This window comes from Arvicanthis niloticus, chromosome 4 (genome assembly GCF_011762505.2).
Source record: "Arvicanthis niloticus isolate mArvNil1 chromosome 4, mArvNil1.pat.X, whole genome shotgun sequence".
Classification (NCBI taxonomy): Eukaryota; Metazoa; Chordata; class Mammalia; order Rodentia; family Muridae; genus Arvicanthis; species Arvicanthis niloticus.
Window position 1 is genome coordinate 69,368,637 of NC_047661.1, and position 68,961 is coordinate 69,437,597.

Below are 68,961 nucleotides of genomic sequence, written 5' to 3' on the forward strand. Positions count from 1 at the left end.
CCTAGTACCTCAGCCTACTACCTCAGCCTGAAGTCATGGTCGGTCTACAAATGCCTGGTTGGGCTCACTTGATATTTACTTGAGAAGCCGGGAAGTTGTGAGACTATGAGGATGTTCTCTGAGGAAAAGAAGCAATAGGAGGGGGAGATTGAAAATAAAAACCTTGAGAACACAGTGGTGCAATCCTAGCTACTCCAAGACTCTGTGGCAGGACAGTTCAAGACCAACCTGAGCTGCATAGCAAATTCAAGGCTTATCTGGGCTACTTGGTAAGTGTCTATCTCAAAATGAAAGGGCTTTAAAATTTAAAAGGAAAGTTGAAGGCTGTGGATACAGCTCAGTTGCCTAGAATGCACCAAGGCCTGGGTTCAAATCCTAGCCACATTAACCTGTCATAGTACAGCCTGCATTGTAGCATCCGGAAAGCAGAGACAGGACAAACTTTATCTGTAGCTGGGTTGTGAGCTGGAGGCCAGCCTAGGGTACATGAGATCCTGTTGGTTTTGCTTTTTGAAAGGTGGTGGTTATTACAGAAACTCGAACCTGGCCAAAGTGCCAATACTGACAGAGGTGAACTGCTCTAAAGAGGACATCTTTATCACCCTCTCCAAGCCTCAGGGAGCACAGAGAAGAGTGGGCAGAGAGAAACAAGAGCCAGGGGCTGGAGAGATGGTTCAACAGTTCACAAGACTGCTGCAGCTCTTCCCGAGGCTCTGACTTCAGTTTCCTGCACCCATACTAAGCAGATCATAACCACCTGACCTCCAGTCCCACAAGATCTGTGTCCTCCTTAGGCCCCCCTACCCATATGGGTATGTATATATGAACATAAATTTTTTTAGATCTGTCTTAAAAAAATAAGTGAGCACTTGCCTATGCTGAGACCCTTGGTTCACTCATCCCTGGACTAGAAAAATAAAACCTGTAAATGCTTAACAGCTACTTCTCCACATACACTCGTCTGCGTGTGCATCTAGCATGCACACAGAATACACTGGCCTATGCCATCTCGCACTGCCCGGTACTGTTGGAGCTCAAGCCACAGGAGTGTGGAAAGCTGCCCCAGAGGCTCAGCTTCCACTCAGATCCACTCACAAAACCCCCCTGGAGGGGTTCTGCCTGTGCTTTTACCCATAGTCTTGTTTAAATATCAAAAAAGAGACAAATTACTCACCTTTCAGAAATTGGAATTTTATAAAAAGGCATTTTTCTTTTATATCCATAAAATGATATAATTTTTGCAATTATAGAAATGTCATAAATTATACAGAATGTTCCTTAATTACAGCTCAATGCAATGTGGTACTTTCCTCCCTCCTTAAAAAATGAGAGAGAACAAAAAAATAATATATATATAGCTATATATATATATAATATGTATTTATATAATATAGACAAACCAAATAGAAAAAAAAATCATTTCCTCTTTGGTATAAAAATCAGACTTTCCTTTTAAGAGACACACAAACAGACATGATACTGGGCTTGTAAACTGTGTGGCCAAAAGGGATTTCCCAGTCTTGTCTTCCCTTCCTTCCTGCCTTCCCGCACCCCACTTCCCTGCAGCCTTCCTCCAGCTCCTTTGGGGCAACTGCATGGAGCATCTAGATTCTTGTGTCCCCCACTCCCAGCTCCACACCAGTCCTCCTCCCTTACTCTGCTGCTAGCAAACAAAGAAAGAGATTCTTCTGGAAGCGACAGGTAGCAACTACCTCAATATGTATCTGACTTGGAGAGCTGGGCTGTGAAAGGGGGTCCAAAGATGTTCTGTCCAGACTGAGCAAGTGTTCTCTGGGCTGAACAGGTTTTATCTACTTCCTACCACTCTTGCTGGAGGCTGAGCCAGAGGACAGAGCCCTAGGTTACAGGGCCCAAGCAGCAGAGGTCAGCTTCCCTTTTCAGTCTCCCTTCAGGGTTAGGTAGAAAAAGCACCGGATAAGGAGGGGTAGGAAGGAAGGGAAGTTGAAGTTGAGTACACTAAGGAATTGGGGATTCAATTTAGAATCCAAAAACCCTACTTGCCATCTCAGGACTACACTTCATATCAGCTACAGCTCACTGGGAATGATGGAGCCATTACCTGGGCTCTAGTCTAGCAGTAGCAGGACTCAGGAGATCCAAAAACCCGTATGTGTGCCCTGGGGCGGCCACAGCACAGGTGAGGAAGGAGCCAGGACTATATGCTTCCTTTCCATTCTCCCAACATTCTCTTGCTGACAGTTCCATCCCTATCTGGTAGCTCCTGTATCCCATCAGGACACTGGCACCCTAAAGGTGAGGTGTGGCCCCTCTCAAGCTACTCCCCCAGGTAGGGCATCCCAGTGTGTGCCAGTCTCCTCTTCCCAGGAGAGTTAAGACACTAACCACAACATAAAGTCACACGAAGGCCTCCTCCACTTACCAAATTAAAAAAGACAAAACCAAACAACACAAACATAAACCAAGAGGACACACGATGATATGAGGGGCGTGGAGCCCCAGCAGGTCTCTGGCTTCCCGGCGTGATACATTCTTGTGTAATTCAGGAACAAGGGCGCAAGGGCCCCTCTGGGGAATAGGAGTAAAAAAATATGGAGATTAGTCTCCCTGTGGACTCCAAGCAGGACAGGGGTGGACCCAATCTCATAGTTCTTTTTCATGTTTTTTTGGTTCCACATCTTGTCCCTCACTGTGTGGCCCCATCCAAGGCCCGAACCAGCGCTGCCCCTGGGGCCCACTCCCTCCACTTCTACAAACTGGTGAGACCTGCAGAGCAGGCCACCAGGCAGAGGAGGCAGGCTGCATGGAGGACCAGCAGTTTCCAGACGCCGGCCCTGTGAGCTCTGGTCCCTGACGCAGGGGGTCTCAGCCCAGGTCTTCAGCCCTTGAGGGGCTTCTCAGCTCCACCACTTGGGCTGTTGGCACTGTCACTTTTCTTCCTGCGCAGGCTCTCGATCCAGCTGGAGCTGGAGCGTGTGCTGAAGCTGGAGAGGGCCAGGGAGCTGAGGCGCATGTTCTTGCCAGACATAATGAGCTCCCCAAAACCTTCCTGGTGCGAGAAGGCATAGCCAGAGCGCCGAGAGCCCGTGCGGCCCACTCGCCGCATGCAGCGGTGCTGTGCCTTCTGCTTCTTCCTTACCAGCTGGGTGTAGCGGACCTGAGGAGGGCACAGTGACGGGGAGTCCTTCAGTATCCGCTCACAACATCAGGCACCACCACGGTGCAGGGACCCAGAGCACCAAGGCAGATGAGCACAGGAACTTCTGTAGCCAGGTGCAGCATGAGCCCCCAGAGTCCCACAGCCCAGACACAGCTCTCCGGCACCCAAGCAGAAGAGGCTTTTCCTGTCACACTGCAGCTGCCCCCCAAGGCCTACGGCCAGCATTGCCAGGCTTCTCACCGTGTCGGAGAGATCCGGCTTCAGGCTAAGCCTGAGGAAGCGGAAGGCAACCACAGGCATGATGCAGACAGCCGTGGTGAGCACGATGGTGAGCCACACGGTGGGCTGGGCCAGGGTGTTCTGGGCATTCCCTGAGGGACAGAAGTCAGGAAGTTGACAGAGGGGATCTTCTCACTTCCCCGTTGCTATTTCTGATGGTTCCACAGCCTCAAACTCAAAACCCAACCACCTTCAACTTCTTTCTGTCTGTCTGCCACCCAAATGCTAATCTCCAAATCTGACTCTGGTCTCCAAGTCTCTCCTAAAACTCCAGTCCTGTTTCTTTAACCACCTCAGTCAAGGAATCTCAGGCTAAAATGGCCCACGTGATGTACTGTCTCCTCTACCCCAAATCTGCTCAGTGCCTTTCCAGGTAGGGAAGCCCTATAGTAGCACTCGCTAGGCTAAAACAGCAAGGCCCTTCTCCTTTCTCTTCTTCAAACTCAATCTAATCTGCTGGCTCCATTTTCTAAACAGAATTCCAAGAGCCCATAGTCCAACTTAGATTCCTGTCAGAGGTACTAGCCATTCCGTGTTTACTTTCTACTTTATTATCCAAATACAGCAACACTGGCCCTTTAAAATAGGAACTGTTTTACACTTCCTGCTCAAGCCCTCCAATGGAAGCACAGCCTTTTGTGTATGGTACACAAGCATGCTGCTAAGTTATACCCCAAACCCACACCCTCTTTTCTACATACACACCCCTTTTTGAGACAGGCTCTCATGTAGTTCAGGCTATTTTGAACTTGCTATGCATCAGAGAAGGACCTTGGCCCTCCTGCCTCCACCTCTCAAGTGCTAGGATGAGAGGCACTTGTCAGCCTATGTATTTTCTAAAGCAATCTTATGAAAAGAATAAAACAAATAACAAACAAAAAGAAAGCAACCTTTGAGGCCATCTGTGTCCTTTCTGTAAGTAAATGAAGACTTCTGGCAAGGCAAAGCAAGGCACACTTGGTAGCCTGGCACTCAGAGACCTCTCTCTTTCCCCCATTCCGCAGGCCTCCTGCCTCACACCAGCTCTCCAAGAGCCAAGTGCTGCCTTCACATTCCTGGCTCCGCTCACAAGCAGTGGCCTCCTCTACAGGACTATCCCTGGCCACACTCATTGGCACACTGCTGACAGTGAAGCCTGCCATCCCTGACCTCCTTGGAGCTCTGCTGTTGCACAGCCAGGCAGGGCCTGGGTCAACCACCTCTTCATATCGCACTGTACCCTGCAAGGTACCTGGCATGTAAAGTATTGGTAAGTGCTAGCTGTCTACCCTATGTCCCCAGAACAGATATGAATCATAATGATTAAGAGGATGCCACGGGTACTCACCCACAAACCGGAACTGGTTTGGAAACATGTCAAAGAGCCCATTACTGTGCATGGCAAAGAGGATGGCAAAGTAGACCGCGAGGCTGCCCCAGATGAAGAAGTGGTTGATGGCTGTCCAATAGCCTGTATCCAGCCCAATCTGCAAAAAGTAGTTATCCAAGGTAGGAGTACCCCAAGACCCCACCCCACCACAGGAAACGAAAACATGATGCTGAGGCAGCCCCCTCGCCCCCCAAGGAAGGCTCCCTCCTTCCTAAGGGATGGCCTCATACCTGCACACTGACCACAATGACCAGCGATGTGGCCACAGTGACTGCGAAGGACTGGTAGTCTGCCAGCTGCGTGCCATCATCCCGAGTGGCCTCCGCAAACACTCCATAGGGAATGAAGAACATGAGCACAGAGGTGTAGATGCCCTGGGCAATGCAGATGAAGAACTCTCGCTTGTTGAATAGGAGGTTCAGCTGGCCTGGCTCATACAGTTTAGGGTACTCCATGCTTCGCTGCTCCGGGACGTCCTGTGAGGGAAGGGCCCCAGAAGCTGCCACAGATGCTCTCCAGTCCCCCTTCCTAAAGTCTTGGGTAGCAGATACAGGCTCAAGCTATATCCTCCCCATCTATCTATGTTCAGCAACAAAGGGGAATTATAGGTTCCAGAGCCAAGATGGAAAGAATCCCACTCCCTCTCCAACTGGAAGTGTCCACGGGCATCAGGGCACTGCCCCACACCTGCTGTATCAGACAACCTTTCACAGGAGGATTCTCCCCTTCCAGCCCGGCCCCGACCACCCCCATACCTGGTCAAAGACCCCCATGGCCAGGACTGGGAGGGAGGTGTACACGATGTTGTACAGGGTGATGAAGTACTGGTCATAAACAGTCTGGAAGAGAAGGGGGCAGGGGAGTGAGCACAGTCTTCTCTGGCCACCAGACACAGAAAGGCTTCACACCACCAAGAGACCCTACCAACTTTCCTCAGGGTCCTAGATCTCCACTCTCCCAACAAAGGTTGTTTTTTTTTTTTTTTTTTTTTTTTTTTTTTTGAGACAGGGTTTCCTATGTAGTTCTGGTTGATTTCAAATTCACTAATGCAGTCAAGCTGACCTCAAACTTTCAATGCCCTGTCTCTACCTCCTCAAGTATTGGGATAAGTGTGCACCACCATTCCCAGATTCAGAGTTCAAAGCCAAGTGGTGCTACACAGGAGATAACAGGTCAGCCTCTGTTACAATAAACCATGCCCACCCCTCTAAAAAAAAAAAAAAAAAAAGGGAAAAAGAAATACCAACATTTGAGACTGGTCAATTAAAAGCAAAGACTTAAGGTCTGTTGTTGGGTGTGTATTTACTCTTCTGGTGGATGAGAGAGATGTGAGGCTGTGCCTGTTTGAGGAGGCATGTATGTGCTACGGTATGCACCAAGATCAAAGAACAGCCATTGTGTGTCGGTTCTCAGCTTTCTACCTTGTTTGAGACATAGTCTCTGCCACTGTGTAAGCCAGGCTAGCTAGCCCACAAGCTTCTAGAGTCTTCCATCCCCACCTCCCTCCGCTGCTGACTTCTACATAAATTCTGGAGCTCTGAATTCAAGTTTTCAAGATTGCACTAGCACTGGCCTCTCCCCACCTTCCTTTACAGGGTTTCTACATATGCAGGACAGAGGTCTAGAAGCATTTGCTACCTGGGCTGAGAAACCGCAGAAGAAGCCAAACCAGAAGTGGACCATGGTGAACGCAAAGTTCTTGTAGAAGAAATAGCAGAGGAACTTGCACATGCGCAGGTAGGACCAGCGCCCATGCACCAGCAGGAGGCGTTGCAGGAACTTGAACTGTGAAAAGGAATAATCGGAAGCCAGGACAGCCTGGATTCCTTCCTGCCCACTGATGCCCACACCAATGTGAGCAGCTGCAGAGACAAAAGATGATAGGAAGGTGACCATACACTTCAGATCCCATCAGTTACAGCCCTGTCCTCACTCCTCCCACCCAGTTACAGCCCCACCCCTCACCCCTCCCACCTAGCTACAGCCCTGCCCTTTATCCCGCCCACCCAGTTACAGCCCCACTCCTCACCCCTCCCTGGTCCTTACAGAGTCCAGCCAAGCCCACACTCACTTTTAATCATGCTGACATCATTGGCCCCATCCCCAATGGCAAGTGTTACTGCCTTCTTGTACTTCTTAACCAGTTCCACCACTTGTGCCTTCTGCAAGGGTGTCACCCGGCAGCAGATGACAGCTTTGCAGGCACATGCTGTCTCCAGAAACTCTAGCTCCATATCAGCCTCCAAGGCATGGGCCTGAAACCGAGAGACACCGTCACAGGCTTCCCAGGGGACACCTCAGCTCTTCTGATCCCTTGATGATCACACCTCCTCCCTCTCTCAAGTCAATGGAAGTTGAGAGCAAGATAAGATCTCAGGCCATACTGAGAGAAAGCATAGCTGGTATTCATAGCCCTCTCTGCCAAGAGGGAACAGAGGAGCTATGGGCAACACTCAACAAGGTCTGAAGATTGTTCTGCCTGGAAGCCTGCCCCAGGCTAAAGATGGCAGGCATTACCAGGCTGTGCCCATTGATGACCAAGGCGTACTCCCCAGCAACAGCCTCCAGGACAGAAGTGAGCTTTGAAGAAGAAAGGTTCCCCTGGTAGGTGAAGCCGTTGCCCACAGCGTGGGAGGAATCTACCATCTTCTTCCGGGCTTTCCTGTGAGAGCAGAGAAGAAGCTGTGGTAGGGGTTCCAGGACAACAACAGAGAGGAAAAGTCAAGCCTGCTGAGCCTGGGCACCGTTCAAGGCAACTGCATCCCTAGCCTCTGCTTACCTGAGTTCCTCTCGCACCTCCAGGACAGTGTGGCCTGTGACTATGAACACCTCTGTCATGTCATCGGTCAGCATCTTACAGGAGTAGCCAATGTTCACTGCTGTCTCTGCCAAGACAGAACAAAGGTGCTGCAGGCCAGCATCCACCAGGTCAGCACGCCTTCCAGCTGGTGGCCCAGCTCCACACAAGGCATGACAGGACCAGGGTGTCAATCTCATCCACCAGGTCTACCGCTAGGCACTCTCACCTTGCTTATCTCCAGTTAGCACCCAGATCTTGATGTTGGCCAGAGTCAAGAGGGCAATGGTCTCTGGAACTCCCTGCTGGAGCTTGTCCTCAATGGCCGTGGCACCCAGCAACTGAAAAGACCACAAAGGCCTCTGAGGAGAGCTGTGCTCTCTTCAACACTCCACCCTCAGTCTGTCCTGCCCGGTCCATACCATCATGTCACTCTCAACCTCTTCATAGATGCTAGCTAGCCTGTCCTCTCGGCTGTCTTGGGCCAGGCTAGCCTGTAGGCGTCTCCTAGCCCATTCCTCATAGTATTCCTCATCCAGGTCTTTGTAGGCCAACACCAGGGTCCTCAGCCCATCCCCGGCATACTCCTGGAGGAAGAGTTGAAAAAGTCAAATGAAAAGAATTCTAGAAAACACAGCTAAGAGAACTGCAACTCAAATCTGAATGGACAGCTGAGATAATCTTTGGTTGGATTTTTTTTAATGTTTAACAGTATTTTGTTATTTGAGTCTGTGTCTGTGCATCATGGCACACATGCAATGGTCACAGGAAATTGGCTACCTCCTTGTACTATATGAGCTCTGGAATCAAGCTCATGCCATTATTATTGGCCTCAATGCTTTTATGTGATGAGCCATTCCAATGACCCTCCTGGTTGATTTGTTCAGACAAGGTCTCATGTAGCCCAGGCTAGCCCCAAACTCCTAATCCTTCTGGTTCTGTGTACCAAATACTGAGATCATAAGCATGATGTAATGCCAGGCCTGGCTGATTTAAATACTCTCACCTCAGGAAAAAAGAAACTATAAAGAGACCTTAAATATATTCAGTATCTATCAAGATCTTAAATGTATTCAATAAAACAAAACCCCACCAAAAATAAGGACACTATGGGCTGGTGAGATGGCTCAGCAAGTGAGAGTGCTTGCCATCAAGGCTGAAGATCTGAGCTTACTCCCAGAGCCCACAAGGTAGAAAGATAGTATCCGTTCTCTGACCTCCATATGAACACCATAATGTGAATGCATATATATATATATATATATAAATATATATTATAATATATATATTATATATATATATATCAACTACAAAACACATACACACATACATAAACACAAGTATACACACACACACACTTTTATCTTAAAAAAGACTACATGGGGCTGGAGAGATGGCTCAGTAGTTGAGAGCTGTGTTCTTCCAGAGGACCTGGGTTTAACTCCCAGCATCCACATGGCAGCTCATAGCTGTCTGTAGTTCCAGTTCTGGGGATCTGATATAGTCACACAGATGTGAATGCACACAAAACACCAACGCACATAAAATAAAAATAAATAATTTAAAAAAAAAAAAAAAAAGGAGAAAGAGGACAACATGCCCTTGCCACCTCACAACGCTGAGCCGTGCAGTAGCCCCAGGCCATCACACCTACATTCAGGTGGTCAGTGGTGCTGTTGAGCAACTCCTGGGTAGAAGGGTGGAGCCTGTCCAGCAGGATTGTGTCAGCCCCTTTGCAGTAGAGTCGTATCTTCCCCTCTGGATTCCGAACTGTGAGTGGCACAAGGGAGAAAGGTACCAGAAAATTTCAGACAGAATCCAAACTAAATAATTCAACGAGAGTCCCCTACCCAGGCCTATCTGCTGCCCCAAGTCTCCTCAGCATCCTGGGATTGGCCTCACCTATGACTGACATCCGCTTGCGAATGTTGTTAAAGTCCAAGATGGCCAGCAACTGGTAGGTGATGGCTACACCGAGCTCATGGACAGTGATTGTTTTAGGGGTACGAGAGCGGAACACAAAACCAAAATTCCTGGCTGCAGTGACCAGAGCCCCCTCATCCGGAGACTGAGCTTTGTAGTACAGCTCTCCTGGGGGGAAAAGGAACGTGTGCAGTAAGTGCCACCACGCCAGCTACTTGCCTTGTCTAGGAAGCCCCAGCACAGCAGCAAGGCCGAGCAGCAGCACCCAGGAGCATGAACTGGACTGGGCTAGAGACTGAGCCAGCTCCTCTGCTCACCTTCGTTCTTTTCTTCTGACATGACAGTGTGACACAAGGAGAGGAGACGGAAGAACTCATGTGTGTGTGGGTCCCCCATCTTGACAGCCTCCAAGAGGCTTGAGTCCCAAAACAAGAATTTCTTGTCAGCCAGGGGATTAAAGGAGAAGTCAACGGGCTCCGGTCTCTGGAACACACAAGAGGACTCTGAGCTACCAGGCCACACCCGAGGAAAACAACTCTCCCATCTCCTACCTCTCAGTAAGAGCCCTGGCCACTTTGGGCCTCAGAAGTCTAGCTGGACTAGTTTTTATTTTTATTTTTCCCTTTTCCTTTGAAACAGGGTGTTAATGTGTAGCCTAGGATGGCCTGGAATCCTCTACATAGACAAGGCTTGTTTCTACCTTGTGATGCTGTCTCAGCCTCCCCAGCACTGAGACTACAGTGTGCACCACGCCTCACCCAGCATCTCCAACCCCCCACCAGTGCTCCTTCACACATCCACGTCTCCGAGATCTTCCCCTTCCGCTGAGATAATACACTGTTCCCACTTACACCAGCTACTCCTGGCCAGGTGCCCAGACTGTATCTAACTGGCATAAAAAATATTCATGGAGATTGGATCTTACCTCTCCCAATTCAGCTTTGTGTCCCAAAACATCAAACACGTCACCTACATATATACAAACAGAAGGAAAGGCAGCATCAGTCCTGGGACTCTGCAGAGTATCACGGAAAGCCTCTAGTGTAGACCCCATGGGTATATGGGACCCCCAGGCCTACTCATTCTGTAGATGCCACACTGATCCTGTAGGTACCTAGGCTCCAGGAACCTGGCCGGCCACAAGGGTCATAGTGCTCACTGCTCACCTCCCAGTGGCTCTCCCCACAAGGGCGGCTCTGATTCTCTGCCTGCCTCCACCAACACTCCAGGCCTGCTGGGGTACCTGGTGCCTTCCAGGCCCAGAAAGCAGATAAAGCCTTACACCCTGGCCATGAAGTCTAGGTTCATACAAAAAAAAGTTACTGACTACAGGGCCTTGCACCTGCACACACCTGGCCCTACACCATCCCAGCAACTCAGCCTCAAGGCCACTATGACAGGCCACTCCAGGCAAGACTGCAGTTACATTCCTGACTCACAAGGGCCCCTTGCAGCAACAAGGAAAATTGCACTTCATGGGGCAGTCAAAGTCCTCCTTGGCCAAAATGCCCAGAGGCTGGTGTCTTGGAGCTCCCTTCAAATAACCAAGGTATTTCCCTGGTGCAAGAGCTGAGATTAGAGCAAGGGCTCCAAGAGAAGACAAAGAAAGGATCCTCAGTACAACTCCCGGCACAGGATGCAGGGCACCCTTTCAAGGTTCCCCATACCAAGAGGAAAGAGATAAAACCCCATGTGTCAGCACAACTAAGGGAGCCCTAGTTCCACTCTCCCCCCAGCCAAGACGTAAGCCCTTGTCGTCAGCACCGAGCCTTACCATAGCTGTGGCCGTTGATGGAGCATTTGTTGAACACCATGATGTTCTGGGTAAGGGTGCCCGTCTTATCAGAGAAGATGTACTCCACCTGGCCCAGCTCCTCATTCAGAGTGGTGGTGCGGGCCTCTGCAGGGGTCCGCTTCTTCATGCAGAACATCTTCTTGTCCCAGTTGATGAAGTAGCTGTGGCCCAAACGGATGACTTCCACACTGCATTGGGGACAGGAGGTAAGGCCTGGGAAGCAGGGAGGGAAGGAAGTATCCCACCCACACGGGCCTTGGCTGCAGGCACTGGGCCTGGGGAGAAACAGGAATGGAGAAGACACCTGGGCACAGGAACCTGGATGGGAAGGGGCAGGGAAGCCTGCAGGTGGTGCAGTTCATGTACCCCTGACACAGGAGCTCCCGACCCGACCCGACCCTCCTGGCGCTCTCCACACAGAAAGGTGCAAAGGCTCTGGGCAGGCAGGACAGACGGCACAGGCAGAGAAGGAAGAGGGACTGCACACGGGCACTTGACCAGTTCTTACCTCAGGACTAAATACAGAAACCATGCAGAGAAAAATAAGAGAAAATGCGAGAGGGAGGGGAGAGAAAAGAGAAAAGTAATGAGGGTGCTGAGCATGCTGCAGCAACAGAGCCAACTCCAAGAGGGCACGCGGGGAAGCCGAGGCACTCCCAGGCCTCAGCATTCCTCACTGCCCAGCATAGGCAAGAGCTCACTCCCACACTGGGATACAGAGGCCGAGGGAACGTGGGAGTGACACCAGGTCACAAGGGCAAGGGACTTCCAGATAATCATTACTTTTAGCATAGGGGCTGTTAACATTCCCAGAAAAGAATCCTGTGTTTGGGTCCAGGACGGCCAAGCAGTAAGCCACACATCTGGAACCCTGCTTCAACTTGGCTGCTATCAGGATCTTGTTACAAGGCAAAAAATAAGATGCCTAGGAATGTAGTCCTGGCCCTTCCCCAGGAGCTAGTCAGCCCCACCCCCATCCTCCCCGAGACACAAACTGGCTGATGCGGCTCCGGCTCCGAAAAACCTCTCTTAGACTGGTACCAAGAGCTCCAAGTAAAGTCAGATAGAAAGCAGGTGCAGCAGAGCACTAACACGGGAAAGCACTAGGTCAGAAGCAGGAAAACATTCAAATAGTAGCAAAGCAGCAAAGCGGTCATGACAGTGTTAGGTGCAGTACCCGATGTGTGCAAAGGAATGTGTTGTTGCTGTTGTGGTTGGGTTTTTTTTTTGGGGGGGGGAGCTTGTTTTAGAGCCAAGGCTGACCTCAAATTTATGGCTGTCCTCCTGCTTCAGCCTTCCTATGTGCTGTGAATACCAGCATGAGGTACCAGGCCAGATACAGTAATTTAACTTTTTATAAGTATTTTCCAATTCAGTGCCTTCTATAAAGACATCCTTATGAAGGAAAGGACACAGGGATCTTGTGAGAAGGGAAAACAGACAGCATGTAAGGCCCTAAGTGACTGTGGGCTAGCCTGAGGTCACATGGCTGACGGTAGGCAGCAGTGAACCCAGGACTCTAACACTCTCCTTCCTGTTCTAGGAAAGCCACACCCCACCCCATCCCATACACACAGAAGCACTTCATTTCTAGGATTTGGGCTAGCAAGGAGAGCTGAGAACAATCTGGAGCACTGTCATTAACTAAAGATGAAAGCTAGAAAGAGTTCTGAGAATCTGTAAAAGTGCGTCCTTCAAAATGCCACAGACTGAGCCTGGTGTGATGGTACAGACCTATAAACCCAGCACTAGAGAGGCTGAGGCAGGAGGATCACCAGTTCTAAACTGGCATGGGATAGACAGTGACTGATTCAAAAAGTCACAGGCTCCCTTATCTCAAATGAAAAGCACGAAGTAGGAAAAACTCCTCTGGACTCTCTCTTCTCCCTCCCCTGTCCCTCCTTCCCTCCCCTGATTCTGCCTTCTCCCTCCCCCACCCCTTCCTTCCTCCCCGTCCTCACTGGCCTCTGCTTGTTGACATTCTCCTTACTGCTAATGTCCTACACACACCACAGCCAGCTAAAGCATTCAAGACTGCTTATTCTTCAGGTAGTTTCAAAAACTGTTCCTACAGGTTCACAAAGACTGAAGGCCCTTAACAACCCAAAGCAAGCTTCTGTTTCCAGATCTCTCCCACAGCTTCTTGCTCATAGCTGAAGCTTCTAACTCCTACACCATTCCAGCTTCTCCTCTGCCTGTCCCTGTTTCTGGCCCCTTCCTCTTTCTCTTTTTCTTCTTCCTCCCCCAGCCCAACCCTTGCCCACCCTATGCCACTATGTCCTTATCTAAGAAGTATTCCTGACTAACTGCTCGGAGAACTTGGTATCTATCACATGCTACCTAGGGGCTAGCACTGGTTCTAGTCCCATCAGCCAATTGGCTACTCTGAGAGCAAAGGCAACCTCTACACAACTCAGTAGCCCCAGCTTTCCACAGAAGATTCAAGGCAGAACAACTTCTATTTTGTGACTTGTTTGGCGTTTTCTTCCTTTATCAGGCTTAAGCTTCAGAAGGGAAGAAGGTCAGTTCTTTGTTACCTTAGCACTTCCTGCCCAGAGCAGACATGCAGTAAAGAACATGTGGTGCTGAATAAGTCATTATCATTTCTATTCCCCTATAATCGAGATGCCGGGAAGCTCAGGTAACATAAAATGGTCACAGTATAGAATGGACTCCATATTCCTTCTCGAGGGTCTTGTCTTCCTGGGAAAGTGAGCAAGGAAGCAGAGGCTCGCTGAAGAAAGCACATACCTGACATACAGTGAAATGGGCACAACGGTGTTGAGAATGATGATATAGGACCAGAAGGAGAGGAAGCCAGAGAAGAAGGCACTATCCACCGCCTCATCCCAGGGCAGGTAGACCTGGAAGCGTGTCCCAACTTCGTGCTCCCAGATGGCATTACCGATGGCCAGGATCACCCCCATGCAAACCAGGAATCCAAAAATCTGAGGAAGAATGAAAAATGCATAAAAGGCCAGGGCTTAGAGAGCTCTCAAAGCCACGTGTACCCTAAGGAGGCCTACTGACATTCTGAGCCCATAAAAGCTCAAGTAATGTCATGCCTTTCTACTTTAAGGGACCAGGACAGGCAGCAGGTGCTTGTCTACCACCATAGCACAGAGTCCCCTCTCTGAACATGTTTTCATTCTATGTCAAGCAGGCAGAAACACTAAGTAGCTCCCAATCTGGAACTTTCCAGAGTCCTCAAAGGATGTGGCTGTGGTGAGCTACCTCTGACAGGATTAAGATGCTTACTGTAATTGACTAATTTGCCCACGCTAGCCCACACAAGCCAACAGAATATATGTATTGTATAGAATGCTTTTTTTTTCCCTTCGTGGGAATTAAACCCAGAGCTCCATTCACACTAGGCAATCTACCAAGTTACATCCTAAGGTCTTCCTTCACTTTTCTGTTTTGAGACAAGGCTGGCTTCAAACCTGTGGCAATCAACTTGCCTCAGCCTCCCCAATTTTGAGATTATAGGTGTGAGCTACCAGGCCTGGCTTGGGAGAATCTTGAGTCCAAGGCTACAGATCAAGACTTTATCTGAGCAAGAAAGAGGACAAGGAGGGAACAATGGAGACCACTGTTTGGCCTCCTAACAACTACTTCCAAAACTGCCCCTAGGTTGAGGCTCAGAAAAGCAGGTGTCATCTTGATCAGTGGCCACCAGGGGGCGAGAAGAGCCTCTGTGTGCAAAGAGTTTCTACAAACCCTTTAAGGCTAAGGTGGAAAACTCAACAGTGACTGCCTCTGGCCTCCAGCGCTGGCATGTTGGGGGCAGGCAACTAGCAGTAGGGGTACAAGAAGGGGTGGGAAAGCCCAACAAAGAAATCCAAGTCTAGGCAAACAGGAAAAGGACTCAGGAATTGCCTAAGTGAACACAGAACTTTCCCCTTGGGATCCTGCATCCTTAGAAGTCAGAGAAAGACCCTGCTGAGCATCTTCCCCATGGGAAGTTTTCTTTTAACTCTGAATCCATCCCTATGAAGGCCTCCTTGTCCCTGGCAAAAGCTAACAGGTCACATGCATATTAAGATGCCACCATAACCGAGCCCACAGAAGGGGTGGTTTATTTTAGCTTTCTTTAAGTTGTTGATTCATGAACGTCCCTAAGGCTTTTAAAAATAACATCTGCAAGTCTGAAAGGAGTCTGAAGTGAACATGGCCCCTGAGCAGCAGCTCCTGAATGCTGCCTAGAGAAGAGCCAAGGGGGTAGAGGGCCTCATCAGGGAAGGCTGCAGGGGCAGCTGGAAGCTCACCCAGAGTACCAGTGTATTCATCAGGCGGTCGATACTTGTTCTCTTGAACTTCGTCCTGCCACTGTTCTGCATCAACTTAGTATCAGGACCTGGAAAACAATGGGAAGCCAAATGAACAAGTCTGGGGCCACTAGAACAGAAGCCCTAGGCAGGCGAGGCTGCTGCCAGGGACAGAGGTGCACGACCTCTGTGTTCTACCAGCCCCATCAGTTCTTCCCCACACCCTGAGGGAGTCCAGGAAGCTCACCTGCAAAGATGACCAGTCCGAAGCACCACTCAGTGTTTCTCAGCACACAACCACGCAGCAGCATGTTCTGGTTGCTCAGGGGAAATTTGTTTTCCTTCCAGTACAGTGTCCCGCTGAATTTGTCCAGCTTGTTGTTGGGTGGCTCGCAGATTACTTCGCCTGAATGGGAGACAAAGGTGCCGCCACTCAGGGTTCAATTACATAAGGACGAGTATTTACAGGGCTAGGAGAGGCTTAGCGGTTCAGAGCACTTCCTGTTCTTCCAGAGGACCCGAGTTTGTTTCCCAGCATCCTTGAGTAGGTCACAACACCCGGTAACTCCAGATCCAGGGGATCTGATACTCTCTTCTGGCCTCTGCAGGCACACATGTGGCTCTTGTGCATACACACACATACATGAATTTTAAAGTAATAATGCAATTTTAAAAATGTAAATATCCAGCTGAGTGGTCCACACCTTTAATCCCTTTACTGGGAAGGAAGAGGCAGGAAGATCTCTTGAGTTTGACAACAACCTGATCTACATAGAATTCTAGGCTACAAAAAAAAAAAAAAGTTTTAAATAGAAAAAGTAGTGTTGGAGGTGTTGAAGTTGAAGGCTGCTATAAAGTCACTAAAGCCCTGGGTTCAATACCTAACACCACATGAACTGGGTACAGCAGTGCCTGTCTGTCATCTAGAACTCTAGAGGGTGGGGGAAAAAGGGGTCAGGAGTTCAAGGTAATCCTCCACTACACAGAAGATATGTTGTTACATAGTGGCATGACTAGTAGTATTAAGCACATGTGGTCACAGGGGATGTAGCTCAGTGGAAGAGCACTTGCCTGGGTCCTAGGTTCATCTCCAGTACCACACAGAAAAGTACATACATTTAAGACTCCAAAATCCCACTTGTGTGTGTGACATGTGCATGTGGGACAAGAGGTCAACATAGGGCATCTTCCTCTACTGCTTTCACTTGACTCTTCTCTCTATCACTTATTTGTATGTGCGTGTGCATATGTGTGCCAAGCACATATAGACACACATATGCCAGGGTACACATGTGAAGGCACTCAACAACCATTGTTCCCTCCCTGTGAGTTCCAGGCCTCCCAGGTCTGCAGTGAGAGACTAGGATACCTTGAAGAATCCAATGCTTTCTCTCTACCTCATGGGTCCCAGGGTTTTAACTCAAGTAGTTAGGCAAATGCCCTTATCCACTGAGCCACCTAACCAGCCTCTACCTTATTGTTTGGATAGAGTTTCTCTCTTATTGAACCTGGAGCTGTCCGATGGGCCAGCCTTGATGTCCAGCAAGCCCTAAGGATCCTCCTGTGTCAGACTCCTGGCAGTGGGATTGCAGGTGTGCTGCCAAGCCTGGGCATTTGATCTTGGGTCCTCGAGCTTACTCAGTAAGGACTCTGACAACTGACCAATCTCCTCAGCTCCCAAAACTCACAACCATGAAACGACACACACACACAACAGTCACAACAACTGCTTACTTAAGCATCACTGGAACAGAAGACTAAGTGGCCAAAGGGTGCCTGAATAGGGCCAATTTATGACATACCCAGCTGCAAAAGAAGACAAGGCAAGTTCCTTTTGTGGTGATAAGATACTTATAATGGCTGGGTGTGGCATCGCACCTAAAGTCTCAATATTCAGAGGGCAGAGACAGGCAGACCTCTGTGAGTTTCAGGCATACCAGGTCTACATAGTGAGCCTATCACAAATATATTAACAAAAAACTTACAATGTATTTAACAGGCAAAAGGGCTTCCTGTAGAGATTTTAGTAAGATCACACTTACTTAGGGTTACACATTTGTAGGTGAACTGTCAGCTAATTAATATGGTCACATAGGAGAACAGAACTGGAGAGGAAGAGAGAATCCTGACTTCTCATACACAGAGAGGCAGGCTGATTTCCTATGAGGAACATAACCACTATTCTGAGCTGATAAGCAAAAGGAACCATGCCGAGTCTGTCAGCAAAGAGCCAATAATCACAAAGCTCCCTTGAAATGACCCTCAATTCAAAAGCAATGGTACCACCTGGCATTCCAGACATTTCCCTCCCAAAAAATGGCCAGAGACTTGCACAATCACAAAGACTAGAAGCCAAAAGAAAAGATACAATATAAATTCAAGCCCACCATTTTTACTCCAAGTTGTTCCAGGACTACTCACCATCAAACTTGGCCAGCTGACTAATGTCCCCCAGCTCCGAGGTGATTGGAATTGCCTGGCGTACTTTCATGTTAGTCTCTCTGGAAGAACAATCAATACCCTTGAGTCCTGCCTCTCCCACAGTAGTTGGAATCAACCCTTGGGCACTCGACCCCCCAACAGCTTGGCCTACCAAAAGTCTGTCATATCTAACTCCTCAGATCTCAGACCTGGGAACCTGCTTCAAAAGAATCTTTTACACCTAAAGATATAAGGAGAAACCGGACAGCAAGCAGCCACTCACCCATCCAGTTCTGCAGTCTCTATGTAACACAGCCCATGGGGCTCGCTGCTGGAGAGGAGGAGAAGGTCCGCCTACACAGAAAGCCTGATGAGAACTCACAAGTACAAACCCCTGCTGTGGGAGGACTCGTGGGAAGGGGTTCTGGGGGGGCCTCAAGGGATCAGCCTCCAGTAAACACAGGTTTTCTTTTGTTCTGGGCTGTTCTGAGACAGAGCCTCCCTCCCACTATATAGTTCTCCTTGGTCTGAAATTCATTATGTAGCCGAAGCTGGCCTTGAATTCAGAGATCCACCTACCTCTGCCTTTGTTCTAGAATTAAAGATTAAAGGCCAGGGCCATTATGGCTGGCAGAGAGATCTGTTCTGTTTGTTTTGAATTCAAAAAGTATGAAAAACTAGTCTCGTCTATGTTAACATGACACAGGAGCCCACCATCTCAGAATATCTCTTTCCACGATTCTACCAAAGAGGAAAAATAGCCCTGAAGACTGAAAAGAAACCCTGTCCCTTACCGCCACAAACTGGTTATTTTCTAGCTTGATAATATCACCAACGCATACATTCATCCATTGCTCTTGTTGGAGGCTGCGGCAAAGAGAAGAGAGTAGAGGCCATCAGTAGCTACAGAGGTTCCCATGGGGACCTCCTTCCTCCCCACGGCCCTAGTCTCCATTAGTCACTCACACTCCATTGATCAGCACCTGAGAATGACGGTTATTCACCTGGTTATCACTCTTGTGGCGGAACTGAAAGAGAACTAAGAAAAGTAAGACACCATCTCTCCCCACACCTGGAACAACGAAGCATCCTGGGAACCAACTCTCTCCCTAACGCCCCTGCCTAACCCTCAGCCTAGGAACTACACATCTACAGGACCATGAGGAGCACCAAAGTCAACAAGGTCTTGTGCTGAATAAAAGTGGCTTCAGGGGTTGGGGGGGACAAGAAGGGGAGGTGACCCGAGAAAGCAGACGTGACAACTCACATAGTCATCGGTGGCATCTTTAACAGCTGTGATGGTGAGGACGAGAACCAAAGGCACAATGGTGGTGAACCAGGACAGAGACGAAATCTGGGGGATTAACTGAAAAGAGCAAAGAGGCATGCTTCTGAGGCTCCCGTCGGAGCTCCTCGGCCCTAAATCCTTCCTCTTCTTTGGCTTTATTCGGCTTTGTGATATACAGAAGACATAAGAGAGGTCACTTACCTGCAGAATGAGAAGGAACAGGAAGTAGGTGTTGGCAACTTCCTGGAACTGCTCAAAGAGGTTGACAGGCAGGAAGGTGAGAATATTGTATTTGGAGGTCTTGATGCAGTTACTCTACGGCAACAAGCGAGAAATAATGAGGCACCCCTCACCCAACCTGGAGGTGGAGCCGCCTATGCCATCTCTGTACTTCCCAAACCCTGCCAGCAACCACACAGTGGGATGGGGAAGAAGAGGACAGAAGAAAGTCTTCCCAGGACAATATATTTGTCCTCTAGGTCCAAGGGTTTTGCTTCAGTGGCAGAAAGCCTGAAAATTTCAGCCTAGTAGCAGATGGAATGTTTCCTGCCTCCCCCAAGCACCCTTCCCAGCCGGCCACCAGCCTCAGCCTTGGATTTCCCAATCCTCTTCCCCTTCCAGCTCTGAAACAGGGAACACTTACCGCATACTGGAATTTCTCATTGTATTCACGGTCATTAGCCCGTGTCCTCCGCTCTTCTTCTGCAATGGAATGAGCTATAGTCAGGAGGAGCAAACTACCTCAGGCCTACTCAACCTTGCTAAGGTTCTCCTCAGCAACTGCTTCTTTCCCCAGCAGATAGCGCTGGTCTTATCAAACTCTTGGCTCTAGTCTATAGTTTGCCAACAGCTTAGGCCAAATAGCTCTGCACACTACTCCCCTACTTCCCTCTGAGGTAAAGCATCACTGTGTGTGATTCTGTCCTCTTCAGCTTTCCAAGTGCTGTGCCACCACTCCTTAGGATACACTCACAGCACAGGACAAGTCCTCTGTTCCTAACTATCACCCATCAAGGTCATCCACTGGGAGCTCCCTGTTCCTCCCCCTACCACTGGCATCCCCAGATCCTTTGCTTTTGTTGTTAACACATCCATCATCATAACCAAGCAGTAGCTGAAGATACAAAGCTTCCTTCCTTGTGGAGAGTACTGCAAACCTACTCACAGCCCCCTTCTCACAGTAATCTCAGGGAGGAGCTTGGTGGGTGGTACTGAGACAGAGGGTCACAGTGCCCTAAAAGCACTCTGCTGCAGCATCCCAGGCCCACGTGCAGTATCTCTAAAGGAGCCTCTTGTCACATGTCACCATAAGCAGCTTCTGACTGGTGGACAATGACATCATCCTATTGCAAAGCTCATCTTCAAGTGTGGGGGTGTGTATGTCAGAGATGTGGGTCATGTAGACTGAGCAGAAATGGAGAGAGGATAAGATGTAACTGCAATCTTTTTCCTACCACTTACAAATATTTCCCCTAAAGGGAGCGTCACTGTTAAAGACCCTTACTTAACAGCACGCAGTCTAAACCCTGCCGACTCCAAGCTGCAGGTGCCAATTCCAGCGCCAAGAATAAGAGGTGTCCTATGAAGGGTATCCCCCCTCAGACTTAAAAGGAGTAGTAACTTGGTTACGCAGTAAGCTTGCCACCTTACATCTGACAGAATTCCAGACCTTTTTCCTCCAACAAGCACAATGCAGTAACAAACCCCAAGCCACAGACAGCGTCCCCAGACAAATGAGCCATCTGACACCCAGAAACTTCCCTCAAAGGGTCCCCTTTCCTACTGAAGCCCTAATCTCCAAGCACCATGCAAGGATAAAGGAGGATCCCAAAGAGCCCGCAAAGAGCGTGAGGCGGAAGGGAGGCTAAAGACAAGGGAATGCGGAGATCAGAGGAGGTAAATTACAGATTTGTGAGAGCTGCCAGACTCTGCCTCCCGTTACCTGTCCCCCAAGAAGGCTTCTTCTGGCTCCAAGAGGAAGGTGCCCCGGCCCGGGCCCACTTCTCGGGCATTTCCTTGGGGACCGTCATGATCCGGATTTTTAAAAGGCGCACTGACTGTCCTTGGCCTCAGCGTCGCCTATGGGGCGGCCCCCCGGGGAGGCGCAAGAGCTGCGGCCCCGCAGAGGGGAGCCCCGGCCGCTGGGCGTGCGCGACACCCGCAGCCCAAGCCATTCTCACGGCCACCTGCGCCTGGGACTACCAGCTCTGCAGGTGCTCCGCTCCCGACCCTCAGGACTAAAGCGAGCTCCGAGTGGCCCGGACCTGAAGCCCACGCCCCAGGCTCCGCCCCACCTGCTCCCACTGCAGAACCGAAGCCTGCCAGCACAGCGTAGGCGAAAGCCAGCGCATGGCCCCGCCCCCTCCCCCAGCCAATGCCGGAGAGCCGACCGCCCGCGTTGTCCAGGACAACGGCTTTCATCCCACACACCCCCCCCTTCCGCGGGAAACCGAGGACTCTGGTGGGTAGGCAAAGGAGGCCAGAGCCCAAGAGCCCAGGCCAAAGAGTAGGAGCTACAGATGCTTTTGAATTAAGAGTCTGGTGGTTACCAGTCACCTACCAAGGATGAAATGAATTGGTTTCTTAAACTACCCTCTCAGGACGTCTAGAGGCCTTAATCCCCTTTTTCTCAGAACCATACTAGCCGTCCCTCTTCCCTTGGCTCCCTAAGTCATAATAACAGCCATTTCATCATGCCCCCAGACACCCACTTCTTGCCTCTTACCTGGGGGGCGCTTTTTTGCACACAGTGCCATCTCACCCAGCAAGGTTCCAGCAATCCATGGGAGACCCTGCAAGAAAGCAACAGACAGACACACGCAAAGAATTCTTCATTGCCCACATCAGACCCCTTCTGAAAACTATCCTAGCTCTGCCCTGCCCTCCCCACCACCTCCAACTCCACTAACACTCATCTTCCTGCACTGACATGAATACCTGAGAGAAAAGGGAGGTCTTCCCTCTGTCCTGGATAACATGAAGGGACTGAGAATTTACAGAAGCCAGAGCCTACAAGGAAGGGCCTAGAAGAGACCAGATAAAACAAATGAGACGCAGGTCCCAAGGTAAAAATCCACCTGAGGAACAATGGATGTCCCATGTGCCCTCCTGGTGGCAACGAAAGCCGCCTGTACTAGAAAGCAGAATTTCCCCTAGTAGATTGGGTGGAGATATAGGAACCAGGAAACACCTGGCAGAGCATCAGGAAACAGGGTGAGCATGTCCCACCCTTCTAGAAAGCTCAGAATTTCCCCACCCTACTGTCATTACTGGGGCTTCCATTCTCACCTCCTCCCCAGAAGAGCTCTCATCAGAGGCATGGCTACCACTTCCTGCAGACAGTCCTCAAACCACTTCCTCTCAATCTTGTCCAGCCACCCTCTGGGGCCATCGGAGAGGTCTTCCCAACCCTGCTAAGGGGTCACTTTTCTTTCTCACCCAGAGTCTAGACCAGTCAGTTGACAGTAAGAACAGGCTCAAGAGAGCCTCTGCTTCCTTCCACCCTCCTGTGTACTTTCTCCTAAAAAGGTGTTAAGTCCAGGCCACAGGAAACTCCTCTTCCTTTAGATGGAAAGCCTTCCCCTCCTTAGTTCCCTTGCCTCTAGCCTGTCAGTCCCAAGAGATACTAATTGCCTGTCTGCCCAATCTCTGTAATTACTGACTCTGGTCCTGGCCCAGTCATCCTCTCCAATTCTCCCTTCACTAACGCTCACTCCCTCCTTGACCTCAGAGCAGACAGTCCTGAGGGGCATTAAGTCCTTTTCACTCCTGGCTCTCTACAACTGTGGCAAGCAACGGTGCTGCCCCCTTGGCTCAGAAGGAAAAGCTCATGAACATTTTGGCGATGCCAAACCCTCTCCCAGGGCCCCAGCCAGGGTCTCCACCCAATCTGGAGCATGAATCATGGGAGGGTGGAGTGTGGAGCCAGAGGTTAAAGAAGAGGATGCGGGGTGGGCATTACTGGCTCCTACCCAGCCCCACTGCAGTGAGGGGGCTATCGAGCATTGGTAGCCCTAAGATCTGGGTCTTCCTTCTTGGAAAGAGTTAACAGTGGAGCAAGCTGACCATCAAGCATCAAGTCTGGACACGGATCAGGAAAGTTCTTTTACCTCTAGGACCCTGGGGAGACTAAGAACAAGTTTGGCCCCAAATCACTGGTAACAAGGCTCCCCTCTCAGGATATCCTGGTTTTCTAAACCGACTAGGCCCACCAGCCACGTCGCCTTGCCCCGTCACCCTACCCCAGCCCCCTCTGCAGCCACATCTGGGATAAAAATAGCCAGCCATGGGAAAGAGGCAACGCTCCACGAAGGAAAAAGGCTCCACCTCTGGGTCTGGCCTCCGCTTCTTTCCAACCAAGAGTCTTTTCAGGGGAAGCTAGCAGATCGGCGAGGCAGGAGAAAACAATAATACCCAGGGCCACCTTCCTTCCCTCTCCAAGGACAGTATCCAGGACCCACTACACAGCTCTGAGCTCCCAAAAGCTAACACCCCTGGCACCCTTGGTTTTCCTGGGGCACAGAGACACCTCCACATTCGCGGGACAAATCCCATCAGCCCCAACCTCCCTCTCCAGGCATCTAAAGGCTGGGACCAGGGTTACTCGCACCCCAACTCCGCACGCCCCTTCGGGGCCCATCTTCCCAGCTTGCGCACAGCTACCCGTTCTCTCCATCCTGGGGAACCCTTCTCTCCAGCCTCCCACAGCCGCTCCCCGTGGCACCGCTGCCCGCGCCTCCCAGAGCCGTCTCTCCCGGTCCACACCCCCGGTCCCACGGCGGCGCCTCACCTTAGCGCTCCGCGCTCGGCGCTCCGCCCGGCGGCCCCGTCCGGCCCATGCCGGGGGCTGGGGCGGGGGCGCTCGGCTCCGCTGCCCGCAGGCTCCCGCCCCCCCCACAGCAGCCCGGCTCTCCTGCCCACCCCACCCCGGGGCCCCGGCCCGCTACTTTGTGTCAGTTTCGGCCGCGGGGCGGAAGTGACGGCTGCGGCCGCGAGCGGGGGCCGGGAGGGGCTTTGAGGAGGTGAGGGGCGCGGCGTGCGCCATCTTGGTGAGGAGAAGGGGGTGTATCCAAAGCTCCAGCGCCGGACACGCAGACAAGCGGCGAGTCTGGAGGACGCTGGGATGCTGCTGCTTTATTTTGGAAGCCAGAAACCGAGCGAACGCTGCTTTCTCTGCCGGAAAACATCTTCAGGGAGGAGCCTGATGCGGGAGCAGCGATGAAGAAGTCCCTTAGCACGCTTCTCTCTAACCCAAGACTCTGCTGTGCTTTCACCCTCCTCGCCCTGGCTCATCTCAAGGCCTTTCACTTTCCTGAGAAGGCACAGTTATGCATTGACTGGGAGTTGTGCCTCAGTTTCTCCGCTTGGTTCTCCTGACGCTTAGAAGTTGACTTCGCCCTTTACCACATCCCTTGGGTGGTATATTGCGCGCGCGCAGACACACACACACACACACACACACACACCCCTCGAAGAACTATCTGCTGTCGTTGGAGTATAGGGGAGGCGCACCTGTCAGGCCAAAGGTAGGAAACTGAGGTTGCCCGAGCTGGCAGCCAGAAGACAGAAAGGTAGCTCCGAGGCAGAGAGCCCTTGCCTAGGCCCTAAATCAAATCCCTAATGCCGCAAAATACAAGTGGTGTTGGTGGTGGTGGTGGTTGTTGTTGTTGTTGTTGTTGTTGTTGTTGTTTTGAGTCGGGGTGGGGGTTGTCTTACTATGTAGCTCTGAAAGGCCTGAAACTCAGAGAGACCCCAGGCGTGCTCCATCAATTCCGAGTCGAATTGGGTTTTGTTTGTTAAAAGATTCACTCTTGTTGGGTGTGTTGGGTCACACGCTGTGCTCCCTTGACTGAAGTCAAGGCTGGTATGGTCTGCATAGAAAATTTCAGGACTCCATAGGGAGAACTTGTCTTGTCTTAAGGTGGAAAAGTGGAGAAGAAAGGAGAGCACTGGAAACCAAGCTTCTCTCCAGAAGCTCCCAGGCCGTACCCCTCAAAGGATCGTAGGACCCCCTCCACCCACCCTATTCTAGAAACCTTCCCAAAGCCAGAGACCAGCGTGCACACCCTCTGGCGGCTACTTTAAGGAATTGCATGCTTAGGGCCTCCAAGGATAAGATCAGTTCGAAGTCCTCCAGGAGTGGTAAACAGAAGTATCTTGGTCTGGCATATTAATACAAAGAATATCTGTCTTGCATGCTGGCCAACTCATGGTCCTGACAGCGGGAGCTAAGGTTCGCCATCGTTACAGCTTACACTCCAGCTGAGACAGAGGAACCACGTCTGAAGCCTTGAGTTGAGATGTCATCACCTTTGGAAACAGCTCTGAATCTTCAGGGTGGTGCAGAGCCACCAGGAGCTGGTATGTGGCTGTGCCCAGGGTGGCCCCCACCATAGGAGCCACTACAGGCACCCACCACCAGCCATTACCAGCACTGCAATGGGAAGACAGGGAGATGTCAGAGGTGGCTCTTGACACACCTCTCCCCATAAGCTGGACCTAGTAAGGCAGGTCCCCACACTAGGTTCCTGTCATGACATATCCAACAATGAACATGGGGTCACATTCATTAATGGGAAGCACTTAGGAAGGAGCCCCCAGCAGAGCTTAGTCCAGCCTCTAGTCTTGCAGAATAAACTGAATAGACTCGTTTTATGGATAGAGTCACTAAAGCCCAAAGTAATAGTATGGCATGCCCAAGGACACCTCTGAAATGCATGAAAAGGGGATGGAATGCAGGAGAGCAATGAAGGAAGGGAGAATTTGCCAGTTGAAGAAGGAACACTGGTTTAAGAATACAAGAGAAGTAGGTATGTAAGTGGAAAGAATTTGGGCTGGACATGGTAGCACACGCCTTTAATCCTTGGAAGGCAGGAGGATCTCTGCCAACCTCATACATAGTGAGACCCTGTCTCGAAAAAAAGGAAGGAAAGGAAAGGGGGGAATCCAAAGAACCATGGACAAAGCTATTAATATGGGTGAGTGGAGGACTGTACAAAGGGAAGCTGTCTCCTACCTGAAGACATCAGGGTCCCAGCCAGCAAGGTAGGTGAAGAGCCGTGGGCCCAGGTCCCGGGCAGGGTTGAGTGGAAAGCCACAGTTAGCACCCATGGATAGTCCAATGGTGAGGACCAGTAGTCCCACCACCACAGGCTCCAGACCTGCAGGTACCCCTTTATTCCGTCTGTCTAGGATAGCTAACAGCCCCACAATCAGCATCCAGGTACCCAGAACCTTGAGGTTAACAGGTAGAAGGAAAGCCATCAACTGCCACATAGGTGCTTCATTTGCCCACTGCCACTCAAACACTCCATGCCACCACCTCTATGCCATCTGTGCAACAGAAGCTAGGGGTGCCAAGGTAAAATGAACATTATATTTCACCCAAAATCTGAACAATGGGCTGGGATCCCAATAAACAAGGCAAAGGACGGGACTTTCCCCTATCTTCCACTCACATTTACCTGATCCAAGAAGCCATTGTTCAGGGACAGATATGGGGAAGGGTAAGTGGCAAAAATGGAAGCTGTCTCTTTGGGACCCGTCACTGTCAGATTCCCACCTGTGTAGTGCTGGAGGGCATCTTCAGGAGAGAGGGACACTCAAGTTTCCATCTTTGCTGAACTTAAACCACAGCAAGGCCCCTCTGCCCACAACTGTCCCCAATCATGTTCTCTTACCATAGTAGAGCATGTAGGTGGCCCCTGAGGCACAGAAAGCAGACAGCAGTTGCACAAAGCAGTAAATGGGGAGTTTGGCCCAGGGGAGGCGTCCCACCAGGCACATGGCCAGAGAAAAGGCTGGATTTAGGTGGGCTCCTTCACAAGATCAATGGGGAAAGACAGTATTAGGTACCACTGCCAAACACTATCGCAACACCATACTTTCATACGATGCTTATTTCCATTACAGAGTTTAAACAAACCTCAAAAAGGTAATGATCTGGGGACTGGAGAGATGGCTCAGTGATCGAGAGCACTGCTTGCTCTTGGAAAGGACCTTGGGTTATCAGCACCCGCATGGTAGCTCAAAACAATCGTAACTCCAGTTCCAGGGGATTCATTGCCTTTTGGGGGAACTTCATGCACTTGCATAGACATACATCCAGGTAAAACACCCAAACACATACTTCTTTTAAAAGTTATTTGTCAAGATCATACAGTGAAGCCAAACCATGAACCTGAGCAGTGTGCCTCTCTGAAGCACAGTCTGGAGGCTCGGCCCAGCCACACTAATACATGTATTAAGAGATAAGCTGATGAGGTCCTGAGCCCGTGTGATGCACAAAATAACAATTATCCTATTTATTAATTTAGTAATTATCAACACTCTGCTATAGATCTCTGCCTGAGTGAGTTAGTGTGAAGAATGGGAACAGTGAGCTAGACGAGGGAGATGGACTGGATGAGCCCAAAGCCATATCTCACAGTCCAGAACACTCAAGGGGATAATGCCCACAAATCACCAAAAGAACCTGGCTTTCCCCAATCACTCATTCAGATGTGTATCTTATGCTCCCACGTGCAGACCCCACCCTACTCACCTGAGACATTGCCTGCCACGTAGATAGCGATTGTAACAGCCAGAGAGCTGCCCAGATAGGTGGTAAAGAAGTTGCCTTTGTTTTCTTCACTCGTGACAGCCTGGGCCACAGACCCCTGAGTGAGGAGCTGCTGGGGAGAGGAGAGATGAGGGATGGAGAGCCCAGGAGATCAGGGAAAGAGATTGAGCAGGTGAAGAAAGCCACCAGGATAAATAAATAAATTCAAGAAACTAATGAAGAAGGGAAACAGGAAAAGGAAATAGGAGAAGCAGAGGCTAAGAAAGAAGAAAGGTGAGAGATAAGAGAAGGAAGAAGTGGGAGCCGGGTATAGCAGTCCCTTTAATCCCAAGTTCACAGGAGTCTCTGCGGGTTTCAGGCAGCCAAGGCTACATATTAATATAGTAAAAAAAAAAAAAAAAAAAAAAAAAAAATTCTTACCTAGGTGAGAGCACAAACACAGTCCCCCACTACCACAAATTATGCAGTGGAGTTTCCTCGCATTTGGGGAAATCGCAGGGGTCAGCACACCCTGAGTGCAATGAGTGAGCCTCGCCCTGGGAAAACCACCTTCGTGATCATGGCATCTACTCTGGCATATAAATAAGATACTTTTTAAAAAGAGTAAAACTAGGCTAATCTGGGAGGCTCATTGGAGACTGTGGAGCCCAGCCTAAGATACAAAGCAAGGCCTTAAATCACAAGGCAAGAGAGTAAAAGGAAGAGAGACTAAGAGAAGGAAAAGAAAAGAAATTACGTGAAAGGAAGTGGATCACCAGAGGAAATAACAGTAAGAGGCAGAAACTGACCTCCCTTCTCACTTCCCCTCAACTATCCCACCTACCAAGAGCACAAACACACCCAGAAACTCTGCCAGGCACTGTCGGGTTATGAGGCTTCGAATCTGGAGGTGGGCCCTGATTTCAAGCAGAGCACAGGCCATGTTGGGAACACCTGTCACAGCTCACTGCTCCCTCTGTCTGCTCAGACACACAGCTACTACACACACAATTATTGCTGGCCAGCAGCAAAGATAAGAAAGAGACTTTAAAACCAATTATCTCTGTTCTAGAATAACAGATAACATCTGTGACACATGTAACCTGGGGACGGGGATGGCTTTCTCTGACATGTAGAAGCTAAAAAGTAAGGAGATTGGCCAGGCTCTGTTTCTTCTGCCCTTCCTCCCATTCCTCACAGGACTGACTTCTCCTATGCTGATGGGAGAGACCCTGCCTAACACATTTGTTCTCTTGGTCCTAAAGACAACCCTGGGGTAGGCTAGAAAGGTGTGAAAAAGAAAAGCAGCCCCTCACCCAGGAGTTTAGTTGAAGCTTCTCAACAACTAAGAAGAACCCAACACAACTAGCACCTGCTTAAGACCCCTCTGTGTTCCCAGCTGAAAACCTTGCCATTTTCTAGGACTCTCACCAGACCCTGGAGTGCAACCCTAGTGGCTCCTGCTTCCATCCAAGGCATCTCTGGAGCTCTAACCTCAATACTAAGAGAAAGAAACGGGCTATTATTTAAAGTTTCTATAGCAACGTTTTTCGATATAACATGAGCACCGTAGCAGGGCGGGGTGGGGGGGGAGGCATATATGGCTAATGCTAAGACAATTAATCATAACTCTTTCTTGAGGAACCCACGCCCATGCTTAAGCATGCCTTGCTTTCTGTGACTCTCTAATAGAGAAGCCCACACCTATGCTAAAATATTGACTAGCCAGGCATGGTGACACGCACTTGTAATCCCAGCACTTTGGAGGAAGAGGCAGGCGCTTCTCTAAGCTCAAGGTTGATATAGATAGTGAATTCCAGGACAGCCAGAAAGAAACTACACAGTGAGACCTGTCTCAAAATAATAATAATAATAATAATAATAATAATAATAATAATAATAATAATATAATGAAGAGGAAGAAGAGGAGGAAGAAGAAGGAGAAGAAGAAGAGGAAGGAGAAGAAGAAGGAGAAGAAAAGAAGAAAGAGGAGGAGGAGAAGGAGGAAGAGGAAGAAGTTTTAAAATACTTAATAAAATCTTCAGCTAACTGTGTACAGCGGAGCATTCCTTTAATTCAGCAGGGATAGATAGGCCTCTGTGAATTTGAGGCCATCCTGGTCTAAATATTGGGCTGCAGGCCAGGAAGGTTGGGTGGAGGGGGAGCTTTGAGACCGGATTTCTCTATGTAACCTGGCTGTTCTGAAACTCAGAGGTCCACCTGCCGCCGCTGCCACCACTGGCAGCTGAGATTCTTTTCTGCATCAAAATTATGAATCCTAGTTTGGCCTCAGCCAAAGTCCCTAAAAACTTAGGGAGAACTCCTCATGATGTTGAGAGGGACAGAGTGGAGTTGTGTCTCTTCCCCTCCAACACTGACAGATCCGATTCTACAGAGCCCATGACCACACAATGGCTAAGTGAATTCAAATCCAAGTTTCCTCTGTCCTGTATTCTCCAGTGCCTCTTGTTTGAATGTGATATCTCCCTGAACTACCTGGATGCATAAAGAACTCAACAATCATCTAGAGACTCTGGGCTGAAGTCTATAGGCTATGGTAAAGATTGTTGATTTTGATACAGGGATGAGACAGGGTCTTTCCAGGTAAACCCTGGAAAGGCCTAGAACTCAAGACAGTGCTTCCCTGGGCTCTTGAGTGTTAAGATCACAGATGTGTACTATTTAATAGCACTCCAAACACATGGCATTCTCAGAAACATGGCATTCCTGTGTCCATGCCCATTCCCTAGCTCCTGGGAATACCAGCTGCTGATACCACACAGCGACCTCCAACACCAGGCAGCAGCTTCCCAGACAGGTCAATGACTGAGGTTCTATGCCGTACTTTGGGTCCCATGGGCAAGGATTGATTGAAGCAGTGATACAGAGCCCTCTGGCCCCCACTGTTGTTGTTGTTGTTGTTGTTACCTCAATTTGGGTAAGCTCTAAAGGGCCATTCATTGCCAGAGTTTGCAACAAATAGGACCAAACAAGGCCTTTGTTGTACCTGGCGTGTCATTTGCTCTCTGTGCCTAACCCTGCCTTCCTTGCTTCCTCACATGTTGTGTTAGTTTCTTTAAGTGCTGATAAGAGCAGCTTAAGGGAGAAACATCGTGATGAGCATAGTAAAAATGCCTTTCAGACATGGAAAAATACCTGAGTCAGGAACTCCAGCCATGGCTCCCCTGATAATCAGAACCCAGTGACATCACTCACTCAAGATAGCCAGACACAGTCCTAGAACCCCATGACACTCAGAGACCAAGAGCTAAGCAGTGCTCTGGACATCTTCAGGACTGCTGGGGACACTCCAGAGACGACACCTTGATCTGCCCTGTGGCTGGAGATCCTCCCCTGGGACCCTGACTCATGAACTGGAGGCCACCATGAAAGACTGGTCACACCAGTGAGCAGCCCTGGGGAGCAAGGCTTAGGACTACAGTTATGAGCTTAGAGTGTGGATGTTGTGTGATGACCCTCGGCATAACTTTTGTTATACCAGCGAGCTTATTTACCTTCTTGCTTGTGACATAAGGCTTATTTTATCTTGAAGTTCAAGGGTCTAGTCCACTGTGACAAGAAGGTCCTGGGGGCGGGGGGAGGAGCTTGAGGCAATGGGTCACATCGCATCTGCAGTCAGGAAGCAGAGAGCAACGATGCTACTACCACTTTGGTAACTTTCTCCTTTTTAGGCCATCCTCTTAAGAGAGGGTCTTCACACCCCAGTTAGCCTATTCAAGACAGTTCCACATAGGCACAGCCAGAGATTCATCTAGATGTGTCTGAAGGCTAATCTACATTATTCTGTCAAGTTGATGATATTAATCATAGTTGTGTGTGTAGGAGTCCTAAAAGCTCCGCAGGGGATCTTGTTTCTGTACCTCCTCAACCTAGTTTGTTTCCAGTTTACAATGGCTGGTATAAGGAAGAGTCATGGTGAACATTCTCTCCTTCTCCTCCTCCTCCTCCTCCTCCTCCTCCTCCTCCTCCTCCTCCTCCTCTTCCTCCTCCTCCTCTTCCTCCTCCTCCTCTTCCTCCTCCTCTTCCTCCTCCTCTTCCTCCTCCTCTTCCTCCTCCTCTTCCTCCTCCTCTTCCTCTTCCTCTTCCTCTTCCTCCTCTTCCTCCTCCTCCTCCTCCTCCTCTTCTTCTTCTTCCTCCTCTTCATCTTCCTCCTCCTCCTCCTCTTCTTCTTCTTCCTCTTCCTCTTCCTCTTCCTCTTCCTCTTCCCCTTCTCCTTCCTTCTCCTTCTCCTTCTCCTTCTCCTTCTCCTTCTCCTTCTCCTTCTCCTTCTCCTTCTCCTTCTCCTTCTCCTTCTCCTTCTCCTTCTCCTTCTCCTTCTCCTTCTTCTTCTTCTTCTTCTTCTTCTTCTTCTTCTCCTCCTTCCTTCTTCTTCTTCTTCTTCTTCTTCTTCTTCTTCTTCTTCTTCTTCTTCTTCTTCTTCTCCTTTCTTCTTCTTCTTCTTCTTCTTCTTCTTCTTCTTCTTCTTCTTCTCTCTTCTTCTTCTTCTTCTTCTTCTTCTTCTTCTTCTTCTTCTTCTTCCTCCTCCTCCTCCTCCTCCTCCTCCTCCTTCTTCTTCCTCTCTCTCTCTCTCTCTCTCTCTCTCTCTCTCTCTCTCTCTCTCTCTCTCCCTCTGTCTCTCCAAGACAAGTTTTCTCTGTGCAGCCCTGGCTGTCCTAGAACTCAATTTGTAGACCAGGCTGGCCTCTGCCTCCCAAGTGCTAGGATTAAATGTGTGTGCTACCACTGGCCCAGCTGAGCACTTACTAACATGAGACTTTCAGACTGGATGTAATGAGTAGTCACATATTTAATTCTAACATTCAGAAAGCAGAGACCAGTAGATCTCTATGAGTCCAAGGCTATTCTGGTCTACTTAGTAAGTTCTAGACCAGCTGGGGCTACATAGTGAGACCCTATATTTAAAAAAACAAAAACAAAACCAAAAAAAAAAAAAAGCACAGTTAACATCATTACTTAGATGATCTACATAAAGTCAGCTCCTACTACTGAAGTTACATTTAAAATGTTTGGCTCAAAGGGACAATGGCAATATGGAGACAAAATGTTGTGTCTTTGAGAGCAACAGAGACTTTTTTGCCAAGGGTCTAGGAACTTGGACAATCAATAGCCACCAATGCTGCCCCAGACAGTGACTTCTGTGTACTTTGTCTCAAAAACTCAAAGAATAATTTCATACAATAGGAATGGATTTTAGAAAGGAATTTAGTAGATGTTCATAGATGAGCGTGCAGAGACAGGAAGCAAGCAGAGCCCTTGTACAGCAGGTCAGAAAGATGGACTGTCACACATGGCCCTAGATGTTCATAGGCCTTGTTGGGTTGAGGCAAGGGAGTAAGATGGTCAGTCCATTGCCCCATCCATGAGATAACAATAGGCCTTTCCCTGCCAAAGCCTAGGGTTTCAGTTATACCATACATATAACTTCCATGCAGTTATGTTCATTCCCACTGTTGTGTTAAAGAAAAAAATAGCAAGAGACCACAACAGGGACCCATGTTCCTAAACACTACTTCTGGCCTCCAGACAGACAGAGTTGTCAATAGAAACAAGAACATGTTCAGCATCTGGCCAAGGACAAGAATCAAAACTGCTTATTTTTGAAGCCCCTGTGACAGCTATCTAGGTGTCAGCTTGACTACATCTGAAATTAGCTAAAAACTCAAGCAGCTGGATACACCTGTGGGGGATTCACTTGAAGAGGGAAGACCCACCTTTAATCTGGATCTTTTAAGGTGGGAAGATCTGGCTTCAATCTGGGCCACATTTTCAGGTGGCAACCTACATAAAGGACAAGAAGGAGGACGTGCTCTAGTTTTGCTTCCTTATGCTCAAAGGATCTTGCTGTTACGCCAATTCTTTTACTACATTAGAGCCCACGTCTTCAGGACTCCAGCAGATACAGAAGGCCAGTGAGCACCCAGCCCAGTGGGCTGAGGAACTACTGGATTCTTGGACTTCGTGTTGGTAGACATCCATTGTTCGTCCAGCTGGACAACACCCTGGAAGCCACTCTAGTAAATTCCCTTTCTTTCTTATCTATTTTATTTATATGAGCACACTGTAGCTGTCTTCAGACACACCAGAAGAGGGCATCAGATCCCATTACAGATAGTTGTGAGCCATCATGTCATTGCTGGGAATTGAACTCAGGACCTCTGGAAGAGCAACCAGTGCTCTCAACCACTGAGCCATCTCTCCAGCCCATAAATTCCCTTACTATATCTCTATAGAAATTCATACTGACTGGTTTCTTTCTCTTCTTTGTTTTTAACCTGTGGGGAGGTAACCCTAACTGCTATTAGGGAATTGGGCAATTGTAGCAGGATATTTCTTTATTAAAGTTCATTTTGATTAGAGACCTGTCTGTTCCTGACAGCTTCTCTGTCTTGGATTCTAGAAGAAATTGAGCATCTCTGGAGTTATTCCAGTAGTAGCAAGACAGCCACTAAGCAAAATTGCCTCTTTTCATCTGCAGACAATACTGTCCAGAAACAGGACATTCTATGCAAAATAGCTGACTGATAATTTCTGCCTAGACAGGGAAATCAGCCCTTAGAAATTTTGCGTTACTAGGTCTGTCAGGTGATCCTGGACCAGAAGGCTGAAGACCAGATGCTCCAACATTTTGAAGTATAGGGACTGTCCAGGTGATCAGTGGTCTATATAATTGGCTATGTTTTAGAAGCTATGCTTTGTGCTTCCCATATTTTCAGTTAATTCAGTCATTCTAGATTCCTAACGGGGTTGAAGACTTATAGTCTCATAGCCAACCCAGGCTATTTACTTTGAGAGAACAAATTTGAGAGGATGGTTTTTAGATGGCATTCATTCTAAAGCCAAGACATAAGTCAGGTACAGAACTATATCCTTTTAAGTTAAGATAGATGACAATAGTCTTTTTATTGACAATATATTGGACTGGGTATTAGGTCTATCTTGTACCTTACTGTTACAAATTAATATAGTTGTACTCTGATTATATTTTGAGAGAAAGCTTTTTTTATTTTAAGAAGAAGAGTGCTATATAGTAGGATACCCCCCACACTACATTTTACAATAAAACTGGGTAATTTGGGAGGAGCTGATTTGAAAGAAAGAGGGAAAGGAAGAAGAGGAGCTAGGTGGAGATAGAGGGGAGAGGTAGCAGCCATGGAGAACTATGGAAGCATCAAGAACAGTCCTGGGTAACAAATTTTATCTAAGGTTAGGTGTTGGGTAACAACTCTAATTGTGTGGACATCTTGTTAATTGAGCATTTCCAAATATATGAAACAATTGGATAATAATTAAGCTTTAGAGTCTCATTTCTACCAGGTACCATGTGGATGGCGGGTATTGTCTGGAGTTCAGCCAAGCTTTGTGGAGACAGCGTGGTGCATTGGCAGAGCCATCTCCCATGCTGGCATCTTGTGGATGCTTCTGGCCGGCCTGAGCCATGGCAGCTGCAAGAGGACACCACAGCTCTTAGCCTCAGACCTTGTCTAGTCGGGAACATGGCAGCCACATAAGAACAAGCCAGATTGGGTGCCACCATTCTAAATACTAACCTCAACAGGTGATGATTCATGTAACTGCTTACAGCTGGCTGAGGATAGTTATAGGGACAGTTAGGGAGCCTTTGCCATATGCCTGTCTAAGGGACCTCAAATGTGCATGGTTGTGCTACTTGCATAGAAGAAAGTATTTGCCTGGTGCCTGGACTGAGGGAGAAAGACTAAAGGCAAGAGAACAGTCAAACAGAGATGGCATCAAGTAAACTGAAGCATAGAGAGGGTGACAATTCCCTTTCTTTTTAACTTTTTGGCCTTGGAGGACAACAAAAGGATCTTCCTAGATGAAGTTAGAATGTCACAGAATCCATATCTAAGTGTGGATGAACTATATATGGGAAAAGATAAAATTGAGACAGTGCTGGTTTGCATAGGTCTGTGTATGGGGGCACAGCCAGCAGGGAATCCTTTGCCTGGCCATTGGGCATGAAAGGTCTGGCAGGGCTCAGGCATGCCCTGAATGACCAGAGAGGTACAGCTCTCTGAGGGGTGACCGGAGCAAGGAGGGCTGCTGAGCCTCTTCTAAAACCGCTGCTGCCCCAGAGAAGGTGGCAGGTGTCGAGACCCAGAGGGCAACTAGGGGCCGAGGTCAAGGCCACCCAGCAGGAAATGACTGCAGTCAAGCTCACACACCCAGCTAGTTGGGCCAAGTCAAGGTCCAGCGACAAATGCTTTGGGAGAGAAAACTTTTCCCTGGAGTGTTACATCTCAGTAAGACAGGCATTCTCAGAGGACCTTTAGTTAAATAACTCGTATACTTTATGCCTTATGGATAAGACCTTATAAACATTTGGGGCTGGGTTGGGGATCTAGAGACAGGTGTTTTCTATTGATTTGGTCTGAGATGTTAGGGATACCTTATCTACATGTGGAAGGACTTCAGGTGTTGTCCCTATGTAACTGATTATCACGGTCCTTTTAATGGGGTATCATGGTCACATGTTCAGATACAGGAACCTAGTCGGGAGTAGATTTGAACACCTACCTTTCTCAATTATGAGAATTGTCGGGGTGCCTGAATCCACTCGACCTTACCAAGTTTTCTATCTCATGGCACAGTCCACTGCCCCACCGACAACAGCTGAGTACACAAGGTCCAGAGAAGAACGGAATCATTACTAAAGTGACACTGCCTATTATAATAGACAGCAACCCCTCTCTGCTATGAAGATCCAGAGGTCTCTTTCCAAAGTTGTTCACAGTTAGATGCTGTCTAACATGGTTTGAATCTGTCTTTGTAGATCTTGTGAAGCAGATAAGACATTGGCAGAATTAACAGGAATATATACACAACATTCAGTCTTGATAATACCACAAGTGCCTTCTTGAGCTAATATTGGAGTATCTAATGCCATACTGTTTGTATAACTGTTCTTCTCATCACGTGAACTTCAGAATTGAGAGAAAGTCAGGCCAATGAGATGGCTCAGGAGTTAAAGGCACTTACTATCAAGCCCAATCCCTGGGACCCAGAGGTTAAAATTAACAGAGAGAATTGACTCCTGAAAATTGTACCATACCTCTATATATGCACCATGGTGTTCAGGGACATACACATACAAAATAAATAAATGTAATTTTTAAAATGTTTTAAGGGCTGGAGAGATGGCTCAGCAGTTAATAGCACGTGATGCTCTTGCAAAGGACCAAGCTTTGGTTCATAGCTCCCACATGGTTGCTCACGATCATCTGGTAGGATGATACAACTCTGGTATCAGGAGATCCAATGCCTTCTCCTGACTTCCAGAGACACCATGTATATGTGGTACATAAACATGAAGGCACAACATTCATACATAAAATAAATAATTATCTAAATTTTTTTAAAGGAAAGAAATACCTTTTCTGTGTAACTTAAAGATTTTTGTGTATGATTAGTGAGGAGTTTTTATATTCCAAATCACATCCTCTAGACATGTATCAAGGGATAAAAAGAGAAGCTATATGGTCACGCCAGTAGTAAACACTTTGGGTCCAGCAATGCTGGTAAGTAGCAGAGTGATCTAGAGTTTTACTTATCTTTCTCTTTCCCGCATCCAAGGAAATCCTAGAGTACATCTGCTAATCCATCCTGGGGCCAAGGGGTAGCCAATGATAAAGGTTACTATATTTAGGGGATGTCTGTGGTAGTTTGATAGGCTCATATATTTACAACACTGATGAAGGTGGAAAGTTGGTACCACAAAGTGCCATATTGCTGTGATAGACCTGACTATGCTTCCTGTTGGAGGAATATGGGACTGTGAAAGGATAGCTTAGTTTCTGGTGGAGCACTGGCTAGAGATTGCCGGAGACCCAACAGGTATCCCTGCAAGGGACGGCATACATTTCACCACGCTCCCAGACTCCAGTCTCTTGACACACGGCTGAAGATCTCCATTGATCAGCACCTTTCAGTCACGTAGGGCAATACCCCTACCAGCCCCTCCACAGGTAGAGGGCATGACTACAGGTCGCAGAGCCTCAAGAGATCTCCATATTAATGAGATACCTAAAGGCCAGAGGGTATAGCCAATCAAGCATTCCTTCCCAGACCCTCCTCCTTACAAACGGTATTTAACCTCAGGCCCACCCTGAGGACACGGGGGGGGGGGGGGGCGGGGGGGGGGGGCGCGGGGGGGGGGAGATAGGGTATGGGGTACAGCTACATCTACTTTCCGACATGACAATAAATCTTTTAAAATCATGGCCTTCCTCATGTCTTTGGGGTCTGACGTGGAGGACCATGGAGACTCTTTGACTACCGAGGAGCCGCCCATCGTCTAATCTCCCACCTAGAGGACTTCTCTATGTTCCAGCCACGGAGCCCTGCCAACTCAAGCAAGCTAGCCGAGCCAGCCTTGACCCAGCCAAGCGAGTCGCAGTGACAAAGAGTTTCTACCCCACAGGGCGCTGCTGGAGCTTCTCTCCCTTGACCCTCTTGGCTGTCAGGTCCAGCCCATATGTCCCCAAGTCTCAGTTCTTCCGTGGCTCCCAATAGCATCTTGGAGTGCAAGGACAGAGACCACTAATCTCCCAGTCAGCCGCTTCAGCCTGGAGACCCCCAACCTAGGAGCTCTGTCCCTGTGAGACTTTGGGCTGAGACCTCTCCACGCCCGGGTGGAGCCCCATGGCTTCTTATAGCCCAGCATCTGCCCAGCGCTGTGTGGAGTGAACTCAGTCAAATTTCCGAGCTTCTACTTCCCGAGCCGAGGTTCCAGCCGCCTGGGGCAGCAGACAAGCTGGATCCACGGAACCCATGCCCACTCACAAGCTACAGCCCCGCAGAGGAATATGGAAGACTTTGGGACTTTGGATTAGGAAAGTAGTGAACACTCAAAGTAGTGCTCAATGGGCCAACCTAGTAGGAGAGTACACAGTGTTGCTGAGGGCAGTGTGAACTATAGGGGCCCAGCACAAGATGTTTCAGAGGAGAAGGATATTAGTAAATGGCCTAGACACTATTGTAATATTTTGGCAAAGAACACGCCTGGTTTTCTGCCCTGTAAGATCCCTGACCCTCGGTCAGTGGTAGGTACTTTGTGATGCCCCAAAGTGAGAGACTCAGGCACATCAGGGTTGACCTTCAATTAGTCCCTCAAGGCCAATGACTAGAAGGCGACCCCAAATAGCTATTACAAGCAGTTTTTATACTTTTCAGGGGCACAGGTTACATCAGCAAGGTTACAGTTCAAACTTATTGGCTAAGCATATTGACCTTTAAATCTATTGGCTAGCAAGCATGGGCAGATCATGACATGCATTTGAACTCTTCCTGGGACTTTCCAGAGGGTCAGGTGACTATCAGTCAGTACATTCTGTGGTTTTTCTGAGAATTTTTACTCAAGAATGTTCCTGTGCATGGAGAATGAAACTTGGCCTAGCCTTGACCTGAGGCAGGAAGCTGGAACTTGGCCTACCCTTGACCCCAGGGCCCAGGGTTCTTCATTCCCCCGCTCCCTTTTCTTTCTTTTTCTTTTTTTCTTTTTTTCTTTTTTTTTTTTTTTTTTTTTTTTTTTTTTTTTTTTTTTTTGGTTTTTTCGAGACAGGGTTTCTCTGTGTAGCCCTGGCTGTCCTGGAACTCACTCTGTAGACCAGGCTGGCCTCGAACTCAGAAATCCACCTGTCTCTGCCTCCCAAGTGCTGGGATTAAAGGCGTGCGCCACCACCGCCCGGCCCCTGCTCCCTTTTCTTATACAAGCTCCAATCCTGTAGCTACACTTGGGGTCTTGGGTAACTAACTCATATTCTTCAGGCCTGTCCTCAGGGTCTCATATTGTTGGTGCAGGACCATTGGCTGCACTGCTCCTCTTCTCTCTTTATGAAGGCTATAAGCTTGTTCAATATGCGGGTTCCAAAGGTCGACAATAGCAGGAGAACAATTAGGGGTCCTAACAAGGTGGATATGAGGGTGGTTAGCCAAGGAGAGGAGTTAAACCAAGACTCAAACCAGCCCTGACAGTGTTCTCTTTCCTCTGCTTGGTTAGACCTTCTCTCACCTTGGCCATTGAATCCTTAGCTTACCCTGGAATAGTCTCCAGTATGTGCTTCCCAATGTTTCACACTCCCAGGTAGCACAGAAAAAGTGGTTGTCCCCCACCCCACTGATGGACCTGCTGCCAGCTTCTCCCATCTCAGGGGCACACATATATGGGGGTTTCTTGCAGGACACTCCCCAACTTTGGATGTCTGCACCCTAAGCCCCACCCTCTAAGGCCATTTCTGGGACATGGTTTAGATTCACAAGTCCTCGTCCCCCACACTCGAGTAATCCCTCCCCCTGTGCCTCTAGGGTGGTGATATTCCAGGATTGAAGACCCACTGCTACCTTACAGAGATCAAAGACAAGGTCCAGCCACCAGGTATAAGGCAGATATTCCTCTGTGAACCAAGTTACATCCCCAGTGGCTGAGAGTACTTGCCAAATCACTTTGGTAGAGGGTTGGGGGGGGGGGTGCATACCATAGCCATCTCATGGTTTCTCTGGCCTTGCAGAAGGGTGGGTGATATTGAGCTTGAGAGGGTTGCTTGGATGTCTGGCTGCTATCCAGTTAGCATTGGGTGCAGGTGCTGGTCTGACGTGAGTTATGTGACCCAGACAGTTACTCCATCCACTTTAACGGTGGTCGGGTGGTCAACAGCACCAAGAATGGCCCTTTCCACTTTGCTTCCAAGTTTTCAGCATGATGCCTCTTAACATATACCCAGTCTCTAACTTGGTACTCGTATGGAACCTCTGAGGTACCTGCATTATACAGGGCACTGAGTGTAGGCCACAATTCCTGGTGGCTGATCTGGAAACCTTGCAATTAAGTCATAAGATCCTTATCAGCCTGAAAAATCACTAAGAAGGGTGGGGGCCAGGAGCCAGGGTCAAGGGAGTGGGGGTTCCATACAAAAGGGGTCAGGTTAAAATGGTAAGGGGGTGTTCTGGGCTCAGAACAGGGCCAGGGGAAGGAGTACCAGTCTCCAAGGACAATTTAGTTTAGGTCTCATTTAGGGTTCTGTTTTCTACCTGCCATGAGCTCTGGGGACGGTATGCACAATGGAGCTTCCAATTAGTCCCCAATATCTCTGGCAATCCCTGACTTACTTTAGAAACAAAAGCATGACCAATATCCGATCCAATTAGGTTGGGCACTCCTAACCTCAGAAAATTTTCTGCTAATATCTTCTTGGCTACCATGGTAGCTGTTTCCTGGTTGGTAGGGAAAGCCTCAACCCATCCAGAGAAAGTATCCACAAACACTAGAAGGTATTTGTAGCCATATTTTCCTGGCTTAACTTCTGTAAAATCGACTTCCCAATATACCCCAGGTCGTTCTCCCCTAGGTCTCTTACCCTTTTTGCTCTCAGCTGCATAAGCATTTACTTGTGGACATGCCTTACACAGTTCTACTGTCTCTCTGGATAAAACCTAAGGTCCATTACATGTACCTTAGATCCCTTGACTGCTTGGATGAGCTTCTTGTCCCCTAAATGAGTCCATCTATGCATTTGGTCAAGTAAGTCTTGTGCTTGCTTTCTGGGGAGTATAGTTCTCCATTCTTGTGTGCACCATTGTTCTTTCTTCTCTAGGTAATAGTTGGTAGAGTGGTTAGCAATACAGGTCTTTTCTTCTTCTGTATATTCCAAGTGAGGCCATCCCTTAGTCCAGTCCCATTTCCCAGCAGGTGTCTCTTGCAGGCTCCTGCATAGCCACTTCTCGAGCCACTTGATCTCCCTAGTTATTGTCTGAGGCCGCTGAGTCTCTTCCCTTCTGATGTCCTGAGCAATGACTAATACTCGAAGTTGCTGGCTTCATCAGGGCATCCAAGATTTCCTGCTTGTTTTTTATTTCTTTTCCCTCTGATGTGAGCCATGGTATATAGTCCCGTGGACTTGGGCTGTGGCAAAAGCATACCTGCTATCCATGTAGATGTTAATTTTCTTGCAGGCCCCAAGTTCCAAGGCTTTGGTGAGGGCAATTAGCTCTGACATGCCAGGGGGTAGAGGTTCAACCCATATGACCGATCATCTCTTCATGGAGAAAACTGTTCCTGTCTGTAAACCAGGTAGCCTTGGCTCCCGGCAGGGGTTGGCCAGAGATGTCTTTCCTCCACCCATGAGCTCTCCTTTTGGGCCAACTTGTTGCAGCCCATTGAGCAGGGAGTGTATCTGGGCCCCCATCTTGTAGAGTAAGTCTCACCCCAACAGAGGTTAGGGACAGTCTGGGATGACCATAAATAAATGGGATACCCAGCCAATCCCTAGGTCCTTTGTTCTTTGGGTAGTCCAGGAATACATTTTGGTGCCAGTGGCTCCATGGACCCAAGATTTTTTTCTTCGAAATGGGGCCATCGGCTTGGAGGAGGACCGAATGTTTGGCCAATGTCCACCAAGAATTGAGTGGATTTCCCTTCCACTCTCAGAGTTACCCTGGATTTGAGGAAGGGGTCTAAACCCCATCTCCTCTAATCAGTGTCTTCATCCAGGGCTAACACATTCACCATTTTGGGATGCTTTTCCTAAGGCCTGATATTTTCTGCCCCCGGCTTCCATTTGTTGGGACACTCTCTGGCCCAGCAGCCCCTTGTTGGGAGCCGACTCTTAGCAGAAAGCAGCTATCAGCTTTGCAGCCATCTCGAGAGCCATATACCCTGACAAGAGACTTGTTTTTCAACAGCCTACAACAGCTGAAGCACACTCTGATATCCCACATACCTTGTTTTGCTGTTTACTGCCCCCAGCTGCAAGGTGCACGTGGTATCCACGCCTGCAAGGCACATGGTGCACAGGCTATCCACGCTATACATGCCTATAAGGCTTACGTCATATCCACACCTGCAAGGCTCGTGGCAAAAGCATATAAATACTCCAGATTTCCCTTCAATAAACGAGACTTGATCAGAACCTCTGTCTTGTCTCCATTCTTCACATCTCTTCCTCTTTATCCCCACTCTCTCTCTTGCTAGACCCTGACCCGCAGACCGGAGCAACTTGGGCCTTTACAGCCCCTCTCCTTGCAATATTCGTACTAGTCCTTTACAAGGGGTTTTCTGTCTCTTTGGTTGGAGTCTCTCTTCTCTGCTTTCCCTAACTACTGTAGCCAAGATTCTCTGTAAATTCCTTTCCTGTTGCTTTTCTTTTTTTCATCTCCCTTTCATCTTTTTTCTTTCTCTTTCTCTGCTTCTTCTTCTCTGTCTCCATGTTATGGCAGACTTTCTCAGCAACCTGCACTAAATCCCTCAAGGACTTATCCTGTAGTCCCTCTAGCCTCTGAAGCTTTTTTCTGATGTCTCTACTAGCCTGGTCTATAAAAGCCATAGTCATAGTAGCTTTGTGCTCCTCGCTTCTGGGATCATAGGGTGTAGACTGATGAATGCCTCCATAAGTCGCTCTAGAAAGGCGGGCAACTGGTCTGGTCCCTGCTTAACCTCATGTGCCTCGGTCAAATTGGTAGATCGTTGTGTGGGGGGCCATGTAGGGTGTCTTGGGTTTTGGTGTGGCATAAACCTTGAACCTCGGCCCCAATGGGGCAATGGTAGGTGTTCAGCCGCACCCCCAGAACCCAGGGTCCTGACACACAGTCTAAGACCTCCATTTGATCTGTGCCATTCAGTCACATAGGCTGTACAGCCCCTCCCGAAGAGGTTTCACCAGCACAGGTAGAGGGTGTGACTACAGGCCTCAGCCCAAGAGAGATTTCCATATTAATGAGTTGCCTAAAGGCCAGCGTGCATAGTTAATTAAGTATTCTTTTCCCAGTCCCTCCTTCCCTTTCCCTCCCTATTTAAGTCAGGTTGCCCCTGGCTTAAGGGGGGGGGGGGGGGGGCAGGTTGCACATCCAGATTCAACTATCATCTGTCGTGTCAATAAAGATCTTGGACTCCAGGTTCCCGGGTCCCGCAGATGTGCAGCACCCTTGAGGCCTGCCAATGGAGCCTGGCAGTAGACCTTCAGGTGCCTCTTACCTTCTGCAGTATTAAAGTCCCAGTCAGGTCTAGTCAGGAAAAACCTGCTGTTGACGAGAGCTCGGTCAACAGATGGTGACCCTGTGTCTGAGGGGACGTTCTTTCTGGCTTCCTGCATTATCCTTTCTCACTCTTCGTGAGAAAGAGCACTCTCATGAGTAGTTGGATATCATCTCAGATGGGCTGGTGAGAATATAGGTTCTCCCTCATGGCCAGGCTCAACGAGAGTCTCAGAGACAAAAAGGCTTTTATCCAAGACATCTAAGATGGCAGGGGGGGGTCCTCCCACTGGATTCTTTCAGGTAATTGTATCGAGCACTTGGTCTGGGTGCCTGAGGGATCCTGGCCTAAAGACTCTTTCTTCTGCTGCTTTGATCACCTTCAAGTCAAAGGTCCCTACAGGTGGCCACCCTACTCCAAAGGCCATTCGGAGGAGCAGAGAGTGACTAACTTGCCCTTCTTTACCACTGCTGACAAGGTTTCTCCTCTCTCCCTAACTTCCCTCCAGTGGTTAACTAGGATGTTTAACTGAGTAGATTCAGTCCCCCCCATGTCCAAAACTATCAGTCCAAGTCCAAGAACAGAGAACGAGATAACCAACACCAACACAGAGAAAGACAATCAACACACAAATAGTTCACAGAAATCAGGCTATAGCAAGACTTAGTCTGCTCCTGCCAATACTGTACCTTGCCATTTCCAAAAGGAGCACAGTTCTCATGACTTTCCTTGGGGGTGGGGGGACTCCTTTGGCAGGCTTCAAATTGGCAGTTCAGGAGACGAGGCCTAAATCTCTGTTTCCAAGAAGTGGGCAAATCCAGGCATTGGAAGATGCCCTGCCACCAGGCCTGAGGCAAGGACAATGAGTCAGTAGCAGTTTCCAGACCTCCCCAGCAAGTCTCCAGCCCCCACACCCCAGTGATGGAATATCCATAGAGATGAACCTAACAGATTAACATAGAGCCACCTACCCCAGAATTCTCTAATGTGTTTTAAATCAGGCCTGCAAGCTTACTTGGTTGTTTCTCTATTATTGTAATGAAAGACCCCAGATGCTGGACTTCTATAGAACACTCTTTGCATTTACATACTATTTGAATCCAGGGTATCATTTTTTGGTGAATCATGGACCCTTACAATACTATATATATATATATGGATTACGTTGAATAAGTATGGTTTTACTGTTTCCAACGTAAGGCAGTCATCTGGCTTAAATAGCCATATCCCAAATTTGAAAATATTCCACCTTGATATCTATGATTGTTTTAGCTAATTGTGAGAGCAGGACTACTGAGAGAAAGAGACTTATATCTCTGTATGATTTTTTATCAGTTTTTACTATATAGCTCTGGCTTTTCTGGAACTTACTATGTAGATCAGTCTGGCCTCAAACTTACAGACAAGTACTTGCCTGCCTCTGTCTTCTGAGTGCCGGGATTAAAGGTGTGTACTACTGGGCCAAGGCCCCCCCCCCCCCCCCCCCCGTCCCTTCGACTCAAGTTGAGTTAATAGGCTGTTGAGAAACATCTAGCCCCCTGGTTTAAAGCAGGGAGAGAATTCTGGACTAATTAATGTACCATTGTAGTTAATTCCAAATCATTCCCTTGCTGATGATACACTAGACCCAGAAGTCTAATATGCTAGAAGTGAATGGGAGGCCACAGGCCCAGTAGTTGCTGTTTATTATCTCATGCATATCCCTGGGCTCACCCCAGGAATGAGTTTTCATCTTGGGGAGAGGCAGACAGAAACAAAAAGCTAGCCAGCATCAAGGACAGAAAATGAGGTGTATCTCATGATGGAGGAGTAACCCAACTTCTCCCTGTTTCCTTCTTTATTTACATGTGTGTGTGCATACATGTTACAGTGCTCATGCAGAGGTCAAAGGATCATCTATAGGAGTTGGTTCTCTTTCCTTCATGTAGGTCCCTGGGAACTGAGCTCAGCTCTCTAGGCTTGGTAGTAGGGCCTCTGCTCACTGAGCTATCTTGCTGGCCCTTACCTGATTTTCTTTTTCAAGAGGAATTTACTAACTCTTAAAATTTTAACATTTTACTTAATTTAATTTTAAAAACTAAATTATGGATATGTGTGTGGGTCTGTGAAGTAGTATGCTTACAGCAGGAGTGCAGGCGCCTGTGGAGGTGTCAGAGCCCCTGGAGCTGGAGTTACAGGATTCTGAGAACCAACTCCAGCACTTCCCAAGAATGGTATGTACAATTAACCACTGAATCACATCTCCAGACCCCAAAGGGGACTTCAACTCCTGCATAGGCCACAACAATATCTGTCCCTTTTTGACTTATTTGGCTCTTTCTGGAGTGTCTCCTCTTTAGCTTCCATGCTTGACTCTAGAGTGATGAAGCGAGGATTCCATTTCAGGTATTATGTTAGCTGTTGGTGGAGCTGGGATCACAGATGTAAGGGCCCTTCAGGGAAGCTCTCCCCCTTCAGGGAAGCTCCCCACCTTCAGGGAAGCTCTCCCCCTTCAGGGAAGCTCTCCCGGGAAGGGAGTGATATGGACCAGCAGCACTTGGTCTCCAGCATGGAACAATGGTGGGCATGTCTGTGGGCTACAGTTCCTGCATAGACACTGGAGTGTATCTTGTACATCTGGGAGGTAGCTTCCGCACCTAGAAGGCTTCAGTGAAGCCGGGCATTGGTGGTGCACGCCTTTAGTACCAGCACTTGGGAGGCAGAGGCAGGCGGGTTTCTGAGTTCGAGGCCAGCCTGGTCTACAGAGTGAGTGCCAGGACAGCCAGGGCTACACAGAGAAACCCTGTCTCGAAAAACCAAAAAAAAAAAAAAAAAAAAAAAAAAAAAAAGAAGGCTTCAGTGAGAAACTGTCACTCAGATGGCTTCTACTGTGAAGCCTATTGCCTGAGGCAAGTATTACTGACTCAGACTGGGGGTAGCCATTTAGTCCACAGGATTCATTTTCTCAGATGGATCTCATTAGCTTTTGTCCGCTCCCACCCAGAGGACTGAGGTATCCAGGTCGTGGATTATATGTATCCTTGAATGATAGACATCTTTCAGGAAGAGCCACTGTCACTCTGTAGGTTCTCCGGGAGTCCAAACTTGGGAACAAGTTCAGTCACTAGTACCTTTACAACCTCTGTTCTTCAGGGGACAATTCACACCAATGGTTAAAGTGTCTGCCAATACAAGAGGTGCCATATGTCTCTGGGCATGTGGTTAAGACTATTTGCCAGGCTTCTCCTGGTACCTCCTGGTACATCAATGCTTATTCATGGAGTTGTTTCCTTGGTAACTGTTTAATGATCTTTAAAGATTTTTTTTCTTATAAAGAGTGGTGTGCTGACAGTCCTAGTTTGTCCCAGAGAGAAGGGTTGATCAAGAGTTTTAGAATTTTTCCATTGATTAGCTTCAGGGAAGAACAATTTTCTTCTCTTTCTCTCTGAAGCCACCCTGTGTGTTGCAAAGCATCTCTCCATGAATCGTCCGATTCCTTTTCCTCCTGGTAATATTGCAGAAGTATTCCCTCTGGAGGATGTCCCCAACTTAGGCAGGCCTCTGATGGCTCTGAGGGAGAGTGCTCCTAGCAGCAACCTTGACTGCCTGTCCAGTCTGTTCCCCTCTGACATTCCCTTCCATCCCTTTTTGATGCCCTTTGCAGTGTTATTTTAATTTTTAAATCATCATGGCCCAATACGGCTTGTTGTTACAGGGCCACCATCTTCCTGACTAGGCAAGCCAAGCCCTGAGGCCATGAGCAACAGTGTGTTCCCGCCACTGCTCAACTCTGACTGCAGCTCATGCCAGCCAAAAGTACTGGTCCTGCCACTGACGAGACGCCAGCGTGGGTCTCCACAAGGCTGGGCTGAGCCCAGGTCATCCCACCATCCACGCAGTACCCGGTAGAAATGAGACTTTAATGCTTAAAGATTATCCAAAGGGGGGCTGGAGAGATGGCTCAGTGGTTAAGAGTACTGACTGCTCCTCCAGAGGTCCTGAGTTCAATTCCCACCAACCACATGGTGGCTCACAACCATCTATAATGGGATCTGATGCCCTCTTCAGTGTGTCTGAAGACAGCTACAGTGTATTCACATATATAAAATAAATAAATCTTTTTTTAAAAGATTATCCAAAGACTTCATATGTTTGGTAATGCTCAATTAACAAGATGCCCACACATTTAGGGGTGTTATCCAATTAACTAACCTAGATATAAGTTGTTACCCATTATGGTCCTGGACCCATGGTTCTCCATGCCTCCTGCATCCTGCCTCTCCTCCAGCTCCACCTCTTCCTTCTCCTCTTCCTCTCCTTACTCCTCCCACATTAGCTCATCCCAAATTACCAAATTGTAAAATGTAGCAGGGAAAATATCCAACTACATATCACCCTTCTTGTGAGAATAAAGAAAGAAAAACTTTCTCTCAAAATATAATTAGAGCACAACTATATCAATTTGTAACAGTAAGGTACAAGATAGACCTAATACCCAGTCCAATATATTATCAATAAAAAGACTATTGCCATCTATCTTAACTTAAAAGATGCCAGGCGGTTGTGGCGCATGCCTTTAGTACCAGCACTTGGGAGGCAGAGGCAGGCGGATTTCTGAGTTCGAGGCCAGCCTGGTCTATAGAGTGAGTTCCAGGACAGCCAGGGCTACACAGAGAAACCTTGCTCGAAAAACCAAAAAAAAAATAATAATAATAATTAAAATTAAAAGACTATAGTTCTGAACCTGGCTTATGTCTTGGCTTTAGAATGAATGTCAGCTGAAAACCATCCTCTTAAATCTGTTACTCTCAAAGTAAATAGCCTGGGTTGGCTATGAGACTATAAGTTTTCAACCCCTTCAGAAATCTAGAATGACTGAGTTAACTGAAAATATGGGAAGTACAAAGTATAGCTTCTAAACCTTAGCCAATTTATAGAGACCACTGAACACCTGGACAGTTCTTATACTACAAAACATTGGAGCATTTGGACTTCAGCCTTCTGGCCCAGGATCACCTGACAGACCTAGTAATGCAGAATTTTAAGGGCTGATCACTCTGTTTTGGCAGATATAATCAGTCAACTATTCTGCAAGTGTGTCTTTTTCTGGACAGTATATTGTCTGTAGATGAAAAGAAGCACTGGGCAGTGGTGGTGCACGACTTTAGTACCAGCACTCGGGAGGCAGAGGCGGGCAGATTTCTGAGTTCGAGGCCAGCCTGGTCTACAGAGTGAGTTCCAGGACAGCCAGGGCTATACAGAAAAACCCTGTCTTGAAAAGAAAGAAGAAGAAGAAGAAGAAGAAGAAGAAGAAGAAGAAGAAGAAGAAGAAGAAGAAGAAGAAGAAGAAGAAGAAGAAGAAAACCAACTATCTATGTAAAGCAATCTGGACTGTTTTCCATTAAATCCTCTCAGCTACTTTTAATTAAAATCTAGAAAACAACTTAACAATAAACTCAGAGCCATGCAATTGTTATAGGGCCTTAACTCACAGGCTAACCATCTCAGATCAGTTAAAAAAAAAGTTAAAGAAGGACTGGGTCTAAGTCTTGTACCCACCAATTTTGAATTAATATAAAAAAAAATCCCAATGAAACACTTGAATTTGAAATAAAGATAAATTTTGTACCACCTAAGAAATTATAACTTTAGCTTAGTAACAATTATACAGATTTCTACCAATAGGTTATGGCTATATAATCAATTCTAGCTATCCCTCCCTGTTCTAATAAAACCATTACTTTTCCCTAGAAGGACAGCCTAATATTAACCACCTCAGTCCCCAAGCCCAGGGAATTGGGGTGCCAACTCTCCATTAACCTCTTCAAGCTTAATACAGGTGTTTAGATATTAGAAGAGGGACAGGGGAAGGGTGAATTGATAAGCCTCTGATGTCTGTGTCTTCACTGCATCCAGTTGGAATTCCAGGACATCAGAGCAGGTCTGCTCAGCTTGCTTGATGAGTAGATACACCAAGGCTGTGTATTCTGCAATATACAATTCTCAAAACAAATTTTAGTATCAAGATAATTTTTGTTTGACTTTCTGGAATCTAGACTTCTGGAGGCCTATCTCTGTCATGTCTGATCCATATAATTCTGGGAGGTAGAAATACCTTAATCATTTCTTCTGAAAACACATAGACAAAACCTTTCTCCCAAAACAGTGTGTCTTTGAGCCAAGACACGCTGTAACCAGTAACCAGAAAAACCTTTATTTTGACCTTTTTTCCAGAGGAAAAATATAACCACAAGACTGAAAATCACACCCATCTTGAAAATAAAATCAATTTAAGATAAATGAAGTAATGAAAGTACTGTATGTGCCTGTATGTGCCAATTCTTAGGCCTTTCCTATTTTGCCAAGCAGGAAATGAACCCAGAATTCCTGTGGGGCCCACAGTAGACAGGGCCTGAATCTCCTGTGAGGCAATATAACTTTATATCAACTGAATACATCTGATTTACACTATCTTTCTGTTCAGCTCTCTGCCTAGAACAGCTTTTTATTTATACCATTTATCTGTTTGGCTTTCTATCTAGAGAGCCTCTAGTTATACATTGCACTCTCCACTCTAGAGTCAGTGACAATTTTCCCTATCCTAGTTCTGAACCCCAAGCAAAAATCCTCACGTGATTCCAACAAATCTGTTTATAAATCTTTCCTAAAAGCAAATAATCCCTATATTATAACTTTACACTTAAATCAGTAACTGCTCCACAATGGAGGCTTATTTATTTAGCTCTTGTCGTGCCCCACTCGACCAGCAAGGAAGACGCGAACAACTGGATCCTTCTCAACAACCTTTATTGTAGAAGTGCTTCTTCATTCTTCCAGGGAACCCCAAGTGCCCAGGGCGAGCTGCTTATATACCCTCAGCCCTGGGAGGGGAAAGCGCGTGGAGGTATGCGATCGGTCAGAATTGCAGTGCTTCATTAGCATACCCTGCTCGGGAGGGGGCAATTGGTCAGGATTGCAGTGCCTCATTAGCATATACCACTTGGGAGGGGTTGGTACCAAAACTGAGTTGGCCCAAGGGTGATCGCATGCGCAGTGCACTTGTTTACCAGTAGATCATACCAGAAGCCGGCGCCATCTTGACCAGCCGAGTCGGGTCGCTGGCCTACATCTCCCCCTTTTTTTGTTTTATTGCAAACCCTGAGTCACAGAACGGGTGCATGATAGTTGCCCTATGAGTGTAGTTGTACAGTGAGGGAAAGCAGAGGCCTGATCCCCTGTGCAAAATGAGATATTGTAATGGGTTTCTTCTCTAGTCATCGTGCAATGAGTAATACTTCCCATACCTATCTCGATGCCTTTTGACAGGGAAAGGGAACCTTCGCCCTGGGGCACCCGGGCTGGTTCGAGCAGCCGGAGGTTTTGGCATCAAACCTTTGTGCAATCAGGCATACTTTTGGGAAATCTATCCACACTCGTGGAACATTCCCTGTTGAGTACCCACTCAAAAACACCTCAAACTGCCAGTAGTGTACTCCTTATGGGCTCGTATCTGCTGAAACCTGCTCATAATTCCTTTAGGGTTGCAAGCCAAACATGGGGAGGTTCACCATCCTCGATAGTGGCCAAGGCTTGGTAGACTACGGTTTTGTGCCTGGCATGGTCTCTTTTTAGTCTACATAGAAGCCACATGCAAAAGACACAACCAGCCAACACCACAGCTCCCCAGATAAAGACTCCCGCCCACTCTTTAAAATGAAACATAGCTCCAGCGATCCACGCAGCAAGTCCACTGGTGAGACTAGACTCTAAGCACGTAGAGTTCACTGTCACAACGGCTATCCACAACCTCCTCATCAAACTTTCAAAGTCTGCTGACCAATTACCTGTCAAAAAACTAGAAAACTGACAAGACAAATTAGCAACTTGAGTATAGTTTTGATATTGAACAGCAGTAACACACAATCCAGCATATTTCCATTCCCACCCAATTTGGCCCAACTGCCACAGTGCATCCACCTGCTCTTGACCACGAGGTCAATTCTTTGATTGACCAGCATGAGTCCTCCGTTTAGTTGGACATTTAAGGATGCTTGTGACTCAAAGGCAGCAGCTGTATTGGTGGATAAGTTATTAAGGACTTCGGCGGTTTGTACTGTGCGACTCATTGCCACAACAGCAATGGGAAACTTCCAATGGAGATTATATAGCTTGTGGAAGTGAGAACAACTCCCTCTACCTATACTATAAAGGACTTTCTAAGACTTTGCTAACTTTTAAGTTTGATACAGTTAAGAATGTGTTAGACAAAGACCGGAAAGAAGATGACACGAATGAATTTGTCAGTGCTGTGTGTTGGCGGGAACACAATGTTCATTGCCTTTTGACAACAGTGCTCAACCCCGTGAGCAAACATATCTCAACTGAAGACATGACTCCTGGCGAAGCTTCTGTTCAGAGACTCCTGACATAGACAAAGAGAGCAGAGCAACTTCTTGTGTACATTGCTACCCTGCACATCCTGGGGAGTCCACTGTGGACCGCCCAAAATCAGACCATGACCGCCTTTCACCTGGAACATCCACTACATCTGGCTAATGGTCGTGGTGAAAGGATGTGTTTGCTCTGTGCTCTGGTAACTGCGACTGGATCTAAACCTGCCAGGCAATCCAAGTCCCCTTATTTCACATCTCCAGAGTTATCCAGAGTTTGATGTTGCACAGCCAAAAAGCAATGTGACCAAGACAATGAAGGGCTTTGTTGCAAGGTGAAGCTCCTTCTAGAGCACTTGTTGAGACTGCTAGAGTCCAGGCAGCAGTAAAAGCCCAAGGACTGCTTCAACAAGGATATCACTGAGTGGTGGTAGCAGCAACATCAGTTTCAATGACTAACTTGTGACCCATCCAGTACAGACCAGCTCCCTCTTCTTTATCCTCCTTGTACCTCTTATTAAGAATCAGCTTCCGCGGGGGTGGGGGGTGGGGGGGGTGGCAGTGGTGGTGCACGCCTTTAATCCCAGCACTTGGGAGGCAGAGGCAGGCGGATTTCTGAGTTCAAGGCCAGCCTGGTCTACAGAGTGAGTTCCGGGACAGCCAAGACTATACAGAGAAACCCTGTCTCAAAAAACCAAAAAAAAAAAAAAAAAAAAAAAAAAAAAAAAAAAAGAATCAGCTTCCATGGGCCGAAGAGATGACCCATTCTTACACAAAATTCCATGTAAGAATTTATTTTTTTAAAATGCCTCCTTGGGGCTGGAGAGAGATGGCTCAACGGTTAAGAGCACTGACTGCTTTTCTAGAGGTCCTGAGTTCAATTCCCAGTAACCACATGGTGGCTCACAACCATCTGTAATGGGATCCAATGCCCTCTTCTGGTGTGTCTGAAGACAGCTACATGTGCCTCCTTGCACATGCCTTTAATCCTTAACCCTTGGGTGTCAGAAGCAGCCTGGTATACAAAGTGAGTTCCAGGACAGCCAGATCTACACACAAAAATAAATAAATAAATAAATAAATAAATAAATAAATAAATAAGCCTCTTTTTACAAAAAACACACTTTTACTGATAGTTCCTTCTTTAAATCTTTTATTTATTTTCTTATGTGCATGAGTGTTTTACTTGCATGTGTGTCTGTGCAGGATGTGCATGCAGTGCCTGCAGTTCAGATACCCTGGAACCTGAGTTGCATGTGAGTGTTGGGAACTGAATCAGAGTCCTCTGGAAGAACAACCAAGTACTCTTAACCAATAGGTCACCTTTCCAGCCCCATCTACAGCTCTTGAATTTCTTTTTTAATACATTAAAAATAATTTATGTGTTTTACCTAAATGTCTCTCTGTGCACCATGTGCATGCAGTGCTCAGGGAAGTCAGAAGAGGATGTCAGATCACTTCAACTGGGGTTACAGATGCCTGTGAGCTGCTGTGTGGATGCTGGGAATCAAACTCAGGTCCTCTGAAAGAGCAGCAGTGCTCTTAACTAATGAGCCATCTCTCCAGCCCAAGTCCTCAATCTCTTAATAAACACATGAATGCAGAAAGTCACACTGCATCTCAAAGTTTAGTTATCCCAAATACACTGGAAATGAGAGGATATGTTTAAAACTTACTGTTTATAAACTTTAAAGGTATTGTTTCTGAGCAATAGCAAAACAAAATCTTTTACTTTAAAATGTTTATATATAAACATACTTAAAACAGTCACACACATGTATACAACTTAAAACCAAGTATATAGCTCTTTGGAACCTTGACTGGAAGGTCTTATGACACAGCTTAGAGAATCATTATGGATGGTCTCAGAGTCAAGATTCAAGGGGGAAACTCAGATGGATTGTTGGGAGTAAAGACATCATTAGAGTTATTACTGGAGACATAGTTCTTTGCCTAAGAGCATTTGCTGCTATTGCAGAGGACCCTGGTTTGATTCTTAGCATGCACATGATGGTTTATGACTTGTCTATTCCAGCAGATCTGGCACCTTCTGGCCTCTGCAAGTACTAAGCACATACATATACTTATATACTTATATATAGGCAATCACTCATACAGTAAAAATAAATCACTCTTTAAAAAAGAAGCATTATTAATGCCATGGACAAACAGACCACAGCATGTCAGGGACTCTCTAAGTTAAGTCCAGGGCCCAACAGCACAGACAGACACATAGGGGTGCTTTGAAGAGAAAGCAGGGCCCTGTCGCAGAGTCTCAGGGCTGTCACAGGGCTCTTTCTTATAGCTGAGAAAAGGGAGCATGGCTCAAAGCACAAACCTGCAGTCAGGTTCTCTGATTCCCAGGCAAGGAGGGAAGAGGTACAGAGGGGCAAAGGCAGGGGGCGGGGTGGCAGAAAAAGGGTGGAGGGCAGCATGAATAATCACCAATGCTTCCTCATGCAAGGGATCCTGGCACTTGGAAGTCTTTTAGCTGTTGTTCAGTGTTCTCAGTAGGGTGTCTATTGCTATTGAGAAGGGAAGAATTGCTACAGATGTCAGGGGCTATAGGGGCTTCAGTAGCAGTCTGGTCTGGCAGCTAACCCAGCATTCTTACTAGGGATTGACCCTAGGGCTTTAAACTTAGTAGGCAATCATTCTACATCCCAGCTACTTTTATTTTCTTCTCTCTCTCTCTCTCTCTCTCTCTCTCTCTCTCTCTCTCTCTCTCTCTCTCTCTCTCTTGTTTTCTCTCAGGATTTTAACTTAGCCCAGGCTGATCCAGAGCTTATTCTGTAGCCCAGGTTGGTCTTGAACTCTTGGTAATTATCTGACTTCTGCCTCCAAATTCTGGGATTAGAGTCATGAGCCACCATGACTGGCTTCTCTCTCTCACTCTCTCCCTCTCCCAGTCTCTTTTCTTTTTCTTTATTTCTTTCTTTTTTTTTTTTTTTTTTTTTTTTTTTGGTTGTCTGAGACAGGGTTTCTCTGTGTAGTCCTGGCTGTCCCGGAACTCACTCTGTAGACCAGGCTGGCCTTGAACTCAGAAATCCGCCTGCCTCTGCCTCCCAAGTGCTGGGATTAAAGGCTTGCACCACCACTGCCCAGCTGGCTTTTCTTTCTTATAGCACAGGTCTGTTTACAAGAAATTGCTTATGTTTGTCAAGCATGTCTTGTTGACAATCAGGCAGCCTCCATGGCCAGCCCTGCCTGGTGACAGACAGCCCAGCAACAGGAAGGCAGATCATCATTAGCTGCCTAGAGGCAAAAACATTCTCATTGTTGTCTCTGCCCCCATGTCCCCTAAGCATGTGCCTTGGTCGTGCACCTTCTGTCCCTATTGTGGGCTTTTGGGGCTGCTTGGCAGAAATCTGACTTTGGCCAAAGACAAGGAAAGGGGCTTTAGGCAGGAATCTGACATTGGGCTGTGACAAGGAAGTAAGTTCAGGCAGGAACCTAATTTTAGGCTAAAACAGAGAAATAATTTCAGTCAGGAATCCAAGTCTTAGGCTAGAACAAAGAAGTAGGCCTCAGGCATGAATATGACTGTGGGCTAGGACAGGGAAGTAGGCTCAGATATTTTTGTCATCCTGATGAGCCCTTAGAAACAATAATCACAGGGACTTTGTCTATTGCCTTGTTTGTTCCTTGACTGTTTGTATCTATTGTATTGTTGGTTCCTCAACCCAGAACTGACCTAAATACTTGCATGTAATTAAAATGGTTTTAAAAAAAGCAAGGGGCGGGGGAATAAACCCGACCCAGCCTTCAGCCTCAGAACTGGCTGGGTCATGCTGCAATATTGTCTAATTTCTTTTAATCTCTTTGTCTCTTTTCTTTTAATCTTCACTCCTCCTGTTGACTGACTGAGCTGGCTTGGTCACCCTATAAAGAGCTACTTTCCCCCTTCTTTCTTTCCTCCCCCTAGAGGCAGCCTCTGTGCGCCCCCTCAACTCCTCCCTTTTATAAACTTTCCTGTAGCATGGTGTGATTTTGTAGAACGGCCACCTAGTTCCACCATGTCTACTTTGTTTTTATTTATTTACTTACTTATTTACTGATTTTGAAATAGGGTTTCTCTGTGTAGCACCGGCAGTCCTGGAACTCAGAGATCTGCCTCTGCCTCTTGGCATATTCTTTTTGTTTGTTTTAGGGTTTTGATGCTTTTATTCTTAAAGACTAGTCCTTAGCTGGGCAGTGGTGGCATACACCTTTAATCCCAGCACTTGGGAGGCAGAGGCAGGTGGATTTCTGAGTTAGAGGCCAGCCTGTGAAAGAAAATTTTGAAATAGGCCCAAACTAATAAGAATAGCAGGGCCCTGTGATTCCTTTTCCCTAACCTATATAGTTAAAAATGCCTGTCAACAGGTTTGGGCCCAGTTAATTAGTTACAGAGGATGTGGAGTTACAAGACAAAGGCCTGTTGAATCATCCAAAGAACTGGATGGCCATGAAAGATAAAAAGTATACAAGGACATCCTTAAAAGAACAGAGATATGTCCAAATGAGTAATGGGCCATCTGGTGTTCTTCCGCCCTTCCCCCTTTTGGGCCCGCTCATTCTGCACAGCCTGCTGATGTTCAAAAATGTAAAGCAACCAATCATGTGTACCCATGTGAAAATCTCCCACTTCCCCCACCCCTTGCCTATAAAAACCCTAATCCTTTGAGCCTCGGGGTCAACTCCTCCATCTCCTGAGTGAGATACATGCTGACCCAGAGCTCTGATATTAAACTGTCTCATGTGTTTGCATCAAACTAGTCTCTCGTGAGTCCTTGGGTGCCGCCGTCCTGAGACTTGAGTGGGGATCTCCCTTTGGGGTCTTTCACCTGGTCTACAGAGTGAGTTCCAGGGCTACACAGAGAAACCAAAAAAAAAAAAAAAAAAGTTTCAGCCAGCCAGAGGGGTCAAGGACAAGAGAACACAGCCCACAGACATCAACTAAGCAGGGCTCATAGGTGTTAGTATTCTGTCTAAACTCCACCTCCACAGTTACCTGGCAACAGCCAGGTATGCTTCTCCCCACAGTTACCTGGCAACAGCCAGGTAGGCCTGGTCCACTATAAAAGGGACTGCTTGCCACCTCCTCTCCCTCTTACTCTCTTAATCTCTTGCTCTCTTGCCTCTAGCTTCTCTGTCCCCAACCCCACCCCTTCTTCTTCCCTTCCCCCCTCTCTCCACATAGTCACAACCGGCCTCTACTTCTCTTCTTCCTCTTCTTCCCTCTTCTTCTTCCATCTTCTTCCCCCCACCTTTGCCCTATCTCCTGAATAAACCTCCCCCCCTTGGAACCGTGTGGTCTGGAGTGGTCTGTTCTGAGTTATGGTTGGACTTCTAACGTGGACGATTAACAATAGGGGCTCACAGAGACTAAAGGTCAATCACGAAGCCTACATGGGCCCATGCTAGGTCCTCTGCATATGTGCTATGATTGTTAGCCTTGTGTCTTTATGGGACTCCTAACAATGAAAGTGTCTGTTATAACACAGTGTTGTCTCTGACTCTTTCCTCTGTTCTTGGGACTCCTTTCCTCCTACTGGGTTGCCTCATATAGGCTTGCTATAAGGATTTGTGCTGTCGGGCGGTGGTGGTGCACACCTTTAATCCCAGCACTTGGGAGGCAGAGGCAGGTGGATTTTTGAGTTCGAGGCCAACCTGGTCTACAGAGTGAGTTCCAGGACAGCCAGGGCTACACAGAAAAACCCTGTCTCGAAAAGAAAAAGAAAAGAAAAAGAATTTGTGCCTAGTCTTGTTGCATCTTGTTATCAATGGAAATCCTTGGGAGGCCCGTTCTTTTCTGAAGACAAACAGAAGGAACAGTGGATATGGGAGAGGGAAGGTGGGGAAATGGGGGGAGGGGAAACTGCAGTTAAATATGGCTGGGTGTAACACCTTGAATCTCATCACCCTGGAAGCAGAAGGAGGCAGATCTTTGAGGGGTCCAGGCCAACCTGGCCTACATAGAGTGTTCCAGGTCACTGAGGGCTATACAGTAAGATGCTGTTTCAAACTTTTTTCAACCAGTTCTCAAGTGTATCTTTATGTTTTAAATTTTCACTAGTCCTCTCAGATACTCTTCATGCAGATATAGTGCTGACCAGCCAGCCACTAGCATGTGAAGAGCTCATTTGTGGCTTCCAATGTCTCTCTCTCTCTCTCTCTCTCTCTCTCTCTCTCTCTCTCTCTCTCTCTCTCTCTTAATATGTATAGGTATTGTGCTGGCATATATGTCTATGTACCACATGCATGCTCGGTGCCCAAAGAGGCCTGACAAGGACATTGGAACTCCTGGAACTAGAATACAGGTAGCTATGGGCTACTACTTAGGTGTTAAGAAGTGGACATGGGTCCTCTACGAGCAGTCACCCTAGATGCTGAATCACTCCATCCCTGTTTCTCTTACTTTTTAGTTACATTTGTGGCTTGTCTACCACTTATCTCAACTAGGGCTTATAAGGAGCTTGCCCTTCTGTTGTTGAGGCCTGGCTCACCTGGAGCTTGTTACGTAGCCCAGGCTGGCCTAGAAGTTGCTGTAGTTCTCCAGACTCCTCAAGCACTGAGATTACAGATGTGCACAGCCACATCCAGCTTTATTTCCCAACAACTCCTAAAAAAAAAAAAAAAAAAAAAAAAAAAAAGACAGAGTCTCATTCTGTAGCCCAGGCTTACATCAGGACACTTAAATCAAGGATCCTTAAATCAGGATCCTCCTGTCTCAGCCTCCCACATTCTAGGATTATAGGCATGTTCTACTACATTGTTCTCTAAAAACTTTAAAACACTCAGCTGAACAAGTTGCAGGCTTTCAGCCACTTCCATCAATTCCCACAGTTTAGGTCATCCAACAACAGCAGAAAAAATACTGGTTTTAATGGCCAATTCCACACTGATAAAACTTCCCAAAGAAGGGGTTTGAAAGATGGCTCATTGGTTAAAAGCACTGAGTGTTCTTGCAGAGTTTCCAGATTCAATATCTAGCTCCACTCTGCCCCCTCACATGGAGGTTCATAACCATCATAATTTCAGTTCTATGGAATCAATACCCTCTTCTGGCTTCTACAGGAACCAGGAGTTCACACAATACATAAATACACATGCAGGCAAACATGCATACATATACAGTAAAAATTTTAAAAATAAGTAAACCTTAAAAAAAAAAAAAACAACTTCCCAGATGGGCTTGGTAGCACACACCTTTAATCTCACCACTTGGGAGGTAGAGCAGGTAGATCTCTGAGTTCAAGAGCAGTTCTGAGTTCAAGTGAGTTCAAGTGAGTTCCAGGACAGCTACATGGTAAGACATTGTCTCAAACAAACACAAAACATAAGAAGTTCTGTGAGCAGTTTTAGGCAAAAAGAAATCAGAGCTGTAGTGGTAAACTACACACCTTTAAGCCCAGCACACCAGTTCCAGGGAACTGATGCTCTGTCTTCTGGTTTCTGGAGACACTGGACCATAAAAGTAGTGCAGACATACACACAGACAAGACACTCATACACTTAAAATAATTTTGTAAAAAAAATCCAACAGTTTGTACTGAGGATTTAAAATTGTCTTTAAGCCTGGCAGTGGTGATGCATGCCTTTAGTCCCAGCACATGGGAGGCAGAGGCAGGCGGATTTCGAGGCCAGGCTGGTCTACAGAGTGAGTTCCAGGACAGCCTACACAGAGAAACACTGTCTCGAAAAACAAAAGCCAACCAAACAAACAAAAACTAAAATTGTCTTTAAATACATTTATGTTTAAGAGTTTTTGTTGGCATGTATCTCTGTGTACCACCGAAACTGGTGCAGAACTCAAAAAGATCCTATTAGATTCCATAGGTCCTCTAGAACTGGAGTTACAGATGGTTATGAACCACTGTGTGGGTACTGAGAACCAAACCCAGGTTTTCTGCAAGAATAATAAATGCTCTTGACGACAGAGTTATCTCGCCAGCTCCCTATAGTAATTTTAAAAACACCTTCTTTTGGGGGAACATTTCCCCATCTTTGTCCTCAAAGTCCTTGTTCTTCTTTAAATATTTGTCTGTCTACTTCCCAGGATTTCTCTGTGTAGTCTTGTCTATCCTGTAACTCAGTTTGTAGACCAAGTTAGCTGTGAACTCAGAGATCTATCTGCCTCTGCCCCTTGAGTGTTGGGATTAAAGGTATATGCCACCACTACCACCTTGCTCTTTTAAACATTTTGGGGGCGGGGTGGAGGAGGGCATGTGTCACAGTACCCATACAGAAGTCAGAAGACAACTTGCAGGAGTCAGTTTTCTCCTTAAATTCTGTAGGTCCCTGTGGGGATTAAATTCAGGTTGTCTGGCTTGGTGGCAAGTGACCTTACTTGCTCAGCCAGGTATCAGACCCTTCAAACTCTTTCTATAGTTGACCTGTTTCTGCTCCCATTTTTAATTTTAATTTTTTTTTTTTTTTAAAGAGATAGGGTCTCACTTCATAACCCTGAGTGTCCTGGACTCTCTATGTAGACCAGGTTGTCCTTGAACACAAGAGATCCACCTGCCTCTGCCTCAAGGTGTGCCACGCCCATTTATGTCCAATTTTATGGAGTTCTGGGGTTTAAACCCAGGATTTCAGCTTCATGAATGCCAGGTGAGCACCACTAATTGAGCTATAGCTTCATTTTAAGATTTATTTCATGTATGTAAGTACACTGTCACTCTCTTCAGACACACCAGAAGAGGGCATCAGATTCCATTACAGATGGTTGTAAGCCACCATGTAGTTCTGGGAATTGAACTCAGGACCTCTGGAAAAAGCAGTCAGTGCTCTTAACCACTGAGCCATCTCTCCAGCCTTTTCTCCAGTTTTGCTACTTTTTTGTTCTTTGGTGTGTGAGGGTGACTCTGTCTCAATAACAGAGGCCTTAGCAGAGGAAGACATTCATGCAATATACTTTTTTCTAAATGGGAAAAAAATAAACTTGGTTTCTTGATTTATGCCATATACAAAGATAAAATCCAGAATTTAAAGACCTAAAAAGAAAAAGTACAAATATGAAAACAATATCAGGTCTGGAAACATGGTTAATGTTAAAGGTTCTTGCCTCAAAGGCCTAAATCACCACTGCAGAGCTCATGTGAATTTAAGAACAAATAACAAAAACTTAGCAGCCAACACTGAAGAGTACCATTTTAATCTTGGTTTAGAAGAGATTAAAACAAAACAAAACAAAAAACTAACAATGCACAGTAACCTAGGAGTCCAAAAGACCTAAGAAAACAGATTTTGTTTATAACAGAGTTTCTCTGTGTAGCCCTGGCAGTTCTGGAACTCACTCTGTAAACTAGACTGGCCTCAGATATTGACTCCCAAGTGCTGGGTCTATAGGCAGGAACCACCGCTGCCAACAGAGTTGGTTTTTTTTTTTTTTTTTTTTTTTTTTTTTTAATTTCCACGTCTTGTCCTGATTGTTATGCTTTTTGTTTGCTTTGTTTCTCTGTGGAGCCCTGGTTGTCCTGGAACCACAGACCAAGTTTGAGACTAGCTGGGCTATATAAAGACACTGTCTCAAAAATTTTTTTTTAAAAGGAAAAAAAATTATGTTTAGCTAAAAAGAATTTTTTTCCAAGGGGCGGGGGAGGTTTATTCAGGAGATAGGGCAAAGGTGGGGGGAAGAAGATGGAAGAAGAGGGAAGAAGATGAAGAAGAGAAGTAGAGGCCAGCCATGACCATGTGGAGAGAGGGGGAAGGGAAGGGGCAGGGGCAGGGGACAGAGAAGCTAGAGGCAAAAGAGTAAGAGAGTAAGACAAAAAGAAGTTTTAATGTAAAAAAAAATCTATTTTTTTGTTAGTTATGTTTCTAACATTAAAATTAATGAAAAAAATAATTGCACAGGAGTGGTGGCACACATCTTTGATTCCAGCCTCAGGAAGCAGATTCAGGCAGATCTCTGAGGTCTACAAGTTGCTCCAGGTTTGCTAGAAGCAATACAGTAAGGCCCTGTCTTGAAAACAAATAAAACCTATTTGGCCAGAATGCAATTTATTTCCTGAATTACTGAGTTAGTGTTCTTGTACTTAGGAAAACAGTTATCTTACTTTTAAACAAATACCTTTTTGGCAATCTGAGCTATCTTTTTCTAGAAATGCTACTGGAATTATCTCTATTTCCTCAATAATAAAATCATTTTCTTTTTGTGTCTAACTCTAATTTATTAAATCTTGTTTTGGAAATGAAAAAAATACTTAATGAAGGGGTTGGTGAAATAACTCGGTGGATAAAGGAACCTGCCGCCAAGCCTGAGACCTTGACTTGGTATACTGCCTCTGCTGTACACAAAATAAAATTGTAAGCCAAGATAATTTTGGAAGCGCTAGATGGGTCTGCAAATTAAAAGAACCTTGACAAAACCAAGACGGAGTCCTTTAGCATAAATAAAGGCTTTATTGGTCAGTTTGGATGAATGATAGACTGGCGTAAACTCAACTGTTTCACATATTTAAGACCCCAGGATGACAGACAAAGCTAAGCTTATTGGCAATGGGCAACAGGAAGGGTGTGGGAAAGACCTGAAGGCTTCTGAAGTTTAAGAAAGCTATCGGGACCGAAACCAACGTCCTAGGAGCAAATCCAGGATGGAAAAGGGATCATCCAAAACTGAAGATCTCGGAGAGTCTGCATCTAAGGAAGAGAGTCATACCAACAAGAGACAAAAATTATCAAACGGTAGGCATATTTTTTTCCTCAAAAAAGTTAAGAGATGGGTCTTTTGAGTCATATTCTTTAACGTACCACTTCTGGAACTGTCATGGGCTTCTTGATGGGTCACTGTGGTCTCTCTCCGTCCCTCGCTGTCTACCACAGTGCGGTGTTCCTCCACTGTCTGCAAGAGAAGTTTCAATATATTCCCAACAGCACTATGTTGAGTTTTGTATTTTCTTATACTGGTCCCTTTCCCCAGAGCACTACATGGCTAGTTATTTTTAACTTCTCTCTCTTAACTCACCCCATCTGGCTTAGTGATCTTGGTCACAGAGATGCTTTTGAAATACGATTTGGGCTGGGGTTGAAGAAGTGGACCCAGACCTTCCTGGGAAACCTGGGAGTCAAGATCTGGAAGGGCAGAGAGATGACAAGCCAGAAGAGAGCAGAGAGAAGAAAATTAGGTAGGTGTTTCAGGAAGAAACTTCTGAGAGAACTTCAGAAGGTTGGCTAGACTCACCTTTATCCTCTTTGGCTCTAGAATGGGGACTCACAGGCCATGTATCATCCAACTGTAGAAGAAGCCACACACAATCAGTAAAAAGAGACCTTCCAATCTTAATCCTGAAGGTCAGAGAACCCATACTCTTCCCTAGTTCCTGAACCCCAGAAATACTTCCATTTGGGCAGCTTGTGTTCACACACCTTCTTCCTTAGTTTTATACGGTCTTCTACCAAAAAGAATTCCTAAAATTCTTTCTTGCACTTTTGAGACAGGGTTTCTCTGTGTAGCCTTAGCTGTCCTGGAACTCAACTCTGTAGACCAGGCTGGCCTTGAACTCAGAAATCCGCCTGGCTCTGCCTCCCAAGTGCTGGGATTAAAGGTGTGCGCTACCACCGCCCGGCTCTTGCACTTTTAAGATTCTTTCTTAACCAAGAATTGAAACTAGTAATTAAAAAAAAAAAGCACAATATTTCCATTTTCCCCTTTGTATTCTATTCTAGTTCTAATATTGCAAAGAGAAAACAGGAGTAATGGGGTTGGAAAGAAGGCTCACAGGTTAAGAACACTTGGTGCTCCTCTAGAGGACAGTAAGCAGCTCAGAGCTCCAGGGGATTCCACATCTCATCACTGCAAGCACCTGTACCCACAGGGTACATACAAACTCACACAGGCACACATACATGCACAAAATAAATCTTAAAAACAACAAACAGCAGCAACAAAATCCCAACTAACAAACTCAGAGGCAGGCAGTTCCCTGAGTTTGACACCAGCATGGTCTACATAGCAAGTTCCCGGTCAGTCAATACAACCGGAACCCTGCCTCAAAATACATAAACACACAAATAAATAAAATAAGAAGAGAGTGGAGGGGACACTCTGTCAGAAGACCATAGTGTATAGTTCCCAGCAAGAGCATGGTGGCTCCTAACCATACGAAACTTGAGTTCCAGTGGATTCAATATTCTTCTTTGACCTCCGTGGGCACAAGGTACATGTGGTGCAGAGACATTCAAGCAGACAAAACACTCAGACATAAATAAATCTTAGACTAGGTGTTGTGGCACACATTTAATCCAGAGGCAGAGTCAGGCAGATCTCTAAATCTACTCAGTGAATTAAGTTTCAAAACAAAAATCCCCAGTGGTGCACACACCTTTACATGGGAGGCAGAGGCAGGCAGATTTCTGAGTTCAAGGCCAGCCTGGTCTACAGAGTGAGTTCCAGGACAGCCAGGGCTATACAGAGAAACCCCGTCTCTAAAAACAAACAAACAAACAAACAAACAATAATAATAAATCATGGTCGGGCGGTGGTGGCGCACGCCTTTAATCCCAGCACTTGGGAGGCAGAGGCAGGAGGATTTCTGAGTTCGAGGCCAGCCTGGTCTACAGAGTGAGTTCCAGGACAGCCAAGGCTATACAGAGAAACCCTGTCTCGAAAAACCAAAAAAAAAAAAAAAAAAAAAAAAAGAAATCATAACAAAAATTCAAATAAAAAACAAAATCCAGATAAATGCACTAATGCAACTCAACTCTAAGAGATTCCAATAAGGGTTTATAGGTCAGGTGCAGATAGAATACTCACCCTATGAAAAGGTCCCTGGGACCCCCAATCTGGAGCTGGTTTGGGGGATTCAGGTTTTGCATGGCTCTCCAAGCCCCCCTCAAAGATCCTGGGTTGGTGACTATCTGGGTACTTGAGCATTGAGTCTCGCAGTGTCTGCCCCTCCCGCAGCCTCTCACCAGGAGTTTCTGACTCAGGACCTGGAAGTTCTGTACAAAGTTGGTAGGTGATTCTGGGATAGGAAAGGCCTTATAACACTTTAAATCTTTTTAAAACCAATTTCTGTAGACTATTCCAGCTACTCTGCAAGTTCTGTTATTCATCACAAACCCACTAGAAACCCATAGGTTCACCCTCAGAGAAATTAACACACCAGGAGAGTGGGAAGGCAAGGTCCAGGCCCCCATCTCGCTGAAGATGCTATTAAAATCTCGTACTAGATCATCAAAGCCAAAGTTGCCATGGAATCGCATCCCTCCTCTGGGGCTGAAGCTGAAACCGAATTCCTCTGGAGGCTGAGAACCATCAAACGCATAGCTCTCTCGACCCCACGAGCCTCTGTCTTCCTCTTCATCGTCATCATCATCATCGTCATCGTCTCGAGTCATCCCTCCAAAAAAAGGATCTCTGTGGCTGAGAGTGGAGGCAGATAAGCCACGAAGACTTCAACACTGTCTCTAAGCCATAAAAACCAACCCAAGGGCAGTAAAATGGGCCAAAGAGGGTTCTGGGCAGCTGAAGAAAACACTGGAGATCTGGTTTCAAAACAACGCTGATGGATCTATTAGGGTTTCGTATTGTTCCTAAACAGAACCTCTCCGCACCTCCCAACAGCTCCCAAACGACCCCTCATAGTTTTTCTTCAGGGTCATCTTGCCCACTACTAATCGCCCGATGACTTGCTCAAGGTCCTCTTCCCCAAACCCCCATTGTCTTCTCCGCCCAGGTCCCTGTTGCATCACCCCAGTCTGGAGAAAGGTGCCGTTTCTGTCCTCTTAAGCACCGCTTTGATTACTGTGGCGGGGTGAGTACTCAAGAATGCGATCTTTGACCTCTCAGCAGGACTTGAAGGGGGCGGAAAAGGAAGCTTTCCGAAAATATGACGAAGGGGTCAAGTGTCCACCAAAACACCACCCCTCTTGCCCAACCCACAACTATTCTCACCTCCGAGGTCCAGGAAAGCCGAAAAAGCCTCGGAAAAGATCAAAAACGCTCATTCCGGTAGGGGTACTAGAAACTTTGAACATCTGCAGCCCATGGGCAACACGAGACCACCACCAGCTTACGCTACCCTGTCGGATATAGCCAGGGTTCAGCGTTCGCTGCCGGAAAGCAAACCTATGATGCGGCATTGTCGTAAAAGCTGTAACCCGGAGGAGGAAGAGGCGGGGCTGACGGAGCTCTTCAGACGCGAAACTTCTATACGCTACCTTTCAGTTTTGAGTGAGGGTGGACGTGCGTAATCCCCACTGGGATCCCCACATCCCTTCTAGGTGATTCTTCTCCCTGCCGGTACGCCCGGCCCAAGGGGTGTTTCCGTTTCTCTCTGGAGGGTCCCAGGTAGCCGCCAGAGGGAGTGGCCTGGTCACTCAGAGGCCTGGTTCACCCCAGGATCAGAAAACACCCCCCACCTTGTGTTTTGTTTCTAGACTGAGGTCGGTGACGTCTAATACTAGGTTAGGTAAAGTGTTTTTACCAAGTTCCTAACACCGCGATTTCCCTACTGCTGAATAAAGGTGCTAGGAATCTCTTCAGCAAGTAGGGAAGAGTTTTTAAACTTGTTTTTGTCGACACAGGGTTTGTGTGTGTAGCTCTGGCTGTCCTGGAGCTCGATTGTAGACCAAAGGGGCCACAAACTCAACGACCCGCCTGTCTCCCAAGTGCGGAGATTAAAGGCGGTTGCCACCACACACTGCTTTAATTTAAAAAACTAAACAGATGGCAACCAACAAGGTAAGCTTTGTAGACTAGGCAGGAATGATAGAAGCTACTTAAGCCGTCTTGGAAAGGCCATGCAATTAGGAAATTTGATGGTGCTCGTCTTTAATCCACTCGGGAGGTATGATGCCAGCTTTCTGGCAAGCCAGAGCTACACAGTGAGACTCTTGACTCAAAAAATAAACAGATCTTCCTTCCCATTCCAGCACAGAAGATAGTTGCAGTTTTGGAAGGCTGAAACAGGATCTCGAAAATGAAACTTCTCTTTCATGTAACTGAAGACCAAAACCTTTTACTGCACCATGTCCCCACCCAGGTCTTGCTCTACCATCATCCCCTACTTTTCCCAAACTTAGGCATTTCAAAGGCACATAAAATAGGCAAAGCAAGGTGTAGTGCTGACAACCTTTAACCTTAGCACTCAAGAGGTAGAGGCAGGTAGCTCTCTGAGACTAGAATCTGAGCCCAGCCTGGTCTCAGACCAAGTTCCAGGCCAGTCAGGGTTACATAGTGAGACTGTCTCAAAAACATAACTCAGACAAGAACTACTATACTCCTCCAAACAGAAAAAGGCCCTAAGATTTAGTTCTGCCAGCCAGCACCTAATGCTGGCTTCAGATTTCAGAATCCTTTCAAATGCTTGTATTCCCACAAGGTCCTTTCCCTCTTAAAGGTCCTTAGCTCCTTCCCCTTTCACTTCCTGAAACTTGCTGTAGATGAGGCAGTTTCTAGAAGAAATGAAGATTTGCAGTGGTTCTTTTCAGTCACAGGATGTAAAAGGGAATCCCCTTAAGGGCAAAATATTAGCACATTAAGGTGAGAGTTCTTAAAGGGCAAAGATTTCACTTTATTCCACAGCCTTCGAGCCTGCTAGAAGAGGCCCAGTTGGTACGGTAATACTTATTCACCAAGCTGGTCATCGACGAGAGTGAGGATATCCTAGACGGAGCAAGAATGGGCAGAGGCTGAAGGTAGAGGTTTGTTTTTTTTTTTTCTCCTTTTTTTTTTATATATATATGTATATATATATATATACAAGACACATTAATCCATTAAATTTGAGGACACAGTACAAAAAAAAAACACTTCAACTAATCCATCTGACAATGCTGTTCATATTTATGACGCCATTGTGTGTGTGTGTGTGTGTGTGTGTGTATGTGTGTGCGTGTGTTTTGTTTGGTTTTCCTAATAATAAAGGAGGAGACTTAGGGCTGTTGGGCTGATATATATTTGGGGGGAGGGGTTTCACCTTCCCACCTCACCCATACACCACCAGGGTGAACAGGAAGAAGTGAAGGAAAGGCAGGGCCCACAGCAAAGTTTCATAATCTTGAATGCAAAGAGAAAGGAGGAAGAGGAGGGGGAGGGGAAGAAAATACAAATCCTATAATACATACAACAGGGTATAGGAATGGTATAGGGATGGACAGACATGAAGCTGAGGTGTGGGATGGGCCGCTGGGGGTGTGGAGCTGCGGAATCGCCCCACATTCTTTTCTCTCTTTGATGCTGTTTCCATAGTTTCCAGGCTGAGAAGCCCTCTCAGAAGATGGGACAGAAGAGGGTCAGGGCCTCAGTTGGCCCCCCAGCTGTAGCTGTTGTAGGCAGACTTGTTGGCCTGGGGCTTCTGCGGGATGGAGCTGGTCTGGCTACGTTGCCCGCTGCCCGTCTGCAGGGGAATGGGAGGGTTATGGGGGAGGAAAAAGGTGTCTAGTTAGTGGGACCAATCTGTAACATCTTCAAGTGGAAATGTGCAAATAGTCATGCTCTCTCGTTTCTTTTACTTAGACCCTACTATGAAGCTTACTTTTCAAGCACAGAAAATTTGGTCTACATAGCCTCTTTTACAAGGTGACATTTTTTTTTAACCTTAAAGTAGAGGAAAATGAAAAGTGGACAAGAAAACTTTGGAGTAAAGATGGTGAGTTGGTTCTATTCTTGTTCAGTTGTCTTCCCCACTACCCACTGCTCTGGTCTAAAGGAAAAAAAAAAAGCAACTATGAGAATTCTGACCTTTTCAAAATGAGTGATTATAAGGTGATTACATTCTCACTCATCTGTGTGAATGCCAAAACATAGAAAGCTATCTTTGAGAGCAAAAAAGCCCTA

The 68,961-nt window shown here is 47.1% G+C and overlaps 4 protein-coding genes, 1 long non-coding RNA gene and 1 other non-coding gene across 48 annotated transcripts in view; 1 reads left to right on the top strand and 5 right to left on the bottom strand.

Moving 5' to 3' along the window:
* Positions 1-1,175: 1,175 nt before the first annotated feature.
* On the bottom strand, positions 1,176-24,216 carry Atp8b2 (ATPase phospholipid transporting 8B2). Of its 3 annotated transcripts, XM_034500035.2 has the most exons (29): positions 24,069-24,216; positions 22,217-22,302; positions 22,005-22,071; positions 19,923-19,981; positions 19,481-19,594; positions 19,259-19,357; positions 18,958-19,019; positions 18,786-18,858; positions 18,275-18,345; positions 17,992-18,071; positions 15,818-15,976; positions 15,571-15,659; positions 14,054-14,250; positions 11,282-11,490; positions 10,433-10,476; positions 9,825-9,990; positions 9,487-9,675; positions 9,239-9,354; positions 8,007-8,171; positions 7,814-7,925; positions 7,567-7,672; positions 7,305-7,449; positions 6,859-7,042; positions 6,426-6,649; positions 5,543-5,626; positions 5,018-5,263; positions 4,746-4,884; positions 3,380-3,510; positions 1,176-3,136 (listed from the first exon to the last, which is right to left on the bottom strand). In XM_034500035.2, exons 3-29 carry the CDS (start codon positions 22,033-22,035, stop codon positions 2,858-2,860), a joined length of 3,573 nt encoding a protein of 1,190 aa, XP_034355926.1. In that variant the 5' UTR covers positions 22,036-22,071; positions 22,217-22,302; positions 24,069-24,216; the 3' UTR covers positions 1,176-2,857. The 3 variants fall into 3 exon arrangements, with proteins under 3 accessions (XP_034355926.1, XP_034355927.1, XP_034355925.1); XM_034500036.2 differs by lacking the exon at positions 22,217-22,302 and having other exon boundaries at positions 24,069-24,172; XM_034500034.2 differs by lacking the exons at positions 22,005-22,071; positions 22,217-22,302; positions 24,069-24,216 and adding an exon at positions 21,222-21,576.
* Positions 24,217-25,522: 1,306 nt separating this feature from the next.
* Aqp10 (aquaporin 10) lies at positions 25,523-28,761 on the bottom strand. Its single transcript, XM_034500795.3, has 6 exons — positions 28,663-28,761; positions 27,822-27,948; positions 26,959-27,096; positions 26,743-26,861; positions 26,295-26,512; positions 25,523-25,712 (listed from the first exon to the last, which is right to left on the bottom strand). The coding sequence occupies exons 1-6, from the start codon at positions 28,759-28,761 to the stop codon at positions 25,523-25,525; spliced, it is 891 nt and encodes a 296-aa protein (XP_034356686.3).
* On the bottom strand, positions 28,261-28,425 carry LOC117708043 (U1 spliceosomal RNA). The gene has a single exon (XR_004606767.1). It is a non-coding gene; the product is annotated as a U1 spliceosomal RNA (small nuclear RNA).
* Positions 28,762-62,559: 33,798 nt separating the features above from the next.
* Positions 62,560-66,258, bottom strand: Hax1 (HCLS1 associated protein X-1). Of its 2 annotated transcripts, none has more exons than XM_034499671.2 (7): positions 66,076-66,258; positions 65,285-65,544; positions 64,933-65,111; positions 63,361-63,412; positions 63,145-63,251; positions 62,931-63,021; positions 62,560-62,819 (listed from the first exon to the last, which is right to left on the bottom strand). In XM_034499671.2, the coding sequence occupies exons 1-7, from the start codon at positions 66,156-66,158 to the stop codon at positions 62,734-62,736; spliced, it is 858 nt and encodes a 285-aa protein (XP_034355562.1). In that variant the 5' UTR covers positions 66,159-66,258; the 3' UTR covers positions 62,560-62,733. The 2 variants fall into 2 exon arrangements, with proteins under 2 accessions (XP_034355562.1, XP_034355561.1); XM_034499670.2 differs by having other exon boundaries at positions 64,933-65,120; positions 66,076-66,256.
* A 22-nt stretch (positions 66,259-66,280) lies between these two features.
* LOC117706673 (uncharacterized) overlaps positions 66,281-68,961 on the top strand; it is a 7,751-nt gene continuing 5,070 nt past the window's right edge. Inside the window, exons 1-3 of one of the 2 annotated variants that reach the window (XR_013109921.1) lie at positions 66,281-66,404; positions 67,708-67,820; positions 68,641-68,773. This is a non-coding gene — a long non-coding RNA (uncharacterized LOC117706673). Of the gene's footprint in view, positions 66,424-67,707; positions 67,821-68,640; positions 68,774-68,961 lie in introns of both variants that reach the window. The other variant, XR_013109922.1, reaches the window with a different exon arrangement.
* The window catches only part of Ubap2l (ubiquitin associated protein 2 like), a 55,503-nt gene continuing 54,208 nt past the window's right edge, over positions 67,667-68,961 (bottom strand). For 21 of the 39 annotated variants that reach the window (XM_034499624.2, XM_034499620.2, XM_034499626.2 and 18 more), the window contains one exon: positions 68,284-68,521. In XM_034499624.2, coding sequence (XP_034355515.1) covers positions 68,426-68,521 — 96 coding nt within the window. In that variant the 3' untranslated portion in view covers positions 68,284-68,425. Of the gene's footprint in view, positions 67,789-68,064; positions 68,522-68,961 lie in introns of those variants that run through there. The other 18 variants (XM_034499650.1, XM_034499658.2, XM_034499651.2 and 15 more) reach the window with 2 other exon arrangements.

Coding starts and splice junctions, on each gene's coding strand:
- Atp8b2 (XM_034500034.2), bottom strand. CDS start 21,309: ATGACGGTCCCCAAGGAAATGCCCGAGAAGTGGGCCCGGGCCGGGGCA. Junction 15,977..17,991: donor TCAGCTGGCCAAGTTTGATG/GTGAGTAGTCCT, acceptor TCTCCCATTCAG/GCGAAGTAATCTGCGAGCCA. Junction 7,450..7,566: donor GAGGTGCGAGAGGAACTCAG/GTAAGCAGAGGC, acceptor CTGCTCTCACAG/GAAAGCCCGGAAGAAGATGG.
- Aqp10 (XM_034500795.3), bottom strand. CDS start 28,761: ATGGCCTGTGCTCTGCTTGAAATCAGGGCCCACCTCCAGATTCGAAGC. Junction 26,513..26,742: donor ACAATGGCTTCTTGGATCAG/GTAAATGTGAGT, acceptor GTTAACCTCAAG/GTTCTGGGTACCTGGATGCT. Junction 25,713..26,294: donor TGGGACCCTGATGTCTTCAG/GTAGGAGACAGC, acceptor TTCCCATTGCAG/TGCTGGTAATGGCTGGTGGT.
- Hax1 (XM_034499670.2), bottom strand. CDS start 66,158: ATGTTCAAAGTTTCTAGTACCCCTACCGGAATGAGCGTTTTTGATCTT. Junction 65,121..65,284: donor CTTGCCTTCCCACTCTCCTG/GTGTGTTAATTT, acceptor AACTTTGTACAG/AACTTCCAGGTCCTGAGTCA. Junction 63,022..63,144: donor AGATCACTAAGCCAGATGGG/GTGAGTTAAGAG, acceptor CTTCTCTTGCAG/ACAGTGGAGGAACACCGCAC.